Source organism: Apodemus sylvaticus (genome assembly GCF_947179515.1).
Source record: "Apodemus sylvaticus chromosome Y unlocalized genomic scaffold, mApoSyl1.1 SUPER_Y_unloc_2, whole genome shotgun sequence".
In the NCBI taxonomy this organism is placed as follows: Eukaryota; Metazoa; Chordata; class Mammalia; order Rodentia; family Muridae; genus Apodemus; species Apodemus sylvaticus.
In genome coordinates, this window is record NW_026262996.1 from 439,517 (window position 1) to 503,838 (window position 64,322).

The 64,322-nt window shown below is 43.9% G+C and overlaps 1 long non-coding RNA gene and 2 pseudogenes across 1 annotated transcript; 1 reads left to right on the plus strand and 2 right to left on the minus strand.

The window, feature by feature from the left end:
* Positions 1-13,182: 13,182 nt before the first annotated feature.
* On the minus strand, positions 13,183-13,826 carry LOC127676076 (sex-determining region Y protein-like; annotated as a pseudogene).
* A 19,012-nt stretch (positions 13,827-32,838) lies between these two features.
* LOC127676061 (serine/threonine-protein kinase LATS2-like) lies at positions 32,839-33,828 on the plus strand (annotated as a pseudogene).
* A 135-nt stretch (positions 33,829-33,963) lies between these two features.
* LOC127676079 (uncharacterized) lies at positions 33,964-40,973 on the minus strand. The gene is made up of 2 exons (XR_007975652.1): positions 40,320-40,973; positions 33,964-35,833 (listed from the first exon to the last, which is right to left on the minus strand). It is a non-coding gene; the product is annotated as an uncharacterized LOC127676079 (long non-coding RNA).
* Between the last annotated feature and the right edge of the window lie 23,349 nt (positions 40,974-64,322).

Genomic DNA, 64,322 nt, shown 5'->3' on the forward strand with positions numbered 1-64,322 from the left:
TTTAGTGTTACCTATAGTTTCTAAGTTATTCCACTCTGCATTCTCCTTTTAATCTTACTCTCTCCTCCTGCTCTGAAGTCACAAATGCTCTTACTCTCAATGCCTTTTTTCTGAAAGCTGTGCCTATAGTTCTAAGTTCTTCTTGAGTTCAGTTCTGTCTAAAAACTTCTCCTCAGGTCTGTTCCTCTCACCTCTGTTCTCTTCTCTTTCTCTTCAACACCTAAACATCTTTCAGGATACATGATCACATGTTACAAAGTTCATCCCAAGTTCACAAACACACCCACACAGAAATCAAATCATAACTGAAAGAGAAGTTTACAACAGAGAATGTTTACACGCATATCCATTAGGAGGAATTATCTAGATAGTAACATCTATCACTAACATCTTGTCTTCTCTACAGGTTGGTAGAAAGTTTAAAACCACAACTAAGTTATAAGTGAAGTTTTATATAGGTGAACCCAGTCAGTATTTTATCTTCTGTCCTAGCACGTAAAATAAACCATTAGTTCCCTTTTTATGACCTTTGGGTAATTCTTTTACCAGGTCTTGGAACATGCTCTGAGTAGGATTGAGTCTGGTTGCCATCTAAGAATAAATTAACTTGTGACACTTGGGAGACTGGCAGAGTTCTCATTGCAGTTTGACTATAGAAAAGGACCTGATAGCAGGCCCATTATAAAAGAGCTTAAGAATCACAGATATAATTTTAGGAATTCTTATAGGATCATCATTAAAACTTAAATCCTCTATTTGTCTACTCAGCATCACTACAAGACAGTACATCTTTGTGGATCTGCAGAGATCTGCTCCAAAGGGGTGTGCTATTACTTATTAATTATTATAGATGTATGATGATAACAGATAAAGCATGTTAATAGCAGGAATCTTTCCTAGAATTAGTCCCCCACAGCCTTGCAGAATGCGGGCTCACCTGGCACAGATTATATAATAATCCGAAGCAGGCATTTCAGGATGATCATCTGCTAGTACATTAGTTTGTCCCATTATGGCTCCTGACAAGGAGTACAGGAGTCACAGATTCAGCAGGGTACGGGGTGACCCTTCCATCGTCCCTGTGGCACTTCTCTCAGAAGTCTTGTCAGCTGGGTCCTCAATTGCTGGATCATCTCTATCGTGGCAGGCTTAATGTGGGATTGATGTATTCATGTCCTGTTCCAATGCACCTTATCAGCTGTCTGCGTGGTCAGGATCACGCAAGGTCAAGGTGTGAGGCCCTTTCCAGAAACGGTTCAGAATCTGCTGTTTTGTCTCTTAATCCAGATCCATTACCTGGTTCAAAGCAGTGGGGGTTAAGAGAAGCAGCAGACTCATAAACCTGGCAGATGGAAGGCCAGAGTTGATTCTGAACCCTATGGAGGACACCCAAGGATTTTAAAACCATGTTTGGCTCATATTCAGCTAAGATAGCAGACTGAAGCTTAGGCAGCATGGGAGGTGCGGGGGCTCCCATATAGGATCTCAAAAAGGGGGTGGGGGGACTTAAAGTATAGGAGGTGATCCTAGCCTTATATAAGGCATAAGATAGGAGAGGTGCCCAGTCACCGCCTATTTCAGGTGTTAATTTGGCCAGGGCCTCTTTCAGGGTCCGATTCAGAGGGGTCTGCTTGCCGTGAACTCTGGGGTAGGTATGCGTAATGTAATTTCAGGTGGTCCCCAGAAGCTATGGTAGAGATTGAGTTACCTGAGAGATGAATGCTGGCCCACTGTCAGACCCAAGCAGGGTAGGCAAACCAATACCTGGGTATGATGTCTTCCAGAAGCTTCCTGGCTATTACATTGGCAGTCTCCTTTATAGGGTAGGAGACTTCTACCTATCTTCTTCCTATCTTGAAAAGGTATCTATAAAAACTAGCAAATATTTATATCTATATGCTCTTGGTTCTATTTTTGTATCATCTATTTCCCAATTAGACCCTGGCTGTTGACCCATGATTCTGTTTTCTGGAGCAGCTCCTTGACTGGGGCCTGAGGAGTTCACAGCCTGGCAGGTGGCACAGCCTGAGATTACCTGATGAACCAAGTGTCCTAAGTCAAATATTTTGTACCTTGGCCCTCTTAGCAATTCCTTCAGTTTTCCTTGACCAAGTGTGAAGCTTGATGAATCTGATGAATGAGAGGCTTAGCCAAGTCCTTAGGTAGGATGGTGCAGCCTTCAACTCCTTAGCCTTCAGAGGTCAGCAGCCATCCATCTCTTCTGTAAACTCCTTGGCATTTCACCCGATATCGTTTGTCTTCAGGAGTATATTCGGGGCTGGCTGGGAGTGCAGGAGGTGGCCAAACCACCAGAAGTTGACAGCTTCGATGGCTTCCCTTTCGGCTTTATCAGCTAGCTAGCCTGTTCCCTCAGACAGCATCTGAAGTCCTTTTCTGATGCCAGAGGTGATGAACCAGGCGTTTTGAGAGGGCTTGAATAAAGCGAGTATATCTTCCTTATTTTTGATGGTTTGTCCTTCAGATGGTTATTTCCTTCCATAATCCCATCTGCTGTCCGTGCAACTGTTAGCACTATGGATCCTTTTGCCAGTTTTAAAGCCTGGGTGAGACCCTTTAGTTCGGCTTTCTGGGCTGAAGTTGCTGGCAGCAAAGCAGTTGTCCAAACAACAGAGTCCAAGACCATTAGGGCCGCCCTTGCGTACTTGATTCTGTTCTGGATGCCGCTGTTCCTCTCCATGAAGTATATTCGTTCCCCGTCTGACCAGAGAATGTCAGACAAGTCCGGCCTGACATTCTGCGAGTGCCCCACAAGTATAGAGCAGTCATGCTGCACGTCCGAGGGTGGGGCAGGAAGCAGGGTGGCTGGGGTTAGGGCAGGTGATGGGTTATATCTTATGTGAGGGGAGTTCAACAGTATAGCCTGAAGGTGCACCACTCTGACTTTGGACAGCCGCTGGCTGGGTGGACTCTTGAGGGTCCCCTCAAGAGTAGCCTTGGGGTAGTGATAACAAGTCTGCCACATGGTTTTATTTTGTCAGCATCCTTGTCTTGCAGGACTCTGGACGCTCTGATCCAGAAGCACACTGGCCATGCTGGGGCCACCGGGTCCAGCTTCTTAGATAAATAAGCCACAGGTCTTTTCTATGGCCCCAAAGTTTGGGTGAGCACCCACTTTGCTATCCCCTTCCTCTGATCCACATACAGGTGAAAGGTTTGTGACTCTCCAGGAGGGCCAGGGCCGGCATCTCCAATAAGGCTCTTCTTAGAGTCATAAAAGCCACGTAAATAAAGAACATCTCTAATAAAAAGAAGAAGAAAAGCCATGTCCATCTCAGGGGCCCATTCTACTTTGTCTTCTTGGCCCTGGGTCTCCTCATATAACAGTTTGGTTATGTCAGTGAAGCCTGGTCCCCAAAGTCTTCAAAACCCATCAGATCCCAGAAGTGCCTGTACTTGCCTCTGGGTTGATGGAACTGGGATGTTAAGGATGGTTTGCTTCCGGGTGTCCGACAGCATGTGTTGGCCGGTCCCCTTTGAATATGTAGGCGACCTCAACTTGACAAAGCTGGGCCTTCTCAGCAGACACTCAGTAGCCAAGTTGACTCGGTTCCTGTGGGAGGTCTCTTGTGGTCTCTGGCATGTCTCCAAGTCGGCGTGGGGTCGGGGTGGGGCCTCTCAATTCATAGTGGGACACACTTATCTCGGGGAGAGCCCCAGTCCTCATGCAGTGTGCCTCTTCAAAGTTGGTAGGTTGAGATGCCAAATCTTTTCAGTTCAGACTCCCATTTTAGAGAACCAGACCTAAGTTTGAACTCAGGTAAACTAACAGGCCCGTACCCAGCATTAGATTCCAAGTTACCTCCTCCCAACAAAACCCAAGCCTACTTCTAGTCTCTAAGCTCACCCCAACAAGCCCTGTGTCTCCAGGTTACATCCCCGACAAGACCAGAGGCTCCAGGTTATTACCCCAACAGATCTGCACCCCCAGGTTACAAGCCCAGGCCAGGCCTAATGACCACCAATACCGAGGGAAATCAAAATTAACTTTAGGTTTTGACTCCCAGCACCAGCCAGTTATGCTAAAGACCATTGTAGCTTTCCAATTAGATGCTTGCACACGTTCCCCACCCCTCATCCCAACCCACCGCCTGCTGCTTGCTATAAAGCCTTGCTTGGATAGATGTTCAGGGCTCCTGTCTCCACCAAAAACTGTCCTGCCTGTCTGAGGTGAGCTGAAGGGCTGAGCTAGCTTAACTAGAATAAAGACCCTGCTGCTGTGAGATTGCATCAGACCAGCTCCTGTCTGGTTTAACCCTCTCCTGGCACTACAGGATGAGTTTTTGAATCCTTGAGGCAGGTGTGTTCAAGTCATTTGTCTCTTGAAGCCTCTCTCCAAGTCTTGCCATTCAAGGGCAAATAGAAGCTGGTTTTTAGTGCCAGAGAAAGGCCACAAAGCCATTCACTCACTGAAGTGTCCAAAGGATGTCAGGGGCAGTTTGGTTAACAAAGGCCATGTTCACAGCTGACTGGTGATCTCTGGCTTCTGAGTCAAAAGCAGTGTACATACAATAGGTTTCAAAGAACTGTCTAGATACTCCCTGGGGCTCTCATTCTTTCCTAGAATCACCTGGCTCACTTTAGATAAATTCCTGGGCCCTCTGGTGGCCTGTCAGAGCTTCCCCCGCCTCCCGCCCCCATGGCCCTGTGGGCCTCAGAATCATGGTAGACACAGAGCCTCTCCTTACCTTTAACAAGCAGTGTTAAAATCCCAGTCCAAGGAAAGGCTGGATCTATATCTGCCTGAACTTGAGTGGGCAGGCCATTGGTTCCCTGAACCAATTTCAAGGTGGCTCCCCCCACCCCATCCTCTCTCTCTCTCTCTCTCTCTCTCTCTCTCTCTCTCTCTCTCTCTCTCTCTCTCTCTCTCCTCTCTTGTGTAGAAGAACTGGAGCTGACACCTGGGATGGCAGACACTCATTTCAGGTGAGTTGCAGTGCCAGGAAAATGTCAGTTATCCTGCCAAAAAAACAGACAGGAGCCAATCTGATGCAGTGCACAGCAGGGTCTTTATTGCATTGGAGCTAGCTCACCAGCCTCCACCACAACACCACCATCCCCTCAACTCCCCCCACTCCCCCCAATCGCCCTAACCCCATACCCCCAGTGCACCACAGTCAGGCAGGTTGTTTTTGGTGGTGGAGGTGGGGCAGCCCTGAATGTGCAAGCTTCTAATTGGAAAGCTAATGTGGCCTGTAACATAATTGGCTGGTGCTGGGGGACGTTTCAGAAGCTTAATTTCTGTTCCCTTCTACATTGGTGGTGGTTAGGCAAGGGGCTGGCCACCAGGCCATCTGAGGGTGCAGCTCTGTTGGGCGAATAACCTGGAGATGCTGGTCGTGTTGCGGTGTAACCTGGAAATGATGGTCTAGCTAGTCTAGAGACTGGAGCTAGACTCAGGTGTTGTTGGGGGGCCGACTTGAAAACTAATGCTAGGCACCAGCCTGTTAGTTTACCTCAGTTCAAACTTAGGTCAGGTTCTCTACCATGGAGTCTGAACTTAAAAGATTTGGCATCTCCAGTCGCCATGATCGAATCTAGAAGACCCGTGAGGGCTGATGATCTAAGTAAACATGGGGGTGGGCGTTCTGCAACTTCCTGGCAAAAGGCACATATGTCATGAACTGTCTCCCCTGAGCATCTGGGGGCCCCTTAGCCCAGAGGGGGCAAGGCCTCAGTAGAATCTGTCTCCTAGGGAGTATGGGCCAGAATGTGAGGAGGACTCCAAGGGGAGTCAGAGGAGTCAGGGGCTGATCTTCCCTCTGCCTGTGCTGGTTGGGCAGCGGGCAGAGACAGAGGTGGTACGAGCAGGAACATAAGGAGGCAGACAGAGATCCTCCCCGGGAGCAGAAAGAGGAAACAAGACAAGAGGCCAAGGCAGACCCTCCTTTAGAAGAAGAAGAGTGGGGAACAGCGAGACCTGTAACAAAAAAGGTCTCATCCAAACAGGAGGCCTCTCAACCAGGTATTGCCACCTGGCACTTGGTCCAGATGGCCCCAAGCCTTCTTCACCCTGTAAATGCTGGGGAGATGGAAAGTCCCCTCCTCAGACCATAGGTGGGCCATTCATTCCTGTGTGTGGGCATGAACAACCAGACTCGGATCTTCTGTGCCGCTGCCTTTTAAGTCCTTAAAATGGTTCGGGACCAGGCAGTGGTGTGCTTTATGCCTGTCCCATCCTAGGAATTAAAGAGAAATTCGTACAAGAGGACACAAAGCACAAACACAATACACACAGACAGACACAGAAGGACATTTCCAGAAAACCAAACCAAAACGAAAAGCCTGTCTCAGACAGTCTTCCTCCCTGCTCATGGGAGGCCCATAGACTCACAGCCAGTTCGGGATCCAGATGAGAACTAGCCAGTTCTGCTTCTGTTAGGGAATGGGGGTCGGGGGAAGCAATGGGGCAGTGGGGAAGGGGAGTCCTCCACTACGCCTGGCCAGGTAACAAAATAGGAGCCCATTCTTGCCCCTCTTAGCCTTCAGATTAAAACTGTAGCAGAATTAACCGAGAAATAGAAGCATAGATATGGACAAGATAAAAGACAACCAGGTGCCTGGACATACTGATCAGAAAAATCCTCCACTGTAACGGTCAGGGGGTCTCCAGTGAATCACAGAATGAGTACCTAAATGTACGGGTCCATGATTCACTGAAGGATGATAATAAACAGTATATAAATGCAAAGGTTGTTTCATTCTGCAGAAGTCCTGCATGCTGAGGTCTCCCATTATTAAGATAGACAGGTGCTGGAGTGAGCTAGCAGCCCTGATTTAAAGCCCATTAGGGGAATTCCTGGGTAGCTGACCTTATCCTGCTCTATCTCTTAGGGACATTCCAAACCATTATCAGGGCATGGGACCTGGAATCTGTTGCTGAATAATTCAGGGGTAGGTGACTCTATCACTTAGGGACATTCCAGAAGTATTACCTGGGTGCGAGGGCTGGGAACTCTTGCTGACACATTGTCCTTACTTCAGGCCAGGTGGTGGGGCAGTTTCTGACTAGATGCCTAAGGCCTGGGTTTTTAGGCATAATCCCCTGAGCTGCCTACTTGAAGCCTGTCATGGAGTCAGCCTGCCTCATCACATTTAAGTGCAGCTAACTTTTGTCCTGCCTCTCACTGCTGTTCCAATAAGCCAGCGTCGGCCTGATGAAATTGAGTCTGTATGCCTCCCTGCCTCATTTTCCTTATGCTCCTCTGCAGTCATTCATATGGAAGCACACACAGCCTCTGAGCACATTACATAGGCTAATGGCTACCTTAGTGCCCTGAGACCTCTGTCCTCTTGTGGCCTCTGCCTTCCTGTGAAGGTATAATTTCAGTTCCTGGGACTTCATTAGTACTCTCTGTCAGCCCAACGTCTTCACAGTCCCTTCAGCTTTCCTTTGATTCCACTCCATCCATCTCCCTCAGACTCTTCCTCTGACCTCCCAAGAGTCTGTGGTCCTCAAGATAAGAGAGCTTTGGATTGCTTTCGTCACACACACAAATTCTGCATGGCAAGGTAACCAACCGTCCATCCTGGTCGGATTGAGATGATGAGCCCTGACCAGAACCCAGAAGCTGTGGGAGCTTCTCATTCCTTCTCTGGATCTCAAAGTCTTGGAGGTTCTAGGCACCTCCCTGCTTTTGACTGACAAGACAAGTCCCTCCATAGTCTTATGAGTTTGGGGATGCCATACTGGGCTCATATTCATCTTTACTAAACCTGGGTGGCAGTGGGATAAAACACCCTACCAGTCCTGCCTGCCATGTCAAATTTATGCCAAATTTAAAAATGGACTCTAAAGCTCTGTCTTGACAAGTTACAGCCCAGCAAACTCAGTTATCCACTCAAACGTGGCCGCATTCTCGGAAAAATGGCCACCTCTGGCCACAGTTTTAAACGTTCAATTTTAAGGTCTCCAAGACCTATGATAATTTTCACAAAGAAAATGGCAAAGGGCCTGGGCCCACTCCCTGATCCACCTTCCTGAGGCACTCAATCCTTCCCCCACTAAACTACTAACCCCTCCCTATCCTTACACCCTTCCTCCCAGTTCATTTTAAGCCCTCTCAACATAGCCATCCAGCTCCAAGTTGTAAGATTATATATAGGCAGGCCCAGAGCCTGAGCTTAACAGAGCTGGGAGGGAAACTGCAGATGATTTCCACACTGAGTCCTAATGCCTGCAGTTTCTACTGTGTCTCAAACCTGCTCTTCCTACACAAAATAGGATAGTCCTTCTCCCCACCCCCACCCCTGCCCCCATGGTACATCTTTACCTTATTACTACACTGAGAATGCACCCTCTTGCTTTTATTTCTCCTTGCAGTTAGTTGCTATGCTTTACAGATTGTGTGTCTATCTGATTCATGTGTGTGTGTGTGCACATGCACACACATGCACACACATGCACACACACACACACACACACACACACACAAGTGTTTATAGATATGTAGATCACTTGGTACATCTTACAGAGATTCAGATGTCTTTTGGATATGGATAAGTGCTAGCAGTGACTGTTGCTTGTGGGGATCCAGATGTGGGTCCACTCTTCCTTTGGGTTGCTTCAGACCTACCAACCAACACCGCCCCTATATCCAAAGCCTCAGCAGGCACCCCAGGCCTGGGATCTCTTACAAATGGCACAGTTCTCAATTCCAGAATACCTCACCACTAACCCAACATGGATTTGGAGGGGTTATCAAGGAAAGTCTCCTACATGGCTCAGTTTCTCAGGGATTTGTTCTAGACAGAGGCAGGCTCTATGTCAACATATTTCTCATACCTGCATTCCACAGGTACACATACCCGCTGCCCTTGGACAGCTAACATTCTGATCTTTTCTCAGAATGAAAGGGAAAGCAGAAGTCTCGAATCTCCCAAGAATGGGCAGTGCAAAAGTCTCCCTGCAAAGTTGAAGGTCACATAGGCTAATAGAAATGTCCAGGTCCTGGGCTACATCGACCTGGGGACCCTGGGTGTTTCCTCTATGCCCATCAGCCTCACTCTTCCCAGGAAGGCCACAGACAAAGGACAATCATGCCCTTTATTGCCTTCTCAGCACAGAACAAATGCCAGCCTCACTTGTGTGACTAGTGCTCCTTCCTCCTTGCTCTGTTTCCCTACAGCAGCTCTCAGGCAAGAGGGTGATGGGTTTTCCTGGCGATCATCTGACTTCTCTCTGTCTTGCCAACTCTCAACATGGCATGACCCCCTCATGCTCCTAGTATCAAAGTTGAGCACAGAGCAAGCACACTGGCTTTCCTAGAAATGTATCTTGGTCACAAGGGCATCAAGCTCTCAGGGCCTTACATTTCTTTACTTGGCTGAACAGAGGTTGTATGTGTGCAGATCCACTCTCCTGGGAATACACACGCCTCCTGTTTTGTTGACCTCCATAAATACTTTATGTTCCAATTTTAAATGCTCACTGGCCATCACCCGAACGGAGTCCCCCTTTCCCTGCCCACATAATGAGCCCCTCACCACTTTCTTTGTCAACCTCACTGTATTTGGAAATCAAAGTTTGCCATCACTAACGTTTTGGAAATCCTTTATTAGTGGCATTTGAACTATTTCTAAAGATGAACAACTGAGAATGACATAATCATAAGCTATGGTTCTGGCTCAGTAGGAAAGAGCTCTTGGACTTCATTTAGAGTTTTCTCTTATCTTTATAATAAACAGATGTGGTGTTGAAAGCCAGGTGTTATGAAAGTTTTCCAGAAAAGCAGAATCCTAGAGAATCTTTTCTAATAGAGAAAGTCAGAGACAGTGACAGAGAGAGAGAGAGAGAGAGAGAAACAGAGAGCGAGAGAGAGAGAGAGAGAGAGAGAGAGAGAGAGAGAGAGAGAGAGAGGGTTTGTGTGTGTATTGTGTGTGATGGTGATTGGCTTTGCTTTGCTTTGCATTGCTTTGCTTTGCATTGCAAGTATCAGAGAACAAAGGATCTTACAGTCCATGGACAGTAGGAGGTTAATATCCAGGAACCAACAGCTGCTTATTTCAGAGATAAAAGAAAGTTCTTTAGTTAAACAAAATTAGCTAATACCAGGTTAATTTCACAGTTTGTGCCATTAAATGCTTTGAAACCCTGGACACATTTTGGTTCAAAAGGCAAAAATAATGCTTCTCGTCACAATTCCAAAATTTCAATATACTCTTTGTGGAAATACAATACAAACAAACAAAATAATAAGGATACTTGGTACTTACATTGTAGTTTATCCTGTCTGGTTTAGATTTTCAGTGAAATCTCATGCAATTTGCTTGCAACTCTCCTCCTTTCTATGACTTCTTCATGTGTGTATATCTGTTTGCTCTATAGCTTTAAAAGTTGGGTGATAGAACAAAGTATGTCAGGACTCCTTGAGCTGTTCCTGTTATGTAAGCCCCAATTTCACCATTATTGTAGAAGTTTCTCCCAGATATTGGTGCTGTGGTCAGTGCCTTGGTTGGGACTTCTTGGTGTGGCCATGAAAATGGTCATAGCAGGAAGTATCAAGCAGAGGTGTGGGGATGGTAGCTAACAAAAAACCAGCATCTCACAAGCTCTCCAAGAATAGCCATCAATTCCAGTACTCACCTCTAAGCAGCTAGTGGGGTGAGCATTCTGGAGAAAAGAGCTATAATTATATCCTAGACAGCGCACTGCTTGCAAAACTCAAGCCAGAATTAACTCAAAAGCTTTCTTGCACAAGTATACTCTGTGCACAAAGAGGAAGGACAGAGAGAGGAGGATAGAGAAGCAGAGGAGGAGGAGGAAGAGAAGAGGAGGAGGAGAATGAGGAGGAGAATGAGCAGAAGGAGGAGAAGGAGGAAGAGGAAGAGGAGGAGGAGGTGGAAGAGAAAGAGATGAAGGAAGATATGTAACAAGTAGGTCCAGGTGAAGAAGAGAAAGTTTATGTATGGCCAAAGGCCATATGAAGGAAACAATGAGGTCCTTGTCCTGTATCTATGGCTCTCTGCATATAATTCACACAAAGGAGAAAAGCAAAACAAAACAAAAATCAACCACAAATGACATGGAGAACCCTGTAGAAACTCTCCAGAGAAAGATACAGAAGCATCCATTGGAATGGATATATTTGTCTTCATTTGTATTGGGACCCTTTGTTGATTACTGGCATTGAAACGGCACTGAAACACACCCATGAAAAATCAACCACTTGGAAGTCCAGTAGCTTCAACTAACTGTTCCATTGGATTCCAGAGAACCGCCTTTTAACTGATTTACAGAAAAAATGCATCTAAGTTAGTGTTCACAATGGATGGTTTTGAAAATCAACTAAAACACAAAACAGTAGTTTTACAATAGTTTAATTGTTTCAAAGAGTTCAGTACATCAGCTAATACGCCATGTTGTCATATAGCACTTAGTGTATAAGATGTCACAGTCGAGGCTCCATGCCTGCTATTATCTTCCACCCTATGTTTTAGAGTTGTGCCAGGGTTGCATAGACGATTCAAAAGTTTATGGCTAACAGAGTTACTATGAAGGAAACATTATGGGAGATTAATGTGATGAAACTGGAGCAGGCTAACTGAAGGTCTGGGTTTGTAATTTGGTGTCAACAAGTCTATGTGTAGTTCCTTGAGCTCTCTTAAAGAAACTGTAGCAGGGGTTTCTGTGTACACTGTTCATTTCTCTTTTAAGCTTGTTTGTAAGAACCAGAGTGGGTAACTTTGAACCATTCCTTAGCTTAACAATCTGGCCGTTGAGCCAATGGGCAGATGACCATTCATCACCTCAAGTATACTTGCCCCCCCTTTACCTTTTGCATTACTATATGTGGCATCTTAAGTGTTGGTACATCCACTTAGCTTGCCTATGTAGCTTGGCGCTTTGTTCATTTTGTTTCTGATTCTTAGCTAGCCCTTGAAAACATAGCTTCGTCTGTAGTGCTTTTATACAAAAAAATTTATGCTGCTAAAACCGTTTATTCTGTAGAGATAGATAATAAAAGAGAAGCAGAGTGTGACTTCTCATGCATAAACACAAGGTAAAGCCTTATTTCACCCAAAGATGTTATAGAGAGCTCAGCATAGGTCAAAGAACAACTGGGCTTTGCACAGTGTGGAGGAGAAGTGAAAAATACACACACACACACACACACACACACACACACTCACCACACACACACTCACCACACACAGCACAGACACGACAGACTTTACATACTCATGATGTAGTTTTGTGTGCTAGAGAGAGACCTCAATAAACAGAAAGATGCCTTTGATCTACAAAGGAGTGTTTCGCATGCTAAAGAGGCACAGCCTGTGTTTTCACAGCATGAAGTTGTGTTATGTTTTTCACAGATGAGTATTGAAGACTTACAGATAAAGAATGGTTTCCATGGTGATGCTGGAAGGACATGACAGCCAGCCCTGACCTGACTGCACTGTGTTTTTCCCTGCTCAGAAATGAGCTTCTGCATCCTAGTCATTAGAATGCTCAACCTGAGTGAAACTTTATATCTGTCCCCTGTGGTGGCTATAGAGAGGTAATATGCAGCCAGGCATCCAGTAAGGGCCCTTGACCTTTGCCATGAGATGCCTGGGAGATCCTATTGGCCAGACAGAAAGATAAGAGTGGGATAATAGGCTGTGAGGAATTAACAGCTGCCTTTGTCCCTGTAAAACCTGCTTATCTGTGGGAAAGGGGATGAAAGGGTCTTGCATTATTACATAACAGGAATGAAAAGTATTTTCTTGCCCAGATGGATATTTGTAATGTGTCCCCTTGTCATGTTTGCTTCAAAACTCCACTTTACCCACCGTACCCCCCACCCCCCCACTTTACCACGGCATGCCGTATTAGCTCTAAAGCTGTTTGCTGTCGTTGAGCTAGCATAAGAATAAATGCATTTCATTTAAATTGGATCTAAGTCTCTGGTTTCTTCTGTGGAATCAAATGCCACAGCAATGCAACTAGTACTATGTAAAACAAAAAATATGTAGATGCATTTCTAAGCATTGTCCTTCCTTATATACTGCATGTCTTTACACACATTTTGTAACCCAAAAGGAAGAAACTGGAATGGGACCTTTATTACAACAGGAGGGAAGTCAGTATCCAAACCAACTAGGAATCCCAGGCTGTAAAACTATAGCAAGGGGGAGTGTTGGCATAGGTAGGAGAAGAGGCCAGTGTCCTGAGACTGCCTACCACAGGGCTTTACTGAGGTGCTCCTGCCATGGTGTATGCTCACCAGTGATGTCAGCTGTCAGTAAGTAGGTTAGCTGCTGCTGGTGGAACTTGTGCTGCTGCTGGTGTTGCTGGTACTGCTGATGCTGCTTCTGTTGTAGTGCATCCCAGTGGGGATGTTCACAGGCTGCAAATAAAAGCTTTGCTGGTTCTTGGAGGACAGGTGTGCAGCTCTAGCCCAGTCTTGTCTGTTTGTGAGGGCGTGTGGGCTCCTGTCCCACTGCAGCAGCTCATTGTACAGTTTTGTTGAGGCAACTGCAGGCTGCAAAGTGCCACTCTTCTGTGGCACTTTAGCCCTCCGATGAGGCTGATATTTATAGTTTGGGTACTTCTCTCTGTGTAGGGTCTTCAGTCTCTGTGCCTCCTGGAAAAAGGGCCTTTTTTCAGCTTCCGTAAGGCTTTTCCACCTGTATCCCAGCTGCTTGCTGATCTCTGTATTTTGCATGCTGGGATTCTGCTGGGCCAACTTGCGCCTCTCACCACAGGACCACACCATAAATGCATTCATGGGGCACTTGACATGGCTCTCCATGCTCTCAAGACAGTTGTCACCAGTCTCAAAGCTTGTCTCTTCTCCAGAGCTTAAGATATCCTGTGGCTGTGGGGCTGAACACTAACAAGCAAGATCTGAAATGCTGAATATAGTGGAAGAATTATGATTGGAACCAAGAACACACAAATCAGATGAGAGAGGCAGAGATTCACACACACACACACACACACACACACACACAGAGAGAGAGAGAGAGAGAGAGAGAGAGAGAGAGAGAGAGAGAGAGAGAGAGAGAGAGACAGAGAGGAGCTAAAAGCTACTATCCAAAATGTGTTTGTAACAAAGATTTTAGTATTTAAAGTGTCTAAGAAAATACTTGTCCCTCCTCCCTCAGGACCTCCCTAGTCCAGCCCAACTAATCTACCTTGAATCCACCCCAACAAACCTACACATTGTCAACCAAAACCTCTCTAGTTTGTGAATGGTGTAGACTGCACTCCTTAAAAATCTGTCTCTTTCTCTTTGATCATTCTGTCGCAACAAGTATCATACTAATGAGTTCTTTTGCCCCGTAGTGTATATGATATTTAGGATGGACTACCATCAGAAATAAGCAAGCATGCAAAAGTAGTGGAGAGGGTTAAAGATAAGCATGAAACCTATCATTTGTCTCCTTGTCCACTAAGGCAGGCAGCATGGAAAACACAAAGAAATAGTCTATCCTGGATCAATAGCCCAGTATAAATACCTATGCCGTGAAAGACAGAAACAAAACAAAATAAAACCACTAGTAGTGCACAGACTGAGGTTTGGAGTTTGAAGCTACAAGAAATAAATATCAGCAAAGATTTCAAGACCTTTGCTTCTTTTCTTTGACGTATCTCAATGCATCATAAAAGTCATTGGTACAAATTTCTTACATAGTAATATTATAATTATTTTTTATTAGGATTGGTTTTCTTACAACCTACAGTTGTTGCTGGCAGTTTTCTAATGTTGGTCTGAGAACTCTATTATTTACAGATATGCACACACACACACACACACACCATAGACACATAACTACTACACAAGTACTGCAGAGAGACTCTGATCCCAGACGCTAGAGAGACATTTGCCTCACCTCTTTCCAGGTCCTTGTACAAGACCTCTGGCAAGACCTCTATGTGTGTGTGTTCTATTCAATTGATCTTCCTGCCTGTCTCTATACCAATATCAAACAGTTTTTATCACAATTGCTCTGTAGTAGAGCTGGAGCTCAGGGATGGTGATTCTGCCAGGAGATCTTTTGTTGTGGAGAATAGTTTTTGCTATCCTGGGTTTTTTGTTATTCCAAATGAATTTGCAGATTTCTCTTTCTAGCACTATGAAGAATTGACTTGGAACTTTGATAAGGATTTCATAGAATCTGTTGATTGCTTTTAGCAAGATGGCCATTTTTACTATATTAATTCTGCCAATCCATGAGCATGGGTAATCTTTCCATCTTCTGCGATCTTCTTTGATTTCTTCCTTCGTAGGCTTGAGGTTCTTGTCATACAGATCTTTCATTTGTTTGGTTAGAGTCACACCAAGGTATGAAATATTATTTGGGACTGTTGGGAAGGGTGTCATTTCCTTAATTTCTTGTTCAGCTTGTTTATCCTTTGGCAGTTTTCTAATGTTGGTCTGAGAACTCAATTATTTACAGATATGCACACACACACACACACACACACACCATAGACACATAACTACTACACAGCTACTGAACTTTCTACTCTTAAAAAAGGGTCATGAGTCCTTCTGGACTGCAGAGGGACTCTGATCCCAGAAGCTAGAGAGACATTTGCCTCACCTCTTTCTAGGTCCCTGTACTAGACCTCTGGCAAGACCTCTGTGATTTGTTTGAGGTCTACGAAGGCTATTGATTCTTCACAAGGAGAATGTGACTGGCCCAGCAGATAATCGATTCTTTGAAGTAGACTCACTGACTGCAAACTCCTTTTTAAGAATGCAAAGCTTTGCCTCATACTCACTTACATAATTACAACCTTCCAACAACATGCAGGTTTATATGGCTGTGTGTATGTGTATGAGGGTGGCTCTGACACTGGGGTATGGAAAGCACTGATTAAGTCAAGAGGCTTTTACAAGGTGAAAGCTAAATGCTAGATAAGAATTTCTCACAAAAACTTAAGACCCAGGGGGTATAAGAAACTTCAAACTCTTTGAAGGTTTACTGTAAACTACAAGTGACTCTGTATTCTACTCAGGAAGATTGATGACATCTGTAAATTGATCCTCTGAATCTGTTACATGAGAAACATTGTACCTGATTGATTTTGCATTTCCTTGTGCCAAATGGTTATGATAATTGTGCCTGCTTCACTGGTGACATTTTTGACAAGGTAATACCAACTCTTCCAGTATAAAAGTCCTTGCTTTACAGCTCCTAAATACATTCAGATTCAAACCACCTCTGTGTGTGGTTGTTTCTGTCTGTCACTGCTGAACCTGCTCCTCTCCTGAAATCCAAAGTTCCCCCTGGGATCTGCATCTTCCTGGCTGGGACTGTCCCTGGCAACAATTCACAGATGAGATGATGTCCAAGAAGAAGGAAGAACAAAGTATGGATACTCTGGTCCTTCACAGAAGGATACTTTCTCATAAATACTTTCTCAGTTCATGCTCCTGCATGTAGGCTGGGTGCTTCACCAGGGGCCTACTATCAGGTGTACCCACTGCTGAGAAACCCTGGGTTAGGAATGTTCACCCAGGGTTGTACAGGTACCTCGTCCTGTTCCTCTTCCTGTTCCCTCCCTCCCTCTCCCTCTCCCTCTCTGTCTCTCTCTGTCTCTCTGTCTCTGTCTCTCTCTGTCTCTCTGTCTCTCTCTGTCTCTCTCTCTGTCTCTGTCTCTCTCTCTCTGTCTCTGTCTCTCTCTCTCTGTCTCTCTCTGTCTCTCTCTGTCTCTCTGTCTCTCTGTCTCTCTCTCTCTCTCTCTCTCTCTCTCTCTCTCTCTCTCTCTCTCTCTCTCTCTCTTAAAGGGTCTGAGGCAGCAGAAGAAACTCGACTTTGTTCATAAGATTCCATTAGAAATGAACTTGCCCTAACAGAGGCATGGCCCTGTCCCTGGCAGCTGCAAAACAGAAACAGCAGGTGCAGCTGGCTGATAACCTAGTAGGCTAAGAAAACATAAGTCTTTCCCAGGTCAAGATGCTCCTTTTGATCTAGGTTCTCTCCCTGTGGTTTAACCAGGTGCTGTAAATCAATTAGCTTAAAGACCAGCATTCCTCTCCACTCTCCTGTAATGCCAAGTCTTGGAAATCCCCACCTGCAGTGTTTTTCTCCTTTATAAACCCCCTCCATTGCCATAAGTGTGACTTTTCCTGCTTTTTAAACCTACTTTCATTGTAATTTGTAGAGATGCCAAAGCATAAGACTTACATAGTGAGCTTGTAAAAAAAAAAATTAAGATTCTGAGATAATATTAAAGCACTGTTGGGTCTTAGCACAGGCTCAAAGGGAATCAGAAATTGTGACATTTGCTGAGAGACAATGAGGGTTCTGGGTGATCTGTGTGAGCTAAGTATTTAGTTGGTATAATTGGAAGTAAGGCCATGTCCATCTTTCTCTGAAAGAATTGCTCTTGATTTAACCCTTAGGTAACTGATGTTGGTGATAAATGAAGATAAAAGGAAAATAAAAAGAAAGGATATGAGTGTTCCTAGGTATGGTAGAAGAGAAGGTTTATTGTAGAAAGGGAGAGCCTGGACAGGGACAAGGAATCTGGGAGAGCCTAGATTAAACATTACCCTGGATGTGGCAATGTGATAAGACGTGGGAGTGCAGAGTGGAGGGGACCAAAGGCCAAGAAGGGAGGCAAAGGCCAAGAGATTGTCAACAAACTTGAACAGTCAAAATGGCATCCCAGAGGTTCTAGGAAGAGGGAATCCCAGCCCATTAACTGGGCTGCATTGGTACAGGGAAGGAGATGGGATATGCCAGTCAGAAACTCCTTCTAACAAGTACAGATTAAGGGAACCAGGGAGAACTTTGTATCCATCTTCTGCTTTGATATGTTGATGGGCAACTTACACATTTGTATCTGACTTGGAACTTAACAGGCGGGATCCTTACTTTTGCTAAATATGTTTCATTATAATTTCTTGAGATTTGCTCTGTGTTTTTCCACCAAATATTCAGTAGTGCTCGTATGTATGGCCAATTTAAGGACAGACTTAACTTTGTGTAGAATGGAATCTGGGGATTTATGTGTTTAGGTGTCTAGTTGCTTTCCAATTCTTTCTAGTTTTCTTTGTGAGTCTTCTAATTAGATGCTTCCTTTCTGAGGTTGTACCCACTGTTACATGACACATTTTGTTTTTTCTAGAGTTTTGAAAGTTTATATATCTGCTGGTTAATTATGCATGCACATTATCCGTTAGAGTTTTACTGAAGGCTTCCGTCTTAAGGTTTTACTGCTCTGAAAGACACCATGATCAAGGCAAGTCTTACAAAGGACAGCATTTAATTGGAATTGGCTTACAGGTTCAGAGGTTCAGTCCAGTATCACAAGGTGGGAGCAGGGCAGCATCCAGGTAGACATTGTTCAAGAGGTTGTAAGGGTTATACATCTTATTCCCAAGGTAAACAACACTAGACTGGGTTCCAGGCAGCTAGGACTGTGATCTTAAAGCCTATTCCCACAGTGACACATCTAGTCCAAAACCACACCACCTAATGGTGCCACACCCTAGGCCAAGCACATATAAACCATCACAGCTTCTTTCTTTCTTTCTTTCTTTCTTTCTTTCTTTCTTTCTTTCTTTCTTTCTTTCTTTCTTTCTTTCTTTCTTTCTTCTTCCTTCCTTCCTTCCTTCCTACCTTCCTTCCTTCCTTTCTTTCTTTCTTTCTTCTTTCTTTCTTTCTTTCTTTCTTTCTTTCTTTCTTTCTTTCTTTCTTTCTTTCTGTCTGTCTGTCTGTCTGTCTGTCTGTCTCTCTGTCTGTCTGTCTTTCTTTCTTTCTTTCTTTCTTTCTTTCTTTCTTTCTTCCTTCCTTCCTTCCTTCCTTCCTTCCTTCCTTCCTTCCTTTCTTTCTTTCTTTCTTTCTGTCTGTCTGTCTGTCTGTCTGTCTGTCTGTCTGTCTTTCTTTCTTTCTTTCTTTCTTTCTTTCTTTCTTTTTCTTTTATATTTTTGGATATGATTTTTCCAGACAGGGTTTCTCTGCATAGCCCTGGCCGTCCTGGAACTCACTCTGTAGATCAGGCTGGCCTCGAACTAAGAAATCCACCTGCCTCTGCCTCCCAGAGTGCTGGGATTACAGGTATGTACCACCACCGCCTGGCTACCATCACAATTTCTAAATCAATTTTGACTTGGCATAGCTTCATAAAACATTTTCAAGAGAAAATATGTCCATTTCCTAGAATTTTGTTTTTCTTGTGATCTGTAGCTCTTAAATATCAGTTTAAAGACCAAGGCCAAGTAATCTGAAGTACAGCAACTGCCAGAGGAGTTAATTAGAAGTTTTCTTTTTCTTTAATATTTTTGGAACCCCAGAGTGCTGGGATTACAGGTATGTACCAAATCCGTAGTCTAGCTTTTTGTGAGACATCACTTGTATCTGGAAGTTCAAGACCAGTCTCGATAAGAGCTAGTGGCTGCTACCCCAAAATGTCAAGTTGCTAGATCTTAGTACAGACTTCAAAATCCTTAATCTTTCATGTCAAAGTAGGGTAATTTACTATTTTTAGATCAGCAAAAAATTATTGGGTTTCACAATCACATCTTTGTGCATATGAATCATCATATCATTTTCTGAATTATTCCCATTCTCTTCTGTATTCCCAGGTATTCCATCTTCTCAAGCTGTTTTCCTTTCAAGTTCCATAATTCAAAACACATATAAACACACATAAATACACACATATGCACACAAGCACCCATGCACACACACATGATACCACACACATACACATACACATGCCAGACACACACACACCTACCAGACACACACACACACACACACACACACACACACACTCACTCACATGCACACACACTTTTATCTACTTCTACATGTGAGAGAAAATCCATTTGTCTAAATCTGGCTTATTTGACTTACAATAATAATTTCTAGTGAATTTCATACACATTCCTGAAATCTCATTAATTTACTTTCTTTTCAAGGGGCAGAAATATAGGTTACATATGTATTTCATATATTCAATATTCTTTTGTCCATTGGTGGACATCTAGTCTGGATAGCCTGACAACTGGGAAGAGCACAGCAATAAATATAAATGTGTGGTGCTATCCTCCCCGGGTGCTCTCAGACAACCATTACACTAAGCACAGGGTCCCCACTGGAGGAGCTAAAGAAAGGTCCCCAGGAGCTGAAGAGGTTTGCAGCCCTATAGGAGGAACAACAATATGAACCAACCAGTACTCCCAGAGCTCCCAGGGACTAAACCACCAACCAAAGAGTACACATGGAGGGACCCATGACTCCAGCTGCATATGCAACAGAGGATGGCCTTGTCGGGCATCAATGGGAGGGGTGGTCCTTGGTCCTGTGAAGGCTCGATACCCCAGTACAGGGGAACACCAGAACAGGAAAGCAGGAGTGGGTGAGTTGGGGAGCAGGGGGAAGGGGACATGGGATAGGGTGTTTTCAGAGAGAAAAACAGAAAGGGGATAACATTTGAAATGTAAATAAAATATCTGATAAAAAACAAGTGCTATCCTCTCTTAACTCATAGGTTGCATTTCCTTGTAATATTTCAATTTTCTCTAATTACTAGAATGCTTTCTACCAAAAAATAGACCTGTTTCCTCAAAACTAGAATTAATTAAGTTAAAATTATCAGTGTTGTGTCATGAAGGATTAAAAAATTAGTGCCTTCCTTCTGTTGGTCAGCATGCAGAAGAATGTTCAGTGGATATTAATTAGCCCAGAAGCCCTGAATGCCCAAGGCACAAATTGCATAACAAATGACTCCCATGAAGAAGTATGGAGAGGGTCCTGATCCTGGAAAGGATCAATCTAGCATGGGAAGGGAATATAAGGACAGAGAAAAAGGAGGGAGGTGATTGGAGAAGGGATGGAGAGAAGAAGGTTTATGGGACATATGGGGAGGGGGGATCCGGGGAAAGGGGAAATCATTTGGAATGTAAACAACGAATATAGAAAATAAAAATATTAAAAGAAAAAAAAAAAGGAGCCTGATATGACTGTCTCCTGAGAGGCCCTGCCAGAGCCTTACAAATTCAGAGGCAGTCAATCATTGGACAGAGTATAAAAAAAAGATGAATCATGGTATGCACTCACTAATAAGTGGATATTAACCTAGAAAACTGGAATACCCAAAACATAATCCACACATCAAATGAGGTACAAGAAGAACAGAGGAGTGGCCCCTTGTTCTGGAAAGACTCAGTGAAGCATATAGAGCAAAATCAGAACAGGGAAGTGGGAAGGGTTGGGTGGGAAAACAGGGGGAGGGAAGGGGACTGATGGGACTTTCGGGAAGTGGGGGTCCAGAAAAGGGGAAATCATTTAAAATGTAAATAAATATATCAATAAATTAAAAAAAAGAAAAGAAAAATATTTTTAAAAAAAGTGGGGTATGGAACTAAACAAAGAATTTTCATATGAAGAACTTCGGAGAGCTGAGAAACACCTTAAGAAATGTTCAACATCATTAATCATTAGGGAAATGCAAATCAAAACAACCCTGAGATTTCACCTCACACCAGTCAGAATGGCTAAGGTCAAAAACTCAGGAGACAGCAGGTGTTGGCTAGGATGTGGAGAAAGAGAAACACTACTCCACTGCTGGTGGGATTGCAAGATGGTGCAACCACTTTGGAAATCAGTCTGGAGGTTCCTCAGAAAACTGGGCATGTCACTTCCTGAGGACCCTATTATACCACTACTGGGCATATATCCAGAGGATTCTTCAGCATGCAATAAGGAGACATGCTCAACTATGTTCATAGCAGCTCTATTTGTAGTAGCCAGAAGATGGAAAGAACCTAGATGTCCTTCAGCGGAGGAATGGATACAAAAAATGTGGTATATTTACACAATGGAGTATTATTCAGCCATTAGAAACAATGAATTCATGAAATTCTTAGACAAATGGATGGAGCTGGAGAACATCATACTAAGTGAGGTAACCCAGTCTCAAAAGATCAATCATGGTATGCACTTACTGATAAGTGGATATTAGCCTAGAAACTTTGAATGCCCAGGACATAATACACAAACTAAATGAAGTCCAAAAAGAATGGAGGAGTGGGCCCCGGTTCTGGAAAGATTCAGTGCAAGAGTATAGGGGAATTCCAGAACAGGGAAGTGGGAAGGGGTGGATGGAAGAATAGGGGGACGGAAGAGGGCTTATGGGACTTGTGGGGAGTGGGGACCAGAAAAGGGGAAATCATTTGCAATGTAAATAAAAAAACATAAAAAAAATTAGTTCCTAAGATTCTCAGAGTGATTTTTGTTTTTGAAACTGGATATTCATAGAGTCAATACCTGACTGAATTTATTGTTCTGCCAGAAAGTAATTATTGGTAATCGGTAATTGTCCTTGTCTATTGCAATCCTATCAGCTCCCTGTTGTCAGGTGTTGGTATTGGAATATAATTATGTTTAACTAGCGACATTGTATTGATTCAAGTTTGGAAGAATTTAGATGGCATGGAATGGCATTGTTAGATAGCAGCATATTGTCAGGAGATACACAAAGCTTTCCCCAGATTACCATATCCTATAAATTGTGCCTTTAGAGTTTCTTAGAAATGCTTTCCCTCTGCTATTAAAGATAGGTTTTATGGTAGGCTTATACATGAGCAGTAATGATAAGAAATTACTGTCAGAAATGAGGATTTGTGTTTAACTTTGGATGACATATACAGTGTTATGTCTATGCATATGATTTAAATTTTCTTCATAATGACTGTAAATTTGCTTTATTCTGTTCATACTGAAGTTACAGTGTAACACACTTTAATGAATGTTCTTAAGAATGTGTGCTTCCAAATGTATCAAAGAAGCATTAGTCTTGATTGAAATGGTACTTTCCCTAAAAATGAAAATGTTTCAGTTTTAATTGCCATATAAAAGTAGTTATGTTTTAGATTATCAGCTTCCTGAGTCATACAATATATCTGAATTGAAAATAATAGGCAAGGCATTTATTTCTGAAGTGTTTGCCTGAGTCTATTATGATACAGTTCAATGTCATTCTGTCCAGAACATCAGACAAATGTTAGGTATTTTATGCAAGAGTTTTCCCTCTGTGTATCTATGTGCCAGGTTTAGAAGAGAGTGGGAGATTTCCCTGGAACTAGGTTTACAGGCCACTTTGTGTTGCCATGTGTTTGTTAAGAACAGAATACCGAACATGGTACTCTGTTAGAGCATCAGTGGCTTTTAAGTCCCTTAGCCTATTCTCTAACCCCTTAGGTATATTCTTTGAGCAGCCCCTGGTGCTCTGTAGGATGAGGTGACTTAGCCATGAAACCCCAATGTCATCCACGAAAGTTCTACTCTCTGAGGATTCTTTTTTTTCATTTTTTTCTATATTCTTTGTTTACTATGTTTTTATATATTCTCCCTCTCTAGATATCCTATATATATTTTTTCTATATTCCTTGTTTTCTATATTCTTTGTTATATTCTTTGTCTGTGAGCAGACACCATGACTTATAAGGCAAGACTTATAAGTACAACATTTAATTGAGGCTGGCTTACAGGTTCAGAGGTTCTTCTAGGTGGATCAGGGCAGCATCTAGGCAGCATGGCACAGGCAGAGCTGAGAGGTCTACATTTTTATCTGAAGGCTGCTAGTGGAAGATTGATCTTCAGGTACCTAGGGTGAGGGTCTTAAGCCCAAGCCCACAGTGACACATCTACTTCAATAAGGCCTCACTTTCTAATATTGCCACTCCCTGGGCTGTGCATACATAAACCAACACAGAAGGTTTCCATGCCATGTATGATTGCCAGATCTTTGAAGTCCATACAAATTTTGTGTGAAAGCAGGCCAGTACTCTGCTGAAATGCAGAGGGGTTTTAGCAGGTGGCATAGCCACCTGATTTCAGAGATTCCACATGGACCCTGTAGGACAGGGAGTTAAATCTTCCTTGCAACAACATGGGCATTATTAGGAGACTGGCTGATGGGACTCCAGTAAACACTCTAGCTTCACAGTTATTCAGGTAACTGCCGTTTGTATGAGTAGGAACACCCCAGAAACACCTGTGAGTGACTAGCAAGGCTTCTAGGGCAGTACAGTGGAGTGTGGGGAGCTCACCTTAATGGAAGAGGTCCAGGAGCAATATGGGAAAGGCAGTAGTGCTGATATCCTAAACCCAATTGTCACATACTGATTATTGCCCACCATTCCTCAAGGCGGCCATGTTGCAACCTCTGAAGCCCTTGGCATGGGGCACCTCGGCAGCAACAAGTGGCAACATTCTGGGGATTTGAAGCACTCCCTGGTGAAGAGGCCTTACTGCTGATGGTGGAAGTCCAGGAGGTGGTGGAGGTGGACACCCAAGTGCAGGTGGACCAGAGGCAAGAAGAGGATGAGGCCAGAGACAAGGTTCAGGAAGGCCTGTGGGAACAGCCTGGGAGTGGTCTAGCAAAACACCATTCCCCATGGAGGGACTGGAGCTACTGCAGTCCTAAATAGGCTCAGTCAATGCCCAAGCCAGCAGTGTGCAGGAGAGGCTCAAGAGACATGTAGCTGAGAGGAACAGTAGTCACCTGGGAAGCAGACAGGCTGTGATCCAGGGCATCCCAGGCTGCTGGGCCACATCAATATCCTTAGTGGTGTTCACACTTCAGGGGAGAGCAGATGTGTAAGAAGATATTGGGTAGGGCATCAGTGGAGATGGAAGGTCACCGTGTTTGCTGTTCATGGTGGCCTATGCTGTTGAATGACTGAGACCAGAGCACTTGGCATAAAGAAGACTTTCTCCGCAATCTTGCATGGCTTTGGATATCTTACAAATGTGATTATTATGGGGATAATCTGCTTACGTGTCTCTGAGTATAGGCATGCTTGCTTTAGTGCATGCCTGCATGGATGTATACGTGAATTTCTGCTTTTCCTTTCCTTCTGTGTGTGTTTCTGTGTGTGTGTGCATGCACACACTTGTGTGCATGTGAGTGCCTGTGTGCATACATTTGAGTGTGCACATGTTAACCTGTGTGACTGTGTTTGTCTGTTGTGTGTGCAATAGAGAAGGACATTGTCTTACTTAGGGTCTGACTGCTGTGAACAGACATCATGACCAAGGCATCTCTTAGGAGGACAACATTTAACTGGCACTGGCTTACATGTTCAGAGGTTCAGTCCATGACCATCAAGATGGGAGTAGGGCAGCATACAGGCAGGCATGAAGCAGGCAGATCTGAGAGTTCTATATCTTCACCTAAAAGCTGCTATCAGAATATTCACTTCCAGACAGCTAGGGAGAGGGTCTTAAGCCCACACCCACAATAACACGCCTACTCCACAAGGTCACACCTCCAAATAATCCTACTCCCTGGTTGAGTTTATACAACCCATGCCAGCCAGGTCAAGGAAAAACATTCAGACTTCCCAAGGAAATCTTGGAACATTATTTGGGAAATAAGGCCAGCTGCCAGGTTTCCTGATTCCTTCTCAAACACATGACTGATTTCATAAAATGTTCTTAGCTAGGCCCCTGCCACAATGGGCACCCTTTCCACAACTATATCCTATGTGGAGACTGCGAACAGTGCACTCTTCTGGGAGCTTCTAGGGGTCTCCTGCCTTTGCAAGGTCGATTTGACTAGCTTGTTTCTCCCAAGAGTCATGTGTCTTGGCCTCTCAAACTCCTGTCTTCCATCCTTGCTGCATATGGTCCAAGGACATTAGCATAATGCACAGGGAAGCACTTTTCAGATTGCTCCCAGGAAACTGTTTCTTAGCACAAGACCAAAGAGCTGAAGATTCCACATCCAAATAAACATTTTCTCAAAAAATAAATAAAATAAATAAATAAAAAAGAACGACCTTGTCTGCTGTAAAAATGGAAACCTGAGGAACTGGTACAGGAAAGAAAATAAACATATTAAAACACACACACACACACACAGAGAGAGAGAGAGAGAGAGAGAGAGAGAGAGAGAGAGAGAGAGAGAGAGAGAGAGAGAGAGAGAGAGAGAGAGAGAGAGAGAGAGAGAGAGAAAGTGTGGTGGGGGGAGAGGAGTTCTCCCTAGAAGAAAAGTTTAGAGATAAACCACTAAACCACTATTAAGCACTCTTGGAAATTTCCTGGGTAATAATACTTAGCTTCAAGGATTGGGAAAATGAAGAACTCTAAAAACACCTATCTCTAAACTGGTTTCTTTTGGGAACTTAACACAGTCCTAGGCAATGAAGTTTAGACATGACAAGGACACACTCTTAATGGACCTTCCTGGTCAGACCCAGGTGTAGTAAGAGAATGTTTTGGGTCAGCTGCAGTCTTGTTGCTTAATTCCTGCCTGTGACCCTCATAACCAAATGTCCATCATTCTTGTCCCCTTCCACTGCTACATTGGTTCTGGACAGCCTTGACTTTAACCTGAATATCCTTATCAACACTTCAGGGAATAAAACACCTGCCTCTGTGCAGTTCAGTGTACAGAGCAGCGGTTCATTGAAAGGTACACATATAGTTTACAATTGTGAGGGACCCTAGATAAACATGAATAAATGTGTTGTGAGGCCGTGTGCGTGTGCTTTTGTGTGTTTTCTGTGTCTGTGTGTGACTATTTGTATGTGTGTGTGTGTTTGTGTATGTTTCTTACTGTGAAGGTTTGTTTATGTTTATTTTGCCCCCTTTCTCCCAAAATGTAGGTTGTCCAAGCTAGCCAGGGAGAACTTGTTTGGTGCTCGTTTATGAACTGCTATGGGGATCAACTTTCTCAACTTGTACCATGAGGCCATCTTCTCCCAGTGGTCTCTGGATTATGCTGCAGATTTATCCAAACAAGTACTGGGCTTAAGACACTGGTTTTAGAAAATGACTCCACCATTTCTGCCTTCACTATTGATTTTACTATGGGTTAAAGAACGACAGGACAACCTCCATTCTCCTTATTGGTCAGCTTGCAGACTTGTTTCCAAAGTCTTGGTATTTGTATTTGTATTTCTCAGGTAAAATGGGATTTAAGTTCCTGTAGTTCAGACTGTTCTTCAAACCAAACAACCACAAAGTCCTTCTGAGAACCAGGTGGACTTCACTTGAGAAAGGAGACTCTCCCAAACTGGCAGACGACAACCTGGTAAAACAACACAAAGGAAAACACAACACAACACAACAAACTCAAAAATCCTGGTAACCATGTGTTTATACTAAACTCTAACAGCAAAAGTTAAGCTTTCCTGGCTTGCAAAAGTCAGGAAAGACCTACATAAGATTCTCCCTGCAGCAGCTGGGGGTGCCTTGCTCACTCCTGACCCTGAGGAGTGCAAGTATTGGGGCTGGTTGATCATTACAATTCTGGCTGTGTAGATTGTGGTCTCTAGAGGGCTTGCTTGGGTCTCCCCTCTGACACTACAACAACAGTGAGTGACCCATTCCTGGTAATGATACTCGGTGGCCCATAATGTGTCTTCATCAGCCAGTGAGTGAATTTCCTTCTGACCCAGAAATGGCTTGTGTTGGTTGGGTTTTCCTTGGAGGGAGACTGTTGTGTACATCCTAGGGTGTTCTCCTGACAGTAGCACAGTATTAAGTGGGAGGGAACAAGTGCCTTTTCTTCTCTTCAGGATCTTTTTTATCAGGCACTCATAAAATTCCCAAGGTTTTGTGGGTGTGGGTGTGTCCTTAACCCTCTGCTGGGAGTCTTTCCTAGCTACAGGAGGTGAGTGTTCAGGATCCACAACCATCCCCAGGGCTAGGAGTCTCAGCTAGGTTCACTCTCAGAGACTCCCTGGAGCCTCCCCCATACCAGGTCTCTGGTACATCCTAGAGAAGTCCACCCACCCAGCTCCAATTTCCTCTCACTCTCCTGGCCCTGTCTCCCCAGCTCTCCCTACATCTGGTCACCCTCCCTGTTCTCTTCCCCATCCCCTCTACACCTTCTTCCAGTACCTCCTACCAGTGATTCACCTATGATGACAATTTTATTTCCATTTCTAAGATTCAAGCATCTTTCCTTAGGCCCTTCTTCTTCTTCTTCTTCTTCTTCTTCTTCTTCTTCTTCTTCTTCTTCTTCTTCTTCTTCTTCTTCTTCTTCTTCTTCAGCTTCCATCAGTCTGTAGATTGCAGCGAGGATGCAGATTGTAGTGTGCATGTCCCATACTCTATGATGAGTAAATACCATGCATGTCCTTTGGGGTCTTGGATACCTCAACCAGGATATTATCTCTTTCTGTATTCTGTTTCTGTTTCTGATTTTATTTTTGTTTTTTGAGACAGAGTTTCTCTGTGTAGCCCAGGCTCTCTTGAGGCTCACTCTGTAGAGCAGCATGTCTCAACCTCAGAAATCCACCTGCCTCTGCCTTCCCAGTGCTGGGATTAAAGGACTGAGCTACCCTGCCTGGTCAGCATATTTCTCTGTGTGTATATATTTGTGAGTGTGTGTGTGTGTGTGTGTGTGTGTGTACATTGTTGATTGGAGGGCATCTAAGTTAGTTCCAGTTTCTGTAGTGGGTTAGCCTGATGCTGCTTGTATTCTAACACTAGTTCTGATCCCTTAGCAGCTGGTCTCCCCACCTCCCCAAGAGCAGATCATCAAGTACTCAAGTGATACCATTTCTCCCCATTTTAACTGCTGATTGAAGGACTGGAGCCTGTGATCTGGCTGTGGAGTGGAAAGGAGGGATTGGAGGCTTCAGAGAGGCCGGCAGGTAGAGAGAGACGTGGGAGAGAGGAAGAAGACAGAGTAGGAGGAAGCCTCCACCGACCAGAAACACGTGGTCAGGAGAAACAGCAAATAACAAGAGGCAGTACCACAGGGGGAATAAGTTAGTTAGTCCTAGATCTGCCCAATCTAGGCCTATGGCTAATAACTAAAGCATCTGGATTGTGTGTCTTTTATAAAGGCTTAGCAGGATGATAAAGGTCAGTAACAAACTGGCACATCTTATGTCTGGCTTGGAACTGAAAACTAACCTGAGATAAAAGCCTCCCCCCTCCTGACTATGAACAACTAGAGCTGAGTTCTAAAGCTGCAGAGGGTTGAAATCAAATGTGGATGGGGTCTTTGAGGTCTATAGAGAGATAGCTTCTACAGAGGCTCCCTCCCCACTGCATCTGCTCCAACAGGAGGCAGCACCAAGACATAAGGTGGTACCAGTGCCACAACACAGTCTGGGGTTCCCTGAGCCTGTGAGAAGGACCAGGGACCCTGGGTCTGACTGCCTGAGATGCAGCCTTCACAGCTGAGGATCAAGAGCTGTAAAATATGCAGCTAACTTTCCAAAGCCTTCTCACAGGCACAGGGATCTGATCTGGGCATCTCTGCTCCTAGTCAGCTTCAGGCTTCCCTTGCAGGTTTTCCTCCTCCCCGAGTTTGTATAGGGCACTGTGCAACCAGACCCCTTCTCCCGACTGCTTCTATTATAGGCTGCCTGACATCGGCGGTACACATGCTGCAGGGAGCAGCCCGGACAAGAGACAAGCTAAAGCTCAGAGGTACAGAAGCCAAGGGTCTTTCTACAGTCAGCCTCTCACCCAGAATTAAAAGAATAGGAAAGGGCTGCAATGTCCTCAATCAAACACCAGAGGGAGGCAGACAAAGGAACAAGAAGCTCCAGGTCCAGGAATAAGAATTAGACATTGATAGGGCAGGGAGGAGGGGGTGGGTAGTGGGTGGAGGAACACCCTCATAGGAGCAGGGGGAGGGAGGATGGGATAGGGAGCTTCCAGAGGGGGGACCCGGAAAGGGGGTAACACTTGAAATGTAAATAAGGGAAACACCCAATTAAAGAACATTCAAGACAGCAAAAGATGACAAACTCCTCTCAGATCTCATGTCCTGCTACTTTGACCTTTTGAAAGGGATGCAATGAAAGGAAATTGACATTTTTCCACTTTTCATTACTACTAGGCTAAGTATTCAATTTCATCTTTGTTTGCTATGCTTTGCCAAAACAAAAACAAAAAAGCCAAAAACCTGGTGAAAATTTCATGAAGCTTAGAAAGGGAATTCAAAGATTTTGTGAGGCAGAATGAGAAGAGTGCCAAGGAGGAGACGGGAGAATATGAAAGAATTATAAGTCAGACTGTGGAGACTGTTCAGAAGGCTGGGAGACAGGAAGAGGAAGGGGCTGATAATTGGAGAAAGGAGCTGGAAACGAGCCTGGACCAAAACATACAGAATTTCATAGATCAGACTGAACAACAGACACATAGCAATAAACTTTGGAAGGTGAGCCTGGAGGTTAATATTAATGAAATTCAAGTGAGGTAGAGATTACACTATCAGAATTACAACATAAAGAAAAGCTATGGCAGCAGGGCCTAGAACAAAAGACACTGGAATTTATAGAGCAGAAGGAAGAGGACAGAGAAATTTAAGACGTGGCAACATGGCCTGGAGGAAACACTGGAACTTTTAGAGGTCACGCGACGCAACAGAGAGAGGAAAATGAAGGTTAGAATCAGGAGTTGAGAAAGACGCTAGACCAAAAGATGAAGAATGTCACAGGTTTCACTGAATGACAGAGTTTGCAAGCACCAGACAGAGACAAATTGTGGGGCATAGGCCTTAAGAGAGGAACTTAAAATATTAATCAGGGAAAATACTCAGGTAGAGACAACAGTCAGGATTAGAGAAAGACAAGCAAAGGTTGTTAGAATGCAGTTAAGTTTTCCCCCTCAGTATACAACAGAGACCAGTAGGCGATAATCATCCCCCAAATTATCAGGAATTTGCATGGATGTTTTAGAGCTAAAAGGTTTTGAGGAAAATGTCACAAATTTTGGAGTGCACTCTCCATCTGTAAAACACATCCTGGCTTCTTGGGCTATCAAAAATATAACTCCCCAAGGATGTGGCCACAGCAACATTAGACCCTGAGGCTCATTTACAATGGTTCTCGTGCTGGAGAGAAGAGGTGAAGGAGATAGCAGGACAATATAAAGTCAGAGGTGGTAATGCCTCTAAAGAGCAGCTGCTTGGTGAGGGTCATTTTGCTGAGCTAGAGGCACAGTCGGATATGATGAAGAAACCTCAACATTATGTCACTTGGCAGCCTTAAATGACTGGGACAAGGTATGAGAAACAGGGAAAAGGCTAAAACCTTTTCTCAGGTCCTTTTCTCAAGGTCCATAGGAAACATTCCTTAGTGCCACAACTCAAGCCTTCCCACATTCAGCAGTGTCAGCATTTCTACAAGTCTAGTATTGCATCTGATTCCCAAGAACTTAGACTGCCTATCTCCAATTGGAATCTATCAAAGTGCCACATAGGCAGATGGTGGTGTATAAAGGTACAAGGGGTAAAAACCTGTGTTAGAATGATGTAGACATGTTACTGTGCACTGTGTAGAGTTTACCCTTGTATTATGCAAATGATGATTTCTCTATCCCTCAGCCACTGCTGAGGCAGGTGCCTGGCTCCCAGTGCTTGGTTCCTCAGCCAAGGGCCAGGAAGCCACCGAAGGTGTAGAGCGTTCCCGGAGAGAGTGATGGTCTTCAAAATGAAAACTCTGCCCTCTGTATTTGTAGGGCTCTGGCAGGGCCCCTCTGCTGGACTGGGCTAGGGTTCCTCAATGGAGGATCTGGAGGGTGATGTGGAGGAGCTAAAGGGGTTTACAGCCCCATGGGAAGAACAATCACTTCGGCCACCCAGACACCCCAAGACTCCCAGGGACTGAACCATCAACCAAGGGGTACACATGGTTGCAGCCAAAAATGTGGCAGAGGAATGCTTGTTGGGCATCAGTGGGAGGAGTGGTCCTTGGTCAGGTAAAGGTTCAATAGAGGCCCCAACAAAAGGAAACTGAGGTTGGGGGGGAGGGGGCGGGCGGTTAGGGGGAGGTGGGAGTGCATCCAGAAGAGGGGCATATAAGTGGAGGAAGGGGGTGGGAGGAGGGGTTGGGAATCTGTGGGGAGGGGGCCTTATCGGAGGGGGGAACTTGGGAAAGGTTTTACTGTTAGCAATGTAAATGAAGAAGATCCTCAATTAAAAAAAAAAATGCTGGAAAATTTAAGTTCCTGTTAGGAACTACAGCAACTGAAGGACAAAAACTTTTAAGAAGGAAGTTGTTCTGAAAGCACTGACACTATTGACTGTTCTTTTTAAAATAATAAGGCACTTTTATGGTAAAAGGAAACTGGACTAAAGGTGAGGCCCAAGACTTTTCCTGCCACAAATTACTGTGGAAATAGCTGGCAGTGATCGAAATCAAGAGATCCCAGAGGGTCGTCCCACGGGCTGCTCATGGGACCAAACAGTGACACTTCCTTGGATGCCCTGGGGAGCAAAGATGCCTCCAGGCAGCAGCAAATGAGAGCCACCCCAAAGTTTGGACCATATCAAAAAGCGCTCAGGGAAATCCGATATTCCCTCCTGCCTTTTGCCAATGAGTCAGGTACTCAGCAGCTGCAGAGGTGAACCCGCAGATGTTTCAGGACTTGGTGAATGCAGGATGTGACCAGGAGAGGGCTGGCAGAGCTCTCAAGCAGACAGGCACTAGGAGTATTGAAGCCACCTTGGAATGCATCAGGAAGATGGGCGCCCTGGACTCCTGGATAGAGCAGATTGTGTGAGTCATCCAGCAGATCTCCCCATGAAAGGGCCTGGTGCTCACCCACCCCAGTCACTAGGCGGTCCAGTTTTGAGGCACAGGGGAAGCAATCCCATCCTGCCACCAGCTGGGTGGTGCAAACTATGAGGGCCCTGCCGCACTGGTGGAGAGGACATGTCAATATTTAGATTTCCTTCCCACCCACCCTCATCCCCCGCCCCTGTCAGCACGCACCCAGGGCGCCCCAGCTCACCAACATCCTCCCGAAGTACTCTCGATTCAGTGAAGCCAGGGTGCACACTTCCCAGGCACACTATGGTCTTGGTCATCTACTATAAGAGCAGCCTGGGTATGGGGTGCAGCCCAGCCCCTCCGTCCAGAGCAGGATGCCACCAGATGCCTATTCCAGATGCCTACTCCAGCCTGGCCAAGCGTCACTACCACCAGCGTCACGTTCCCTGCCCATACTGGGCTGTACACCACTTCCGACCACAAGCCGGTGGCTACAGCACCTGGGGCGCACCCATTACAGGTGTTGGGTACCCGGGGTCCCACGTTTACTGGCGACGGGTCTGTCCAGGCTGTGCTGGCAGGGTCCAGGAACAGCCTCAGTGCTGACTTGTTGGAGCTGGGCTCCGAGGTGCCCTGGTCTGCAGCTCCACTGGCACACAGCAGGGACTCGCTGCAGAAGGCTGGTCTAGAGGCCTCCTCTCAGCACGTGACTTTCTGGGCCGGCCCCAGCAGGACCAACTCTTCAGCAGTGGCCCAATCAGAGCCCTCAAAAATGCAGGTCCCCAACATGGTCACCGCTGCGAGGTGTGCCGCACACATCCTTCACTATGGGAAGAGTGCGCATGTGCTGCGGAGCCCCAGACAGCTGTGGGGCCCTCGCACCCCGCACAGCACCAGCCACCGAGGGCCTGGAGACGAAGGAGGGCAGTGCAGGCCCACACCCGCTGGATGTGGACTATGGCGACTGGCTCCGAGTGCAGGTGCCCTCCACCTGCTGATCTAAAGCACTTGCTGCTGCGCGGTAAGTCTGGGCAGTACAGCAGCAGCGTGGACCTGGACAGCCTGTGCACCAGTGTGGAGCAGAGTCTGCGAGGGGCCACTGAGCAACACAGGAATGACATGAGCCACAAAGGTGCCAATGGAGACAAAGCTGGCAGGGACAAAAGGCAGATCCAGACCTTCCCGGTGACTGTCCACAAGAATAGCTGGGATGAAGAGAAGAGAGAGTCTCAAGACTTACTCCCCATATGCCTTCCAATTCTTCATGGAACAACACGTGGAGAATCTCATCAAAACCTACCAGCAGAAGGTCAGCAGGAGGCTAGAGCTGAAGCAGGAAATGGCCAAAGCTGGACTCTGTGCAGGTATGTTGAGTATTTGGCTGTGAGGTAGACAGCTTACAATAGAGGGTTAGAATGGAATTATAATGCCTGGTTTTTGTGCACTGAACATACAGATGGACCTTGGCTTCTCTGTGTCATTGTTGGAGAACTAGCTAGGATAAAGGAAAACAGACACTGTATTAATTCAATGCATTCATTTATATTAATTTTCATTTTTACAGGATGTTTGATTCCAATTTGGGCATGACAAATGCCCAATTTAATTAATTAGGCCAGACAAAGTAGGCTTTTGTTTGCTGGACTTCGTTTGGTAGGTTGACATCTGGACCTTGGTAGTCAGTCTCAGGAGGAGGAAGTGGCCGTATGAGGAAGTAGATCTTGTTGGCTTGCTTTAGGAAAGGTAACCTAATGAGTTTTAGCAAAGCGGAGGGAATGGGGGGGGGGGGGGGAAGGGTAAGCCTGTCACAATACCCTTCAGTATCTGTCTCCGCAAACTATGGCTTTAAGCTGTCCAGAGCACATAATTTCAAACTTTCGGTCTACTTACAGTGAACTGTAGTGAGGGTCCAGACCCTCAGCACTCAACTAGCCTGACCCCACAGAGCTCTACTCAACAGAACGCACATGTTTCCCTATCTAGAGTACAAAGTGTCTGAAGGTCCTCTGACATCCTGCATCTCACTACTTCTGGTTGTCCCAGGCTGACAGCATCTGATGGTCCAAAGGACACAGCATGTTTCTTCCCAGAGCTGTCAGTGTCTAAATCAGTAAGAAAATCCACACTGTCAGACTGTAACACATCTGAACAACTAACTGACTGAGGCCATACTATCTCAACTTGTGATTTGGACAGTAGAGCCCTTTGGCCACTACTTAGTGGACCTAGGGGGCAAGTTAATGCAGTGTTTCAGAAAAGTCAGATACTTCTGACTGTTTTCAGTTAAGCACTGTGGAATCTGCACAGCCAAGCACTCTCAACTCTCAACTGACAAGCCCTTGGCCTTGCTGCTCCCATTTACCAGCAGGAACCCTGGAGGCTAACTTTCCTGGACTGGTTGTTTGCCCACAATTTCCTAGGAGATAACAGGCTGGCTGAAGTGGTGTGCTCTGGTCGTCTTATTCCCAAAAGGACTGTCATGTGTCCTTAAAGGCCCTTAGGCTGGCGAGGGACTCTGACCCCAGAAGCTAGAGAGACACTTGCCTCACCTCCTTTCAGGTCATTGCAGAAGACCTCTGGCTCAATCTCCTGCAGTAATTCTTGTCAGACAGAAGAAGACTGGAAGGAGAGCACATGAGACCCTGCCTGAGCTGCCTTGCTTATGAGAGTGTGCAGAGCTCCTGACACATCCGGACTTGACCACATTGTCCAGAAGATGTGCAGTGTGTTCAGGGGCCATGTAGGAACCAGTTTTATCACAGGCAGTGCACCTTCAGAGAGTGCAGTGCCATTGGGCAAAGAATCTCTTAGTTCAATGGATAGCGGATGGCCTACCAAGTTGGCCTCTAGAGGTATAGAGTGTTTTGGTGTGGGGAGCAGAAGGTGCATAACCCTGGGTCAGGGAAAACACATTCCTGATTAGTGTCTCCTGGGAGTTACCTGGACAACCATTCATCCATGTTCAAGGCCTGGCCTCATGCCTCTCTCAGTTTGCCTCAAGAACATACCAAATCATCTGTCAGTTTCCCATCTGGCCAATCATTGGTGTCTACATACACAAGCTGGTTGGCATTCAGCAAGTTGAAATGACTTTTACTTCGGTTACTTGGCCCACAAAACAGAAAGCAATTAAGAAGATGCTTCTGACTGGTAAGCTGAATATAATAGGGTGAATGTTCTCCCAAAGATTTAGATGCTAATAGCAGTGTGGTAGTGGATATTTCAGAGGCAAGATCTCTTAGTAAGCACTGACTGCTTACTGGTCCTCCTCTAGCTATTGTGATCCTTCTTGTGTGAATTCCTACCAGCGTGACAAGATGGCCATGAGGCCAATACAGCTACATGCCTTTGTATGAGCCATTCCCATGCTGCTTGGACTTTCTGCTTCAAAACTGCAAGGAAAACAAAAGATATATTTTAGTAAATAGTCAGTCTCACACATTTCCTCTTACTAACAAAACATAAACTAATACAGGGAATCTCCTAATCCCTCTGGTTTTTCCTAGACGGTTTCCCATTTCTACAATGGAAAATAATTCCTTTGCTCCATACTACCTGACAGTGTTTACAGTCACTTCCATAGTCCACATAGCTCACAAACACAGCCAACCACTTTAATAAGAGGTCCAAGAAATCAGTAATCTCTTCTCAGTTTCCTCAGAGTTTGGGGTAAATCCTCCCGTGCCTGACTGTAAGGCAGAGTTCCTCTCTCTGTACCAGAACTTCCATCTCCCTATTTCCTGCCTATGTTAATAGGCCAACAGCGTTTTTGTGTCATAGTAATCGGTACGTGCATACCATGCATGTCCTTCTAGGTCTGAGTTACCTCACTTAGGGTGATATTTTCTAGTTCCATCCATTTTTCTGAAAAATTCATGAAGTGAAGTGCTTTGTGCAACTGACAACCTGAGCATACCCTCAAGTAAAGACAACACAGTGAAGTTCAAGGAAACCCCAGACTTCCATATATAACATTTATGTGCTTGTTAATTAATGCATTAGCACACCTGCCCATAGACTCTGTTTGCAAAGCATTTTGCATCCTTGGCTTCTTTAAAAGCAAAGGCATCCCCAACTAATATGTCTTTATTCTTTGGCTTCCCTTGATGTTAGGAGTTAAAATCTGCAGCACTGCAGGAGCCAGACAAGAGTTTTACTATTGAGCCCCCCATCCTAACCTTATGAGTGGTACTTTTATGAACTGTCATTTTCAAAGAGTCTGCCTGAATGTATGTATGTATGTATGTATGTATGTATGTATGTATGTATGTATGTATGTACGTACGTATATACGTATATATGGTGTGTGTGGCACCCAGAACACAACTTTCCAAATCAGTTTTCGACTTCCATACATGCATATCCCTGGGATCAAACTCAGACTAGCTACTATGCTTTATCCTTTGATCCATGTTTCAGGAATCTGAAGAGATTCTGAAGAATCTAGACTCCTAGCTCATGAGAACATCATCCTTTACACCACACCAAAAATTTCTTTAAGGGAATAGAAAGATGGCTCAGTGGTTAAAAGCACTGGCTGCTCCTGCAGAAGAACTAGGTTCAGTTCCAAATTCCCTTGTGGTATGGTGACTTAGAACAGTCTGTAACTCCTATTTCGGAAGATGATTAAAATATAGTACCGCCCTGCCTGGCCTCTGCTCCAAGTCCCTGGTGGGTCTCTGGCTCCCGCCCAGCACCCACTCCTTCCAAGTAACCAGCAAAGCATGATTCTTAAACTTGAGTAGTTAACCAAATATATTTGTGTATATGAAACTCCCAATTACATAATGCCAAATTACAATGATAAAGTTTTATCCCAATATTTGCAACCTCTCAACACACCAGAAACACACGGATGCCACCTGGATCTGTGTGTCTCCTCCTCTTCTCCCTCATGCAGCTCCCAGGCTCCCTTTCTCTCTCTCTGCCCCTCCCTCTCTTAGCTCCCCTCCTCTCTGCCCTCCCTCCAATCACTGGCCTCTCACTGCCTCAGTGTGAATGGATAGGAAATATCTTGTATCACCCTCAGGTCTCCATGAGCATGAAGCATGAATATGGTATGCATATTCATATTCTCTCTCTCTCTCTCCCTCTCTCTCTCTCTCTCTCTCTCTGCAATCACATACACATAAAATAAAAAAATTAAATCTGTTACTTTTCAGTAACTAAGAACACCAATCAATATAATCATATAGGTAAAAGTAAAGTTTTTTCAAAAAAAGTTTAAAATGTGGATAATGATTACTTACTGGAGTCTGCAGAGTAAATTAGCAAGTACTAACACAACTGTTCCTGCTAACACTTTTCACAAATGTTTAATGTTCTTCATGATACTTATAAGTGGGCAGGTGCTCTCTTGGTAATCCAAGTTTATATGGTACAGTCAAAGCCAAATTATAAACACATGACAACATAAATTTTCAATCATTGTCTTCATAATTTGGACATTCTGAACTCAGGAAAGAAGAGAGGGAGGGAGGGAAGGAGGGAGGGAAGAAGAGAGGTAGAGGGGGAGGGGAGGCAAATAAACTAGTTAATTATAGGAGTCAATATTCAGTGACTGTAACATGTATACAAATAAAATATGTGGCAATAGGTCAGGACTAGAGGTAGATATTCTGGTTATTATGATATGGCAATATAATACCAGATATAGAGGATTACAAAGATTATAGCTACTAACACTGGAAGTATATACCAAGAAATGAGAATTGTAAAAACACCTAATTCATAAACATATATAGTTGGGGAGCTCAGTGGTTAAGAACTCTGGCAGCTCTTCCAGAGGACACTGGTTCAAGCCCTAGCACCCATATTGTTAGTATTCTGTCTAAGCTCCACCCCACAATTACCTGGCAACAGTCAGGTATGCCCCTCCCCATAGACCTGGCCCACTATAAAAGGGGCTGCTTGCCTCTCCCCTTTCTCTCTCATCACTCTTGCCTCTTGGCACTCTCACTTCTCTGCCCCTCTTGGGCTCTCCTCCCCTCCCCACTCTCCTCTCTGTCTCTCTCTGTCTCTGTCTGTCTGTCTCTCTCTGTCTCTGTCTCTCTCTCTCTCTGCCTCCACTACCTTAACTCCCATCCTCTGCCCTGAATAAACTCTACTCTATACAGTGTCTGTGTGTGTTTGGTCCCTCAGGGGGAAAGGCCCTGGGCATGGGCCCACCTAGTCACCCCTTCCCCATAGTGCCTCATACTGTTCTCTAAACCACTCTGTCTTCTTATGAACCCGACACATATAGCAGCAAACAACACCCTGTAAACCCAGGTCCTGGGGATCTGTACTCTTCCTGCACATGCTACACAGACGTACATGCAGGCAAAAGAACCATCCACATAAAAAAATAAATGAGTTTAAAAATCAATAGAGTAAAGGGACTTTAACTGGCCTGAACATGGCAAGCATGGCTCTGGTACTCCATACAGCTTGAACTTGGTGAGCATGGTTCTGGCATTCGGTGCCCTTCTTCCCCATTCCCTCTGCCTTGCTAAAAGTCATTAGATTATATTCCTAAAACAAGCCACCAAGGTCTATTGCCTTATTTGGTCACTTCTTCCTTCCAAGGCTGATTACCAAGAGCCAACTATCAAAGTATTGAAGTCCAGCAATAAAAAGTCTCTTTGGCTCATCTAATTAACCTACCCTGTTAAGATTAAGCACCTCATTCAAACATGGGGCTTCCCCTTATACCCTTATAAACTGCCATTTGTCTAAGCCATGTCTGACTCCTTTATCCAGAAGTAATCCTTTGTCCTGCTCCCTTCTGGGACAAATACTCCTCCTCCCTGCTCCTCTATCTCCTGTCCTTTCTCTTTTCCCCTGCCCTTTGTTTCTCTGGGCTAAATAAATCTTTGGGCTGAGAATTTAATCTTGAGGGTCCTGAGCTGTTTGTTACTGTCCCTATCTGGTAGGGGATGGAAGGAATGAATGCAGAAAATGTATAAGTGGGTGATAACAAGCCAGATCCTCTTTCAATCCCAGGACATGAGTCTGAGAGGCCTAGTTAACATATCAAAGGAGACCTGGTCTCTAGGTTCTCCCAGCATCCCTCAGTCCCTACCCATTAAAGGGTATGGCTGATGTACACCACCCTTTATTTTGACCTCTCTTTTTAGCCTGGGGGGATTGGCTTGCCCTTCCCTGACAGGCGTTTGCTCCCTCCTTCTCTCTCTCTCTCTCTCTCTCTCTTCCCTCCCACCCCCATCACACACACACATACCAGCACACACACCAGACATTCAAATATTTTGGCTACAAAATTGGCTTTGTGTGTGTGTGTGTGTGTGTGTGTGTCTTTGTCCTCCTGGCTGCTATACTTGGTTCCTCTCCCTCTCTTCCTCCCTTCTTTCTCCCTCAAAAGGCTCAGGGTCATGAGTACTCACAACATTCCCAGATATCCCTGCCTCTGGCTATGCTCTCCCTTTTATCTACAATAAACTTTCTCATTAACCATACCTAGAAGCAGTCATGCACTTCCTTTTCTTTTTTATTTCTTTTTTCTTCATTCATCTGCTGCCCAAACTGGGAGTCGCTCCACCCACCAGATTTGATTCTGGAGTCTACCTCTTCAGCTGCTTCTTCCCTCTACCTTTTCTAACTCTATCTCTCCTCACCTACACCCTTCCGGGCTGCCCACTGCATGAGCATCTCTCATTCACACCCTTTAGGACCACCTGCCTATGGGCATATCCCTACTACTTCTTTGTGCACCTGGATAATTCTTCACACTAAGACAATTGCACCTCTCCAGTTGTTTTTTCTACCTGCCACTGTCCCCTTGTCTCTCAAGTTCTACTGGTTGTCACTACAAAGCTCCCTGCTTGGTCTACTTTCACTATGAATGCCACACCACTGTACAAGAAAGCTTCTTCTTACCCTCCCAGGGCCCCATCATCTGGAAAAGGATGCTTTTCTTCTGTGATTTGGGACAATTCTCTCTGAGAAATCTCTCTGGGACCCAAAGACAGAAACAGAGAATTTATTCTTACAAGTTATCCTCTGTAACTTGGGAGGCAGAGGCAGGTGATCTCTGAGTTAAAGGCCAGCCTGGTCTACAGATTGAGTGCTAGGACACCCAGGGCTACACAGAGAGACCCAGTCTCCACAAACAAACAAACATAAAATAAAACAAACCAATAACAATAATGACAAAAGAAAGGAAACCGCAAACTACATGCTGCTCCTGGTTTCTAACACCTATGCTCTGCCTAGCATGCACACACACACACACACACACACACACACACACACACACACACACAAATATACTTTTCCAAAAATGATGCACTTTCTCCCCAGTAAGTATTGTTACTGCTTGGTATCAAATACAATAAACACTTATTAACAGGAAAACAATCTGATTTTATTTCTCTATGTTACTCTCAATACACATGTACAGTATCCCTTCTTTTAAGCATTTTGCTGTATTTCAGAATGTGTACAAAGATAAGATGGAATAGTTAACAGGCAATTTCAAATTCATTTCCTTGAAGACTTTGTATTTTTAATAAAGTTTTGGCTAGAACAAGTCTTCTACCTTTGGTAATCATTAAAAGAAATAAAGCAATACTGTCACAGTAAATTAAGTAAGCACAATCCATATCTATATCCATATCTATGTAAATATATCACATCTACATTGCCAAACTTTTTATCACTTTTCAAAAGTCTAATATACTTAAAAATAAAACAATTAAGTGTAACTATGGGAAATACAAAAAAAGTGTTGTTTTAAGCTTAAATTCTTCCAGTTAACACTTTCACCCAAACATACTTTTATGTTACTTCAGGAAAAAGCAAAATGAACAGATTCTTCGATATAAAGAACAGAGTTTTACAGAATACTACTCTGAATAGCAATTAAATTCCGAAGAGGATAAACAAAGGTGTTAGAAGGGGGGCGGGGTTTCAAAATCCAGTCTGGCCTTCGCTTAGCAATAACCAAATTCCTATGTACCTAAATAATTTTAGCACTGAACTTAAATCTAGCATATTTCAGAGGATGTCAAGCATCAATTACTTAAAAGTTCTAATCATATGAATATAACTTCTGATAATAAGTATCACTGGCACAAAAATAAAAGTCGCAGCAGAAACAGAATATTAAGTACTGTAAGAGACAAACGTGCTGCTTATCAAATAGGAAACTTCTTCCCACATACCAGTAGCTTAGTAAAGGAAAAAAAATAAATGTTTTCTTAAATATTTGCAATAGGTAAATCCAGAGCTGGATTCATTATATATGAATTACAAGTAGGAATACCTTTAAAATGTTACTTCTCAAAAAATAAAATAATCAGTTTTTATTTCCTAGTGAATACCAATATATATGCTACCAAAGGGGAAAAAAAGCTAAGAAAAATAAAAAACTGGCTGAAATTGCCAATTCTGTATTCTTAGAGAACTTACTAAGTTTGTAAAATGATTCCATAACTGCCTCTATGTTTTCCTTTCCATTAAAGACAAGATTTAAAGAAAAATAAAGTCCTGTGTTATAGCTTTCCAGAAAAATTCACATACAATTCTGAAATTGTATTAAAATATTCTAGCTATAAAAAAGCTTTAGCCTCTGCTTTTCAACTATCAAGGTTAAGTAGAATACAATTATTTTTAGTAAGCTCCTTATTTCCCCTCTACTTCTCCACCTGAGTTTTAATTTTTCAGAATATCAAGTAAACAAATGATACCATATATCTATGGGTTTTTCCAGGTTATTGTAAATTAAATAATTTCTTTTTAAAGATGGTATTTTAAACAAGGAACAAATATACCTAAAATTTAAACTGCATTCCAATGCCAAACTGATAAAGTACTCCTCTATAAGCCACAACAGACTTCTACAAATCTGCAAAGTTTAATCTACAGTAGTTCTTGTTTATAGAACAAAACAATTACAAACTATTGCTTCAAGACAATTACAAAACAAGAAAAAGCAAATATTCCCATTAAAATTATCCAAAATTCTGCTATATAAGAGGAAAAATACTATAAGCCAAATGAAAATGATGATTAAAGAAAAATGAAAACTAAGCCCAAACCCAGTCAACATCTTATAATCAGCAGTGGTAAACACTCAAATAGGAGTTGCATTGTCAAAAATCTAAAAATAGTAAGACAAGGGAATTATTTCCCTATTTTCATAGTGAGACATCATAAAAATCTCTCATTTATGTCAGCGGTATCTCTAATGTGCATATTTTGTATCAATGTTACATTTCATGTTACTTATATTACTTTTTTTCTCAGAAAAATGCCACCAAGATGAGTAAGGTGTGATAGCTAAGTTTCTAAGACTAAAATCTCAACACAAAATCAGGATTATGTTGCTAAAATTTGTTTCTCTCACTTCATAAGTCTGTAAAGGATATATAGAATACCCTACTTAATAAAACAAAGCTCTAAATGCCTCAGGGATGCTATACATTGAAAAGAGCACTAAATGTGTCAGGGGTGCTATACATTTAACAGAGAACTAAATGCATCAAGGATGCTAACCACTTAACAGGGCACTAAATGCCTCAGGGATGCTATACATTGAACAGAGCATTAATGACTCAGGGATGCTATACATTTAACAAAGCAGTAATTGCCCCAGGGATGCTATACATTTAACAGAGCACTAAATGCCTCTGGGATGCTAACCACTTAACAGAGCACTAAAAGCCTCATGGATGGTATACATTGAACAGAGCACTAAATGCCTCTGGGATGCTAACCACTTAACAGAGCACTAAAAGCCTCATGGATGGTATACATTGAACAGAGCACTAAATGCCTCTGGGATGCTAACCACTTAACAGAGCACTAAAAGCCTCATGGATGGTATACATTGAACAGAGCACTAAATGCCTCAGGGATGCTATACATTTAAAAGAGCACTAAATGTCTCAGGGGTGCTATACATTTAACAAAGCACTAATTGCCCCAGGGATGCTATACATTTAACAGAGCACTAAATGCCTCAGGGATGCTAAAAATTTAACAGAGCACTAAATTGGCCAGAGATGCTATACATTTAACAGAGCACTAAATGTGTCAGGAATGCTAACCATTCAGCAGACCAATAAATGCCTCAGGAATGCTAACCATTTAACAAAGCACTAAATGCATCAGGGATGCTAACCATTTAACAGAGCACTAAATGTCTCAGGGATGCTAACCATTTAACAAAGCACTAAATGCATCAGGGATGTTAACCATTTAACAGAGCACTAAATGCCTCAGGGATGCTAACCATTTAACAGAGCACTAAATGCCTCAGGGATGCTAACCATTTAACAGAGCACTAAATGCCTCAGGGATGCCAATCCTTTAATAGAGCACTAAATGCCTCAGGGATGCTATTCAATTAACAGAGCATTAATGCCTCAGAGATGCTATATATTTAACAGAGCACTAAAATGCCTCAGGGATGCTATACATTTAAAACAGCAGTAAATGCCTCAGGGATGCTAACCATTCAACAGAGCACTAAATGCCTCGGGATGCTAACCTTTAACAGAGCACGAAATGCCTCATGGATGCTATACATTGAACAGAGCACTAAATGGATCAGTGATGCAAACCATTTAACAGAGCACTAAATCCCTCAGGGATGCTATACATTGAACAGAGCATTAAATGCATCAGGGATGCTATGCATTTAACAGAATATTAAATGCATCAGGGATGCTAACCATAGAACAGAGAACTAAATACCTCTGGGATGCTATACATTTAACACCACACTAAATGCCTCAGGGATGGTAACCATGTAACAGCACTAAATGTCTAGGGATGCTCACCACTTAATAGAGCTCTAAATGCTTCAGGGATTCTATACATTTAAAAGACCACTAAATGTCTCAGGGATGAAAGACATTTAAGATTGCACTAAATGCATCAAGTATGCTAACCATTTAACAGAGCACTAAATGCATCAGGGATGATATACAATTAACACTGCACTTAATGCCTCAGAGATCCTAACCATTTAACAGAGCAGTAAATACATCAGAGATACTATACATTGAACAGAGCACAAATTGCCTCAGGGATACTAACCATTGAACAGAGCACTAAATGCCTCAGGGATGTTATACATTTAACAGAGCACTAAATTCATCAGGGATATTAACCACTTAACAGACACTAAATGTCTCAGGGATGCTAACCATTTAACAAAGCACTAAATGCTTCAGGGTTGCTATACCTTTAACACAGCATTAAATGCATCATGGATGCTATACATTTAACAGAGCACTAAATGCCTCGGGGATGCTAACCATTTAAAGAGAACTAAATGGCTCAGGGATACTATAAATTTAACAGACCACTAAATGCCTCAGGGACATTATATATTTAACAAAGCACTAAATGCTTCCTGGATGCTATACATTTAACAGAGCACTAAATGCCTCAGGGTTGCTAACAATTTAACAGGGCACTAAATGTGTCAGGGATGCTATACATTTAACAGAGCACTAAATGCCTCAGGGATGCTAGCCATTTAACAGAACACTACATGCATCAGGGATGCTAACAATTTAACAGAGCACTAAATGCCTCAGGGATGCTAACTATTTAACACAGCACTAAATGCTTCAGGGATGCTATAGATTGAACAGAGCACTATATGCCTCAGCGATGCTAACCATTTAACAGAGCACTAAATGCCTCGGGGATGCTAACCATTTAACAGAGCACTAAATGCCTCAGGGATGCTAGACATTTAACAGAGCACTAAATGCCTCAGGGATGCTATACATTTAACAGAGCACTAAATGCCTCAGGGATGATAACCACTTAACAGAGCACTAAATGCCTCAGGGATGCTATACATTTAACAGAGCACTAAATGCCTCAGGGATGCTATACATTTAACAGAGCACTAAATGCCTCAGGGATGCTATACATTTAACAGAACACTAAATGCCTCAGGGATGTATACATTGAACAGAGCACTAAATGCATCAGGGATGCTAACCATTTAACAGAGCACTAAATGCCTCAGGAATGCTATACATTTAACAGAGCACTAAATGCCTCAGGGATGTATACATTTAACAGAGCACTAAATGCATCAGGGATGCTAACCATTTAACCGAGCACTAAATGCATCAGGGATGCTATACATTTAACAGAGCACTAAATGCCTCAGGGATGCTAAGCATATAACAGAGCACTAAATGCCTCAGGGATGCTATACATTGAACAGAGCACTGAATGCATCAGAGATGCTATACATTGAACAGAGCTCTAAATGCCTCAGGGATGCTAACCATTTAACAGAGCACTAAATGCCTCAGGAATGCTATACATTTAACAGAGCACTAAATGCCTCAGGGATGCTAACCATTTAACAGAGCACTAAATGCCTCAGAGATGCTAACCGTTAAACAGAGCACCAAACGCCTCAGGAATGCTATACATTTAACAGAGCAGTAAATGCCTCAGGGATGTATACATTTAACAGAGCACTAAATGCATCAGGGATGCTAACCATTTAACAGAGCACTAAATGCATCAGGGATGCTATACATTTAACAGAACACTAAATGCCTCAGGGATGCTAAGCATATAACAGAGCACTAAATGCCTCAGGTATGCTATACATTATACAGAGCACTGAACGCATCAGAGATGCTATACATTGAACAGAGCTCTAAATGCCTCAGCGATGCTAACCATTTTACAGAGCACTAAATGCCTCAGGGATGCTAACCATTTAACAGATCACTAAATGCCTCAGGGATGCTAACCATTTAACAGATCACTAAATGCCTCAGGGATGCTATACATTGAACGAGCACTAAATGCCTCAGGGATGCTAACCATTTAACAGAGCGCTATATTTCTCAGGGATACTATACACTTAAGAGAGCACTTAATGCATCAGGGATGCTCTACATTTAACAGAGCACTAAATGCCTGGGGAATGCTATACATTTAAGAGAGCACTAAATGCCTCAGGGATGTTCTACATTGAACAGAGCATTAAATGTGTCAGCGATGCTATACATTTTAACAGAGCACTAAATGCCTCAGGGATGCTAACCATTTAACAGAGCACTAAGAGAACCAGAGATGCTAAACATTGAACAGAGCTCTAAATGCCTCAGGGATGCTATACATTTAACAGAGCACTAAATGCCTCAGGGATGCTATACATTTAACAGAGCACTGAATGCTTCAGGGATTCTAACCATTAAACAGAGCACCAAATGCCTCAGGAATGCTATACATTTAACAGAGCAGTAAATGCCTCAGGGATGTATACATTTAACAGAGCACTAAATGCATCAGGGATGCTAACCATTTAACAGAGCACTAAATGCATCAGGGATGTATACATTTAACAGAGCACTAAATGCCTCAGGGATGCTATACATTGAACAGAGCACTGAATGCATCAGAGATGCTATACATTGAACAGAGCTCTAAATGCCTCAGGGATGCTAACCACTTAACAGAGCACTAAATGCCTCAGGGATGCTATACATTTAACAGAGCACTAAATGCCTCAAGAATGCTAACCATTTAACAGAGCACTATATGCCTCAGGGATGCTAACCATTAAACAGAGCACCAAACGCCTCAGGAATGCTATACATTTAACAGAGCACTAAATGCCTCAGGGATGTATACATTTAACAGAGCACTAAATGCATCAGGGATGCTAACCATTTAATAGAGCACTAAATGCATCAGGGATGCTATACATTTAACAGAGCACTAAATGCCTCAGGGATGCTAAGCATATAACAGAGCACTAAATGCCTCGGGTATGCTATACATTGAACAGAGCACTGAATGCATCAGAGATGCTATACATTGAACAGAGCTCTAAATGCCTCAGGGATGCTAACCATTTAACAGAGCACTAAATGCCTCAGGGATGCTATACATTTAACAGAACACTAAATGCCTCAGGGATGCTAAGCATATAACAGAGCACTAAATGCCTCAGGGATGCTATACATTTAACAGAACACTAAATGCCTCAGGGATGCTAAGCATATAACAGAGCACTAAATGCCTCAGGTATGCTATACATTGAACAAAGCACTGAATGCATCAGAGATGCTATACATTGAACAGAGCTCTAAATGCCTCGGGTATGCTAACAATTTAACAGAGCACTAAATGCCTCAGGAATGCTATACATTTAACAGAACACTAAATCCCTCGGGAATGCTATACATTTAACAGAACACTAAATCCCTCGGGAATGCTATACATTTAACAGAGCACTAATTGCCTCAGGGATGCTCTACATTGAACAGAGCACTAAATGTGTCAGAGATGCTATATATTTAACAGAGCACTAAATGCCTCAGGGATGCTAACCATTTAACAGAGCACTAAATCCATCAGAGATGCTATACATTGAACAGAGCTCTAAATGCCTCAGGGATTCTAATTGTTTAACAGAGGACTGAATGCCTCAGGGATACTATACACTTAACAGAGCACTTAATGCAAGAACTTCCTTGTCTGCTGTAAAAAATGGAAACCTGAGGAACTGGTACAGGAAAGAAAATAAACATATTAAAACACACACACACACACACACAGAGAGAGAAAGAGAGAGAGAGAGAGAGAGAGAGAGAGAGAGAGAGAGAGAGAGAGAGAGAGAGAGAGAGAGAGAGAGAAGAGAAGAGAAGAGAAAGAGAGAGTTCTCTCCAGAGGAAAAGTTTAGAGATAAACCACGATTAGGCACTCTTGGAAATTTCCTGGGTAATAATACTTAGCTTCAAGGATTGGGAAAATGAAGAACTCTAAAGACACCTATCTCTAAACTGGTTTCTTTTGGGAACTTAACACAGTCCTAGGCAATGAAGTTTAGACATGACAAGGACACACTCTTAATGGACCTTCCATTAAATGTGTCAGCGATGCTATACATTTTAACAGAGCACTAAATGCCTCAGGGATGCTAACCATTTAACAGAGCACTAAATGCCTCAGGGATGCTATATATTTAACAGAGCACTAAATTCTTCAGGGATGGTAACCATTTAACACTGCACTAAATGCATCAGGGATGCTACACATTTAACAGAGCACTAAATGCCTCAAGGATGCTAACCATTTAACAGAACAGTAAATACCTCAGCGATGTTGTACATTTAACAGATCTCTAAATGCCTCAGGGATTGTAACCATTTAATAGAGTATTAAATGCCTCAGGGACGCTAAGCATTTAACAGAGGACTAAAGCCTCAGGGATGTTATACATTTAACAGAGCACTAAATGCCTCAGGGATGCTAACAATTTAACCGAGCATTAAATGCATCAGGGATGCTAACCACTTAACAGAGCAGTAAATGCCTCAGGGATGCCAATCATTTAATAGAGCACTAAATGCCTCAGGGATGCTATTCATTTAACAGAGCAGTAAATGCATCAGGGATGCTATACATTTAACAAAGGACTAAATGAATCAGGGATGCTAACCATGTAACAGAACTCTAAATGCATCAGAGATTCTAACTATTTAACAGAGCACTGAATGCCTCAGGGATGCTATACACTTAACAGAGCACTTAATGCATCAGGGATGCTATACATTTAACAGAGCACTAAATGCCTCAGGGATGCTATACATTGAACAGAGCACTAAATGCCTCATGGATGCTATACATTTAACAGAGCACTATATGCCTCAGAGATGCTAACCATTTAACAGAGCACTAAATGCCTCAGGAATGCTAACCATTTAACAGAGCACTAAAAGCCTCAGGGATGGTATATATTTAACAGAGCACTAAATGTGTCAGGGATGCTATACATTTAACAAAGCACTATATGCATGAGGGATGCTAACCATTTAACAGAGCACTAAATGCCTCAGGAATGCTAACCATTTAATAGAGCAATAAATGCCTCAGGGATTCTATACATTGAAAACAGCACTAAATTCCTCAGATATGTTACATTTAACAGAGCACTAAATGCCTCAAGGATGCTATACATTTAACAGAGCACTAAATGCTTATGGGATACTAACCACTTAACAGAGCACTAAATGCCTCAGGGATGCTATACATTGAACAGAGCACTAAATGCCTACGGGATTCTATACATTTAACAGAGCATTAAATGCTTCAGGGATGCTAACAATTTAACAGAGCACTAAATGTATCAGGGATGCTATACCTTTAACAGAGCACTAAATGCCTCAAGGATGCTAAACATTTGACAGAGCACTAAATGCCTCCGGATGCAAACCATACAACAGAGCACTAAATGCCTCAGGGATGCTAACCATTTAACAGAGCACTAAATGCCTCAGGGATGCTAACCATTTAACTCAGAACTAAATGCCCCAGGCATGCTATACACTTAACAGAGCACTAAATTACTCGTGGAAGCTATACATTTAACAGAGCACTAAATGCCTCAGGGATGCTAACCATTTAACTCAGAACTAAATGCCCCAGGCATGCTATACACTTAACAGAGCACTAAATTACTTGTGGAAGCTATACATTTAACAGAGCACTAAATGCATCAGGGATGCTATACATTTAACAAAACACTAAATGCCTCAGGGATGCTAACCATTTAACAGAGCACTAAATGCATCAGTGATGCTATACATTTAACAGAGCACTAAATGCATCAGGGATGCTATACATTTAACAAAACACTAAATGCCTCAGGGATGCTAACCATTTAACAGAGCACTAAATGTCTCAGGAATACTATCCACTTAAGAGACAACTTAATGCATTAGAGATGCTCTAAATTTAACAGAGCACTAAATGCCTCAGGGATGCTAACCATTTAACAGAGCACTAAATGTCTCAGGGATGCTATGCATTTAACAGAGCACTAAATGCCTCAAGGATGCTATACATTCAACAGAGCACTAAATGCCTCAGGGATGCTAACCATTTAACAGAGCACTAAATGTCTCAGGGATGCTATACATTTAACAGAGCACTAAATGCATCAGGGATGCTAACCATATAACAAAGCACTAAGTGCCTCAGGGATGCTAACCATTTAACAGAGCACTAAATGCCTCAGAGATGCTAACCATTTAACAGCACTAAATGCCTCAGAGATGCTATACATTTTTTTTCTTTTTAAAAATTATTCTTTTATCTTTCTTTTACAGTTTAGTTGTAACCTTCCTCCCAGTCTGCCCTCTGACTCTTCCTCATTCCATATCTCCTACTGCATTTCCAAGAGGATGTCTCCCCTTACCCCCCCATCTCCATCCCACTAGACCTCTCTACTCCCTGAGGTTTCAAGTCTCTCAAAGATTAGGTACATCTTCTCTTACTAGGTCCATACCAGGCAGTCCTCTGCTATATATGTGTCAGGGGTCTCATATCAGCTGGTGTATGCTATCTGGTTGGTGGCTCAGTGTCTGAGAGATCAGAGTTTAAAAAGCTTTCAATGAGGTGGTATCCTCCTTTGGTTTAATTTTAATTCTAAAATAAGATTCATATCCTGTGATGCCAGAACACCATAGTATGGTCCTAGACTTTGTCCTTCTCTCAACAGGAAATACCCCTGAGCATCAAGACTGCCTTGATTGGAAGGTCCTCCTAGTTACTGCTAGCCTGTTTGAGTACCTCATATAAATAAATCACTGACTCTTGGCCATTAGCTTGCTTATATGATTGACCCAAGTCTCCCCCGGTATAGGTCTGATTACCTTTCTAACAGCTGCTCACCACTAGACCTATCACTCCATTCACTTGTCTCTCACCAACTAAATGATTCGTTCACTAAATGCCAAGTCCCCACTTGCAGAAGTTTCTTGAACCAATTTTTCCTCCAACAGTTATTGTGACTTCAGCTACATGTGGAAGTAGATAGTACCTATAATGAAAATCCATTGTACTTTTAAGCTTTCTGACCTTGGGCAAATTTCTTTTTTTTTTTTTCGATATATTTTTTATTTACATTTCAAATGATTTCCCCTTTCCAAGCCCCCCCCACTCCCAGAAAGTCCTGTAAGCCCCCTTCTCTCCCCGTGTCCTCCCACCCACCCCTTCCCACTTCCCCGTTCTGGTTTTGCCTAATACTGCTTCACTGAGTCTTTCCAGAACAAGGGGACACTCTTCCTTTCTTCTTGCACCTCATTTGATGTGTGGATTATGTTTTGGGTATTCCAGTTTTCTAGGTTAATATCCACTTATTAGTGAGTGCATACCATGATTCACGTTTTGAGTCTGGGTTACCTCACTTAGTATGATGTTCTCTAGCTCCATCCATTTGCCTAAGAATTTCATGAATTCATTGTTTCTAATGGCTGAATAGTACTCCATTGTGTAAATGTACCACATTTTTTGCATCCACTCTTCTGTTGAGGGATACCTGGGTTCTTTACCATACACATACCACATAACTACACTGAGCAGAGCTATCTTTTTTAATCAATGAAACTCTACATGACACCTTCCAAGGTAAGTATAAACAACCATTCATGAACAGGAGGTCAGAACTGCAGAAAATAAGGCAATGCAAATATCCAGATGAGGAAGCAAGGTACCTGAAATCACAACACCTCAGGAGTAAAAACCTTTCACAAAAGTGTCCAACTAGGAAGCCTTCAGACATTTCTACTCAATAACCCCAAAGTCATAAGGAGAATAAGAAACATACAGTTCTGAGCCAAGCAGTGAAAAGGGGCACGTAAGGGTGGGAAGCCAGTTGTCAAGGGCCAGCACCCATGGCCTAATAATGACCTTAAATGTAAAGAACTGTCCAAAGTAGAGGAGGCATGTTATGGGAAAGCCTAGGCAAACCTAACATATTCAATAATAATACATGTGTTAAGCAGCAACCAATTTTAAGGCCCTTAGTTATAGTAACAACCTTTTATGCCCTTATCTCACATGAACAACTGGCAGGGGAAAAAATACCAGTGCCAGGCCCAGTGTGGAGGTTCTTCTTTCTTGTAGGTTCTTCTTGAGGCAGTGGAGGGGGAAGAGCATCGGTGGAGGGTAGGACTTTCTCTCATGAGATATTTAGGGTTGCTGTATAATAAAAAGTTTACTTGCCCAAGTCTCAGTTTCTATGCTGTGGTAACTGACCTGCCTTCCATGTTCCTCTGAGGCCAGAGACTGAAGTCTCACGTGCAAGCAACTCAACCTAAAACAGTAGGGGATTAAATCAAGGATTAATTGTCCAGATGCCTCTTGTTTGTCTGGCTAGGGGGAAGTTTGGAACTTCTATTGAACCAGCAGAAGAGAATAACACTTGTGGAAGAAAAAACTTTTACATATGCAAATATGCATAATCTCTTATTAAGATCTTATAGATTCATGCATATACATTCATACATTTCCATTCAAACCAGTTGGGCCCGACTTGCATGCAGGTTCACAATTACACACACACACAAGCACACACACACACTCTCTCTTCTCACAATTACACACTTATACACATGCATTCTCACAATTACATACTTTCACACACATCCATACTTACATATGCATATGAAGCAAAAGAACAAGTACCAGTGCAGAAAGAACTCACTCATTCTGGATGAAAAATGAGCTCCAATCTTTAATGCATAGAGAAAGAAAAATCGTCCACCCTTTTAATGCTAAATGAATTAAACCCACATTTGTAAGAGAAAAGCTTTGTTCCTTTTAATAAGACTAAGCCTGCCTTGTTCTAATGAAATGACCTGTTCTGTCCCATGGTAAGGAGAAGCCTGTCTGGCTCCTCTGCTTTCTGCTTTTTTCCTTTTCCCTCTGCATTCTGCACACTGCTCTCTTAGGTTTTCTGTTTCTTTAGTGTTACCTATAGTTTCTAAGTTATTCCACTCTGCATTCTCCTTCTAATCTTACTCTCTCCTCCTGCTCTGAAGTCACAAATGCTCTTACTCTCAATGCCTTTTTTCTGAAAGCTGTGCCTATAGTTCTAAGTTCTTCTTGAGTTCAGTTCTGTCTAAAAACTTCTCCTCAGGTCTGTTCCTCTCACCTCTGTTCTCTTCTCTTTCTCTTCAACACCTAAACATCTTTCAGGATACATGATCACATGTTACAAAGTTCATCCCAAGTTCACAAACACACCCACACAGAAATCAAATCATAACTGAAAGAGAAGTTTACAATAGAGAATGTTTACACGCATATCCATTAGGAGGAATTATCTAGATAGTAACATCTATCACTAACATCTTGTCTTCTCTACAGGTTGGTAGAAAGTTTAAAACCACAACTAAGTTATAAGTGAAGTTTTATATAGGTGAACCCAGTCAGTATTTTATCTTCTGTCCTAGCACGTAAAATAAACCATTAGTTCCCTTTTTATGACCTTTGGGTAATTCTTTTACCAGGTCTTGGAACATGCTCTGAGTAGGATTGAGTCTGGTTGCCATCTAAGAATAAATTAACTTGTGACACTTGGGAGACTGGCAGAGTTCTCATTGCAGTTTGACTATAGAAAAGGACCTAATAGCAGGCCCATTATAAAAGAGCTTAAGAATCACAGATATAATTTTAGGAATTCTTATAGAATCATCATTAAAACTTAAATCCTCTATTTGTCTACTCAGCATCACTACAAGACAGTACATCTTTGTGGATCTGCAGAGATCTGCTCCAAAGGGGTGTGCTATTACTTATTAATTATTATAGATGTATGATGATAACAGATAAAGCATGTTAATAGCAGGAGTCTTTCCTTTAATTAGTCCCCCACAGCCTTGCAGAATGCGGGCTCACCTGGCACAGATTATATAATAATCCGAAGCAGGCATTTCAGGATGATCATCTGCTAGTACATTAGTTTGTCCCATTATGGCTCCTGACAAGGAGTACAGGAGTCACAGATTCAGCAGGGTACGGGGTGACCCTTCCATCGTCCCTGTGGCACTTCTCTCAGAAGTCTTGTCAGCTGGGTCCTCAATTGCTGGATCATCTCTATCGTGGCAGGCTTAATGTGGGATTGATGTATTCATGTCCTGTTCCAATGCACCTTATCAGCTGTCTGCGTGGTCAGGATCACGCAAGGTCAAGGTGTGAGGCCCTTTCCAGAAACGGTTCAGAATCTGCTGTTTTGTCTCTTAATCCAGATCCATTACCTGGTTCAAAGCAGTGGGGGTTAAGAGAAGCAGCAGACTCATAAACCTGGCAGATGGAAGGCCAGAGTTGATTCTGAACCCTATGGAGGACACCCAAGGATTTTAAAACCATGTTTGGCTCATATTCAGCTAAGATAGCAGACTGAAGCTTAGGCAGCATGGGAGGTGCGGGGGCTCCCATATAGGATCTCAAAAAGGGGGTGGGGGGACTTAAAGTATAGGAGGTGATCCTAGCCTTATATAAGGCATAAGATAGGAGAGGTGCCCAGTCACCGCCTATTTCAGGTGTTAATTTGGCCAGGGCCTCTTTCAGGGTCCGATTCAGAGGGGTCTGCTTGCCGTGAACTCTGGGGTAGGTATGCGTAATGTAATTTCAGGTGGTCCCCAGAAGCTATGGTAGAGATTGAGTTACCTGAGAGATGAATGCTGGCCCACTGTCAGACCCAAGCAGGGTAGGCAAACCAATACCTGGGTATGATGTCTTCCAGAAGCTTCCTGGCTATTACATTGGCAGTCTCCTTTATAGGGTAGGAGACTTCTACCTATCTTCTTCCTATCTTGAAAAGGTATCTATAAAAACTAGCAAATATTTATATCTATATGCTCTTGGTTCTATTTTTGTATCATCTATTTCCCAATTAGACCCTGGCTGTTGACCCATGATTCTGTTTTCTGGAGCAGCTCCTTGACTGGGGCCTGAGGAGTTCACAGCCTGGCAGGTGGCACAGCCTGAGATTACCTGATGAACCAAGTGTCCTAAGTCAAATATTTTGTACCTTGGCCCTCTTAGCAATTCCTTCAGTTTTCCTTGACCAAGTGTGAAGCTTGATGAATCTGATGAATGAGAGGCTTAGCCAAGTCCTTAGGTAGGATGGTGCAGCCTTCAACTCCTTAGCCTTCAGAGGTCAGCAGCCATCCATCTCTTCTGTAAACTCCTTGGCATTTCACCCGATATCGTTTGTCTTCAGGAGTATATTCGGGGCTGGCTGGGAGTGCAGGAGGTGGCCAAACCACCAGAAGTTGACAGCTTCGATGGCTTCCCTTTCGGCTTTATCAGCTAGCTAGCCTGTTCCCTCAGACAGCATCTGAAGTCCTTTTCTGATGCCAGAGGTGATGAACCAGGCGTTTTGAGAGGGCTTGAATAAAGCGAGTATATCTTCCTTATTTTTGATGGTTTGTCCTCCAGATGGTTATTTCCTTCCATAATCCCATCTGCTGTCCGTGCAACTGTTAGCACTATGGATCCTTTTGCCAGTTTTAAAGCCTGGGTGAGACCCTTTAGTTCGGCTTTCTGGGCTGAAGTTGCTGGCAGCAAAGCAGTTGTCCAAACAACAGAGTCCAAGACCATTAGGGCCGCCCTTGCGTACCTGATTCTGTTCTGGATGCCGCTGTTCCTATCCATGAAGTATATTCGTTCCCCGTCCGACCAGAGAATGTCAGACAAGTCCGGCCTGACATTCTGCGAGTGCCCCACAAGTATAGAGCAGTCATGCTGCACGTCCGAGGGTGGGGCAGGAAGCAGGGTGGCTGGGGTTAGGGCAGGTGATGGGTTATATCTTATGTGAGGGGAGTTCAACAGTATAGCCTGAAGGTGCACCACTCTGACTTTGGACAGCCGCTGGCTGGGTGGACTCTTGAGGGTCCCCTCAAGAGTAGCCTTGGGGTAGTGATAACAAGTCTGCCACATGGTTTTATTTTGTCAGCATCCTTGTCTTGCAGGACTCTGGACGCTCTGATCCAGAAGCACACTGGCCATGCTGGGGCCACCGGGTCCAGCTTCTTAGATAAATAAGCCACAGGTCTTTTCTATGGCCCCAAAGTTTGGGTGAGCACCCACTTTGCTATCCCCTTCCTCTGATCCACATACAGGTGGAAAGGTTTGTGACTCTCCAGGAGGGCCAGGGCCGGCATCTCCAATAAGGCTCTTCTTAGAGTCGTAAAAGCCACGTAAATAAAGAACATCTCTAATAAAAAGAAGAAGAAAAGCCATGTCCATCTCAGGGGCCCATTCTACTTTGTCTTCTTGGCCCTGGGTCTCCTCATATAACAGTTTGGTTATGTCAGTGAAGCCTGGTCCCCAAAGTCTTCAAAACCCATCAGATCCCAGAAGTGCCTGTACTTGCCTCTGGGTTGATGGAACTGGGATGTTAAGGATGGTTTGCTTCCGGGTGTCCGACAGCATGTGTTGGCCGGTCCCCTTTGAATATGTAGGCGACCTCAACTTGACAAAGCTGGGCCTTCTCAGCAGACACTCAGTAGCCAAGTTGACTCGGTTCCTGTGGGAGGTCTCTTGTGGTCTCTGGCATGTCTCCAAGTCGGCGTGGGGTCGGGGTGGGGCCTCTCAATTCATAGCGGGACACAGTTATCTCGGGGAGAGCCCCAGTCCTCATGCAGTGTGCCTCTTCAAAGTTGGTAGGTTGAGATGCCAAATCTTTTCAGTTCAGACTCCCATTTTAGAGAACCAGACCTAAGTTTGAACTCAGGTAAACTAACAGGCCCGTACCCAGCATTAGATTCCAAGTTACCTCCTCCCAACAAAACCCAAGCCTACTTCTAGTCTCTAAGCTCACCCCAACAAGCCCTGTGTCTCCAGGTTACATCCCCGACAAGACCAGAGGCTCCAGGTTATTACCCCAACAGATCTGCACCCCCAGGTTACAAGCCCAGGCCAGGCCTAATGACCACCAATACCGAGGGAAATCAAAATTAACTTTAGGTTTTGACTCCCAGCACCAGCCAGTTATGCTAAAGACCATTGTAGCTTTCCAATTAGATGCTTGCACACGTTCCCCACCCCTCATCCCAACCCACCGCCTGCTGCTTGCTATAAAGCCTTGCTTGGATAGATGTTCAGGGCTCCTGTCTCCACCAAAAACTGTCCTGCCTGTCTGAGGTGAGCTGAAGGGCTGAGCTAGCTTAACTAGAATAAAGACCCTGCTGCTGTGAGATTGCATCAGACCAGCTCCTGTCTGGTTTAACCCTCTCCTGGCACTACAGGATGAGTTTTTGAATCCTTGAGGCAGGTGTGTTCAAGTCATTTGTCCCTTGAAGCCTCTCTCCAAGTCTTGCCATTCAAGGGCAAATAGAAGCTGGTTTTTAGTGCCAGAGAAAGGCCACAAAGCCATTCACTCACTGAAGTGTCCAAAGGATGTCAGGGGCAGTTTGGTTAACAAAGGCCATGTTCACAGCTGACTGGTGATCTCTGGCTTCTGAGTCAAAAGCAGTGTACATACAATAGGTTTCAAAGAACTGTCTAGATACTCCCTGGGGCTCTCATTCTTTCCTAGAATCACCTGGCTCACTTTAGATAAATTCCTGGGCCCTCTGGTGGCCTGTCAGAGCTTCCCCCGCCTCCCGCCCCCATGGCCCTGTGGGCCTCAGAATCATGGTAGACACAGAGCCTCTCCTTACCTTTAACAAGCAGTGTTAAAATCCCAGTCCAAGGAAAGGCTGGATCTATATCTGCCTGAACTTGAGTGGGCAGGCCATTGGTTCCCTGAACCAATTTCAAGGTGGCTCCCCCCACCCCATCCTCTCTCTCTCTCTCTCTCTCTCTCTCCTCTCTTGTGTAGAGGAACTGGAGCTGACACCTGGGATGGCAGACACTCATTTCAGGTGAGTTGCAGTGCCAGGAAAATGTCAGTTATCCTGCCAAAAAAACAGACAGGAGCCAATCTGATGCAGTGCACAGCAGGGTCTTTATTGCATTGGAGCTAGCTCACCAGCCTCCACCACAACACCACCATCCCCTCAACTCCCCCCACTCCCCCCAATCGCCCTAACCCCATACCCCCAGTGCACCACAGTCAGGCAGGTTGTTTTTGGTGGTGGAGGTGGGGCAGCCCTGAATGTGCAAGCTTCTAATTGGAAAGCTAATGTGGCCTGTAACATAATTGGCTGGTGCTGGGGGACGTTTCAGAAGCTTAATTTCTGTTCCCTTCTACATTGGTGGTGGTTAGGCAAGGGGCTGGCCACCAGGCCATCTGAGGGTGCAGCTCTGTTGGGCGAATAACCTGGAGATGCTGGTCGTGTTGCGGGTGTAACCTGGAAATGATGGTCTAGCTAGTCTAGAGACTGGAGCTAGACTCAGGTGTTGTTGGGGGGCCGACTTGAAAACTAATGCTAGGCACCAGCCTGTTAGTTTACCTCAGTTCAAACTTAGGTCAGGTTCTCTACCATGGAGTCTGAACTTAAAAGATTTGGCATCTCCAGTCGCCATGATCGAATCTAGAAGACCCGTGAGGGCTGATGATCTAAGTAAACATGGGGGTGGGCGTTCTGCAACTTCCTGGCAAAAGGCACATATGTCATGAACTGTCTCCCCTGAGCATCTGGGGGCCCCTTAGCCCAGAGGGGGCAAGGCCTCAGTAGAATCTGTCTCCTAGGGAGTATGGGCCAGAATGTGAGGAGGACTCCAAGGGGAGTCAGAGGAGTCAGGGGCTGATCTTCCCTCTGCCTGTGCTGGTTGGGCAGCGGGCAGAGACAGAGGTGGTACGAGCAGGAACATAAGGAGGCAGACAGAGATCCTCCCCGGGAGCAGAAAGAGGAAACAAGACAAGAGGCCAAGGCAGACCCTCCTTTAGAAGAAGAAGAGTGGGGAACAGCGAGACCTGTAACAAAAAAGGTCTCATCCAAACAGGAGGCCTCTCAACCAGGTATTGCCACCTGGCACTTGGTCCAGATGGCCCCAAGCCTTCTTCACCCTGTAAATGCTGGGGAGATGGAAAGTCCCCTCCTCAGACCATAGGTGGGCCATTCATTCCTGTGTGTGGGCATGAACAACCAGACTCGGATCTTCTGTGCCGCTGCCTTTTAAGTCCTTAAAATGGTTCGGGACCAGGCAGTGGTGTGCTTTATGCCTGTCCCATCCTAGGAATTAAAGAAAAATTCGTACAAGAGGACACAAAGCACAAACACAATACACACAGACAGACACAGAAGGACATTTCCAGAAAACCAAACCAAAACGAAAAGCCTGTCTCAGACAGTCTTCCTCCCTGCTCATGGGAGGCCCATAGACTCACAGCCAGTTCGGGATCCAGATGAGAACTAGCCAGTTCTGCTTCTGTTAGGGAATGGGGGTCGGGGGAAGCAATGGGGCAGTGGGGAAGGGGAGTCCTCCACTACGCCTGGCCAGTTAACAAAATAGGAGCCCATTCTTGCCCCTCTTAGCCTTCAGATTAAAACTGTAGCAGAATTAACCGAGAAATAGAAGCATAGATATGGACAAGATAAAAGACAACCAGGTGCCTGGACATACTGATCAGAAAAATCCTCCACTGTAACGGTCAGGGGGTCTCCAGTGAATCACAGAATGAGTACCTAAATGTACGGGTCCATGATTCACTGAAGGATGATAATAAACAGTATATAAATGCAAAGGTTGTTTCATTCTGCAGAAGTCCTGCATGCTGAGGTCTCCCATTATTAAGATAGACAGGTGCTGGAGTGAGCTAGCAGCCCTGATTTAAAGCCCATTAGGGGAATTCCTGGGTAGCTGACCTTATCCTGCTCTATCTCTTAGGGACATTCCAAACCATTATCAGGGCATGGGACCTGGAATCTGTTGCTGAATAATTCAGGGGTAGGTGACTCTATCACTTAGGGACATTCCAGAAGTATTACCTGGGTGCGAGGGCTGGGAACTCTTGCTGACACATTGTCCTTACTTCAGGCCAGGTGGTGGGGCAGTTTCTGACTAGATGCCTAAGGCCTGGGTTTTTAGGCATAATCCCCTGAGCTGCCTACTTGAAGCCTGTCATGGAGTCAGCCTGCCTCATCACATTTAAGTGCAGCTAACTTTTGTCCTGCCTCTCACTGCTGTTCCAATAAGCCAGCGTCGGCCTGATGAAATTGAGTCTGTATGCCTCCCTGCCTCATTTTCCTTATGCTCCTCTGCAGTCATTCATATGGAAGCACACACAGCCTCTGAGCACATTACATAGGCTAATGGCTACCTTAGTGCCCTGAGACCTCTGTCCTCTTGTGGCCTCTGCCTTCCTGTGAAGGTATAATTTCAGTTCCTGGGACTTCATTAGTACTCTCTGTCAGCCCAACGTCTTCACAGTCCCTTCAGCTTTCCTTTGATTCCACTCCATCCATCTCCCTCAGACTCTTCCTCTGACCTCCCAAGAGTCTGTGGTCCTCAAGATAAGAGAGCTTTGGATTGCTTTCGTCACACACACAAATTCTGCATGGCAAGGTAACCAACCGTCCATCCTGGTCGGATTGAGATGATGAGCCCTGACCAGAACCCAGAAGCTGTGGGAGCTTCTCATTCCTTCTCTGGATCTCAAAGTCTTGGAGGTTCTAGGCACCTCCCTGCTTTTGACTGACAAGACAAGTCCCTCCATAGTCTTATGAGTTTGGGGATGCCATACTGGGCTCATATTCATCTTTACTAAACCTGGGTGGCAGTGGGATAAAACACCCTACCAGTCCTGCCTGCCATGTCAAATTTATGCCAAATTTAAAAATGGACTCTAAAGCTCTGTCTTGACAAGTTACAGCCCAGCAAACTCAGTTATCCACTCAAACGTGGCCGCATTCTCGGAAAAATGGCCACCTCTGGCCACAGTTTTAAACGTTCAATTTTAAGGTCTCCAAGACCTATGATAATTTTCACAAAGAAAATGGCAAAGGGCCTGGGCCCACTCCCTGATCCACCTTCCTGAGGCACTCAATCCTTCCCCCACTAAACTACTAACCCCTCCCTATCCTTACACCCTTCCTCCCAGTTCATTTTAAGCCCTCTCAACATAGCCATCCAGCTCCAAGTTGTAAGATTATATATAGGCAGGCCCAGAGCCTGAGCTTAACAGAGCTGGGAGGGAAACTGCAGATGATTTCCACACTGAGTCCTAATGCCTGCAGTTTCTACTGTGTCTCAAACCTGCTCTTCCTACACAAAATAGGATAGTCCTTCTCCCCACCCCCACCCCTGCCCCCATGGTACATCTTTACCTTATTACTACACTGAGAATGCACCCTCTTGCTTTTATTTCTCCTTGCAGTTAGTTGCTATGCTTTACAGATTGTGTGTCTATCTGATTCATGTGTGTGTGTGTGCACATGCACACACATGCACACACATGCACACACACACACACACACACACACACAAGTGTTTATAGATATGTAGATCACTTGGTACATCTTACAGAGATTCAGATGTCTTTTGGATATGGATAAGTGCTAGCAGTGACTGTTGCTTGTGGGGATCCAGATGTGGGTCCACTCTTCCTTTGGGTTGCTTCAGACCTACCAACCAACACCGCCCCTATATCCAAAGCCTCAGCAGGCACCCCAGGCCTGGGATCTCTTACAAATGGCACAGTTCTCAATTCCAGAATACCTCACCACTAACCCAACATGGATTTGGAGGGGTTATCAAGGAAAGTCTCCTACATGGCTCAGTTTCTCAGGGATTTGTTCTAGACAGAGGCAGGCTCTATGTCAACGTATTTCTCATACCTGCATTCCACAGGTACACATACCCGCTGCCCTTGGACAGCTAACATTCTGATCTTTTCTCAGAATGAAAGGGAAAGCAGAAGTCTCGAATCTCCCAAGAATGGGCAGTGCAAAAGTCTCCCTGCAAAGTTGAAGGTCACATAGGCTAATAGAAATGTCCAGGTCCTGGGCTACATCGACCTGGGGACCCTGGGTGTTTCCTCTATGCCCATCAGCCTCACTCTTCCCAGGAAGGCCACAGACAAAGGACAATCATGCCCTTTATTGCCTTCTCAGCACAGAACAAATGCCAGCCTCACTTGTGTGACTAGTGCTCCTTCCTCCTTGCTCTGTTTCCCTACAGCAGCTCTCAGGCAAGAGGGTGATGGGTTTTCCTGGCGATCATCTGACTTCTCTCTGTCTTGCCAACGCTCAACATGGCATCACCCCCTCATGCTCCTAGTATCAAAGTTGAGCACAGAGCAAGCACACTGGCTTTCCTAGAAATGTATCTTGGTCACAAGGGCATCAAGCTCTCAGGGCCTTACATTTCTTTACTTGGCTGAACAGAGGTTGTATGTGTGCAGATCCACTCTCCTGGGAATACACACGCCTCCTGTTTTGTTGACCTCCATAAATACTTTATGTTCCAATTTTAAATGCTCACTGGCCATCACCCGAACGGAGTCCCCCTTTCCCTGCCCACATAATGAGCCCCTCACCACTTTCTTTGTCAACCTCACTGTATTTGGAAATCAAAGTTTGCCATCACTAACGTTTTGGAAATCCTTTATTAGTGGCATTTGAACTATTTCTAAAGATGAACAACTGAGAATGACATAATCATAAGCTATGGTTCTGGCTCAGTAGGAAAGAGCTCTTGGACTTCATTTAGAGTTTTCTCTTATCTTTATAATAAGCAGATGTGGTGTTGAAAGCCAGGTGTTATGAAAGTTTTCCAGAAAAGCAGAATCCTAGAGAATCTTTTCTAATAGAGAAAGTCAGAGACAGTGACAGAGAGAGAGAGAGAGAGAGAGAAACAGAGAGCGAGAGAGAGAGAGAGAGAGAGAGAGAGAGAGAGAGAGAGAGAGAGAGAGAGGGTTTGTGTGTGTATTGTGTGTGATGGTGATTGGCTTTGCTTTGCTTTGCATTGCTTTGCTTTGCATTGCTTTGCTTTGCATTGCAAGTATCAGAGAACAAAGGATCTTACAGTCCATGGACAGTAGGAGGTTAATATCCAGGAACCAACAGCTGCTTATTTCAGAGATAAAAGAAAGTTCTTTAGTTAAACAAAATTAGCTAATACCAGGTTAATTTCACAGTTTGTGCCATTAAATGCTTTGAAACCCTGGACACATTTTGGTTCAAAAGGCAAAAATAATGCTTCTCGTCACAATTCCAAAATTTCAATATACTCTTTGTGGAAATACAATACAAACAAACAAAATAATAAGGATACTTGGTACTTACATTGTAGTTTATCCTGTCTGGTTTAGATTTTCAGTGAAATCTCATGCAATTTGCTTGCAACTCTCCTCCTTTCTATGACTTCTTCATGTGTGTATATCTGTTTGCTCTATAGCTTTAAAAGTTGGGTGATAGAACAAAGTATGTCAGGACTCCTTGAGCTGTTCCTGTTATGTAAGCCCCAATTTCACCATTATTGTAGAAGTTTCTCCCAGATATTGGTGCTGTGGTCAGTGCCTTGGTTGGGACTTCTTGGTGTGGCCATGAAAATGGTCATAGCAGGAAGTATCAAGCAGAGGTGTGGGGATGGTAGCTAACAAAAAACCAGCATCTCACAAGCTCTCCAAGAATAGCCATCAATTCCAGTACTCACCTCTAAGCAGCTAGTGGGGTGAGCATTCTGGAGAAAAGAGCTATAATTATATCCTAGACAGCGCACTGCTTGCAAAACTCAAGCCAGAATTAACTCAAAAGCTTTCTTGCACAAGTATACTCTGTGCACAAAGAGGAAGGACAGAGAGAGGAGGATAGAGAAGCAGAGGAGGAGGAGGAAGAGAAGAGGAGGAGGAGAATGAGGAGGAGAATGAGCAGAAGGAGGAGAAGGAGGAAGAGGAAGAGGAGGAGGAGGTGGAAGAGAAAGAGATGAAGGAAGATATGTAACAAGTAGGTCCAGGTGAAGAAGAGAAAGTTTATGTATGGCCAAAGGCCATATGAAGGAAACAATGAGGTCCTTGTCCTGTATCTATGGCTCTCTGCATATAATTCACACAAAGGAGAAAAGCAAAACAAAACAAAAATCAACCACAAATGACATGGAGAACCCTGTAGAAACTCTCCAGAGAAAGATACAGAAGCATCCATTGGAATGGATATATTTGTCTTCATTTGTATTGGGACCCTTTGTTGATTACTGGCATTG